The sequence below is a fragment of the Equus caballus genome, chromosome 25 (assembly GCF_041296265.1).
Source record: "Equus caballus isolate H_3958 breed thoroughbred chromosome 25, TB-T2T, whole genome shotgun sequence".
NCBI lineage: Eukaryota > Metazoa > Chordata > Mammalia > Perissodactyla > Equidae > Equus > Equus caballus.
In genome coordinates, this window is record NC_091708.1 from 14596226 (window position 1) to 14657173 (window position 60948).

Below are 60948 nucleotides of genomic sequence, written 5' to 3' on the forward strand. Positions count from 1 at the left end.
AACTGGACTAGAAAATGACAAAAAAAGAAAAAGGAACTAATGGTCAAGGAGATTATGGAACTAATACAGACTATCAAGGCACAGTTTATGCTACTGAGGGTTGTACTTAACCTATGCAGTCTATGCAGGATGTGAATGTGGTTACCATTTTACTAAGAACTTAAGTATGTACCAAGCATTATGCTAATCACTTTATACCCTGTATCTCATTTAAACTTCAAAATAATAGGAGGATGTAGGTATTATTATCCCCACTTTACAGATAAATAGACTGAGCTTTAGGTAATTTAAGTGATTTGTCCTATTTCACATAGCAAATAAGAGCCTGAATATGAACCACGCTGGTCAAACTTCTACGTGAAGATTTTAACCACCACGTAGCACCACCCACCCTGCTCTTACTCCTACCCATCCATTGGACTGTTTCTTCGCCCTTGGTGTGTGACCGAATTGGTTTGCCTGCACCTCACCATGACACCTGTAATTCTAAATACGCGCAGGAGGGACTGTGTTGTTTTGGCTTTGTGTCTCCATAGCCCGGCCATCACCCAGCACAAGGTAAATGTTCAGTGGGTGTCTGGGAAGTGGAAATGAGCCAGATAAATATAATGCACGTTGTAGTAATACAGTAAATTTCTGACAAGAAACACGGTTGATTTTTTTTCTGGGTACACAAAGCCTGGACTTTAAAAACTGAGATTTAAAGGACTGCAGCAGACAAAGGCTGGGCTTTTCTACAATCAATACATTCACTCTGACATCGAGAAATGGCCACTGGAGTGGCAGGTGGAGAACAGGATCAGTGGGTCACAGAAAACCAGCACAGTAGGCAGAGTTTCAGGTTGCAAACAGTAAGACCAGCTGACTCATCAGTGAGAAAAAGGAATTCATTAATAGCTACTGGGTATCCACAGAATCAACACCAAGACCAAAGAACTAGGCTCAAAATAGAAGCAGAAACCAGGAAAATGTAGGTAACCAGAACCACCGCCAAGGCCACATGCCAGGAACAGCCTGCGTAGGTACTGGGCCATCACCACTGAGCTTTGGATGGCACAGCTGGATGCCACCACCCGCAGTGTAGGGAACCCTGCTAAAACTGCTGGCACAACCACCACTGGAGGCTCGCTGCCACAGCCACCATCACAAGGAATTCCAAACTGTCCCTGCTTCTTTAGGGAACTCATCACAGATTCAAATTCTCGGCAGAAGACTCAACGGCTGAAGTCAACCAGCCCAAACTCAAGCTGCTAAGGGGAAACCAATACCTAACGTTTTGGCCTCCACCGTGGGGTGGGCCCTGCTTCTCCCCAAGTCTCACACAAGATTCCACAAACGTCGAAACTCAATGTGAAGGTTAGGTGACCACAAGAAAAAAGGTACGTATTTACTACAAAATTACCATCCGAGAGAAGGATCTAGAACTAGAGGAGGACTGACCTCCTAGCTAAGAGGGTCTCCAAAATCTAGCAAGGAGGAACTATGCCTCAGCCTTGACCCTGTTTAGCAAGCGGAAGGCATTGCTGGAAAAAGGAGCAAGTACCGTATAACCACTGCAGAGGGACAGTACTGCAGGGGTCCCATCAAGGCACATTTCCTACGTCACAGATTGGCAATTATGGTTTCATTCCCTTCAAAGTCCCTGAAGTGATGACACGGCTGTGGCCGTAATTTCTTACCACACCTGTTCAGGCATTTGTTGATCACTTCCTCTTAGACTGCAGTGGTGCTTCTGATAACAGCATAATAACCTTCACACTGACGATGATGATGTTACATTTACTGAGTCCTAACTAAGTGCCCTAAGCTGTGCTAAGGGCTTTCCATGTACTAAGTCACTTGATTCTCACAGCAACCCTATGAAGTGGGTACTATGGTTACACGCATTTTATGCATGAGGAAAGTGAGGCAGAGAGGTTACTTAACTTGACCAAGGACACACAGTAGGTGACAGCAGTGCTAAGGCTGGAACCAGGCAGTCTGGCAGCAGAACCTGTGTTCTTCAGCTCCCTTTTGAAAAGATTTCCAGCAAGCCCTACTGGACTGCTGGGTTCCACTATTTACTTCCTTGATCAGATCACCCACCCCAGAAAATTAGCATTTTACACATCCAGCAGAATACTTTGGTGGCACTTCCAATGCTTCCACTTGTACACCTTGATTGGCTCTTCTGCATCAAAGCTATTTACTGGAATGAAACCATGTTGGAAAGAGAAATCACAATAGAAAGAACCAGCAAATAGGATGGCGAGTCCCACTTGCCAGCTCTAGCTGCCTGTGAGCTTTTGGTGGGTCTCAATCTGTTGCACTTGCTGACAGACCATGAGAAAGGTTTATGTTACCACAGTACTCAGTGCTGGACGAATGTGTATACATATGTATTTTTAATATAAAAATACTTCTGACATAATCATCACTATTTCAAATCAGGACTGTTTGGGGCAGCCCTAAATAAGCTATGCCTATTTGTTTTTGTAATTTATTATGTGGTGGCGATATATGTTTAAGCTGGCTGTTTGATGGACTGTATATAATCCATTTGGTGATATGTAATCAGTTCTCATAACCAATATATTTGATGTCTTTTTTTTCCATTTTGCTATTTATTTTTTCCAATACCTTATTATGAAAATTTTCAAACAATGAAATGTTGAAAGAACTCTACAGTGAACATCCATATACCTACCAACTGGATTTTACAATTAACATTTTGCCACAACTTTATCACATATCTATCCATCCATGCATCCTTCTACCCATCCATCAATCCATCTTATTTTTGAATGCATTTCAAAGCAATTTTCAATATCAGGACACTTTTCCCCAAAACACTTTGGCAAGCACATCACTAACTAGAGTTTAGTATTTATTTACAGTTCTTTTGAGATAAAATATATGTACAGTGAAATGCAAAAATATTAAGTGTAATAGTTGCTGAGTTTGACAAATGCATATCTGTATAATCCAACCCCTATCAAGTTGTAGAACATTAGCATTAACCCAGAAAGTTCCTTCCTGTTCTTTCTTCGTCGATCCCAGCCCACATCTCCCAGAGGCAAGAAGTTCTAGAACTTCAGATAAATGGGATCATAAAATATTTAGTCTTTTGTATACTTCTTTCACTAAGTATAATTTTGTAATTTTTTTAGATTTTCTCATCTTGTATATATGAGTAGTTATTTTATTGCTGAGTAGTATTCATTGTTTAAATACGCCATAGTACCTTTATCCATTCTCTTGTAGATGGACACTTAGTTGTTTCGAGTTTTTATTTATTATGAATAATGCTTTCATGAATATTCATGTATAAGTGGTTTTGTGGAAATATTTTTCATTTTTCTTGGGTAAATACCTAGGAATGGAATTGCTGGGTCGTGAAGAAGTTGTATGCTTAACTATTTAAGAAACTTCCAGACTGTTTTCCAAAGTAGTTAAAGCATTTTACACATCCACCAACAATGAATGAGTGTTCTGCTTGCTCAACGTCCTCTCCAACATTTGTTGATACCAGACTCTTTCACTTTATCCATTCTAGTAGGTATTAAATGTTAGCTCCTTGTGGTATTAAGTTGCATTTCCCTGATGACTAATGAGGTTGAACACATTTTTCAAGTCCTTATTATTGGCCATTTGTATATCTTCCTTTGTAAAGTATCTGTTCAAATCTTTTGCTCATTTTTATTAGGTTGCTTTTCTTTTTATTATTATGATGTCTTTTATAAGAGCCAAGTTAAAAGAACTCTCTCAAGTCCATAAAGCAAGATAGATGAACTGGGTCTCTAGTCACATTTTTAGTCATTATATTAGTACCTAGATTAATAAAAACTCTAAATTCCCATTTAAAGAACTAAAACTCAATTTTCCACCCAATTCTTTCTAAAATAAACAAATTAAAACCTTGTCCCTCTCATGTTGAAACTGTATACGTATACAGGGATATATACACGGTGGGTATACACAGATGTTGAACTCCTAGGCAAACACTAAACTCCCTGGTCCATGCACACATTTCTGTAAAATAATATAGACTGCTTCCCCCCAGTTCTAAATCAGTGCTTAATGTAAGCCAAGTCACACCTTAAACTTACACAATGCTGTATATCAATTATATGACAACAAAACTGGAAAAAATATAAACCAGTGCTTACAATCTTCTGATAGTCTTTTTTTTCCCCTAGGTTCTCTGAACTTCAGAGTTCAAACTCCAGATCTTTTCATTCTTTTCTAGACAAGATTCTGGTCTCCTATGTTCTGGAGACCAAATCTTGACTGATCTTAGATGTGAATCAGCCCTCCTGACTAACCTTCTGGCTATTCTGAAATCGTCTCACCTGTTCTGCCTGATTTCCTAATGACATTGCTCACCTTGAACACCCAGTAAGACTCAACAAAAGTGTTATCAAGGCAAATCATCTAATGTCATAAGGACATTAATAAAACGCATGGGACAGATCATGTAGAGGAAGAGATGAGAAAGGTGGAATGGTTGGGATTCTGGTTGCCAGGTAACAGAAACTTAGCTTGAATTTGATTAGGCAAAAGGGGGAATGTATTGGTTTGGATGCTACGAGAAGGGCAGGACTACAGCCGGACCTCAAAGGCAGAGATTTGAGTAGAAGCAACTTTGGAACCAGCAATCTGAGTCCCAGCAGGATTTCCTGTCTCATCATTGCTTTTCTCTGCAAGTGTATCTTATTCTTTTAAACTAGCTGCAAGCATATGCTGAGGAAAATATCCGCCAGCAGCTGCCATACTTCATCTCAGCTTTACCACCATAGAAGAACAGACCAGGATTTCACTGGGGCCTAGTTCAAAAATCCAAGTGATGAGTTCTGACCACCCACCAGCCATCACCTGTGGCCAGCTACAAGGTCTGTAGGAAGATGGCAGCTCACATTCAGATCAACTGCTTGGGGTACAGGCAGGAGTATTTCCCAGAGGAGGGGCTGATGTTCCCAGAAGAAGAGTGAAACCTATTGAGTGGACAAAAATAACAGAGATTCAGTATAAATAGTATAACCAGAGCCCAAAGGTAACCTATTGAGGCAAAGAAAGAGGAAGAGGCTGAAAGAAAGAAAAAGATTAGGGGAAAAGTTTAATGTGGGATGAGGACAGCAAAAGCCTATTTGTGTGGCAACAGATTTCTTTCCAGTGCCTTCTTCTAGATAAGATCTTTTAGAAAAATACTAGCCCTAAAATGTCCCTGCTCCTCACTTGCCATAGCTAACAATGATACCCAAATCCTACAGACCAAATCTTAACCCCCTTAATCCAACCACCTCCAGTCTATCTGTGTGCTGTTTCTCCCCCACTAATAACCTCAAATACCGCACAAGATTCTGTCCTGTCCGAAAAGCCCAACCTCCCACTTTCTGACAAAATTATAAGTGAGCAAAAAGACGGAAGGTAGTCACAACTTAAGACTCACTATTTGCTTTAAACAAAAAGAACTACCTTGAAGCTGGGCTGCATTTAGTCTTCAACACCACCAATATACCATAAATTTTTTGGAAGGAAAATGCGGAAATATTTGAATCAAACAGGATTTGGGTTGTCATTTAGCTAAAACTTAGTAATTTATCCCACTAAGCTAAGTTTTTATCCAAAATAATGTATTCATGTGCTGATCCAAAATGACTTAATATTTAATTTTCTTGTAATATGAAGTATTTCTAAGTGTATTGCATATCCTCAATGAATGCTTGTTAAATAAGTCATACAGGATCCACGGAAGCAGAGAGAAATAAAAGCTTAACTCTTCTTTTAGAGAGGAAGTCAAGCAAATCTTCATGAGTTCACTAAGGGGATGAGGCAGGTAAAGAAATTGTCGATAAGGGAAGAATGTGTGCCAGAACAGAGGTGTGAGCAAGCATGAGAAGGCCGGTTAGTTCACTATAAGAATGGGGACTACAAATGGGAGGGTGGTCAGAGATGCAGTAAGAAAAGTTGGCAGAGGTCAAATCATAAAGAGTTTTATAGGGCGTGTTAACACATTAGATCTTCATTCTGAAAGTAATAGTAAGCCTCTGAAGATTTTAAAGCTGGAAATGAATGAGGCAGAAGAAAAAATAACCACATTTGCAGTTTTCACATTTTCTAAGAATCATACTGAAAGCACTGAGATAAATTGAAGAGATCTGAGACAGAAGCTAAGGAGAGCAATTATAGGTTAGTCTTATATTAATTCATGAGGTAAATGATGGAGGCCTCAATTGACACATTCCAAAAGTATTTCATCAGGAGAAATAATAGGGGGTGAATCTTGGAAATGAGGGAGATGGGAAAAGACTAGAAGCATCAGCAAGTTTCCAGCTGAATATGTATGTTGGTGCCACAATCTGAGATCGAGAATATGGAAGGAGAAAGTTTGTAAGGGGGAAATAACGAGCCCGATTTAGAACACAGTATGTTTCTGTGGGGACCCAGGAGAAGCTTCCCAGGAGGCAGTCGAAATTGAGTGTCTGTCACTGGGGAGAGGTCTGAGCTAGAGGAGGAGATTTGGAACCATGAGCAGTAAGGTGGTAATTGAAGCCATGCAACTGGATGAGATGATCTAGGGGTGAGTGCAGAATAAAAATGAGGTGGCCCTAAGACAGAAGCCTGGATTGTATCCAACTTGTTTTTACTTTAGTCTGTGGCTCAATTTTATAATGTACTTGTTTGCAAAAATGAAAAATATAAGAAAAATTACACATCAGTTGAAAAATTGGCATAGGACATAAAGGGACATATACATGAAAAACATATATATATGTTTAGCTATTTATGTATACACACAATGGAAGGTGTGGTTGATTCACTTAGAGGGAGGTAATGACATCTGACAGAGAAACCCCCTCAAAGGACCTTGAGTGGAAACATTCTGCTTTCAGCTCAAGTGGGTAGTGGGTATAGGAAGAGACAGATGGCATAACCCACACAGATTTTCTCCCTGAAGGCCAAGTGCTAACCTGAGTACTTCTTGCGCTGGTGCTTTGACAGCTAGACAGCATCCTGAAGGCCCTTCTGAATGGCCTGTATTTTGCCCAGGTCATGGAAGACATCCACAGTGTGAGCGATGCACTGAGCTGAAGGGAAGCAGCAGGGCTGCAAACAACAGCTGCTGTGGAACCGAATGCCCTGAGAGAGCAGCAAGCTGTGACGGAAGAATTCTACGGCAGTAAGAAAGGTGGGTTCCAAAACGTCCTGTGCACTGACATCAAGGGCTCAAACGACAGGGAGAACTGTTTACATTATATGGTTGTAACTCTTGGATATGGACATAAAGCCAGCCACTCTTTTACTGACATGACATATTTCTCTGACTTGTTAAATCTCTGAAGGGCAAAATGAGTCTCACCCTTGGGTTTCCAAATACACGTTTTTCAGAATTGACCTAGAGATACTGCAGGAGGCTTGTAAAAAACTGTCCAAAGCATGGACTTATGTGACAAAGTCACAGAAGTATACCATGTCATGCAAGAAGACCATGATTCCTCAGTCCCAGCATTCATCCAAGATACTGTTCAATGGGTATTGGAAGATGGCCAAGAAGTGCAAATGCCAAACAGCCTCACAATACATTCAGACTCATGAAAACAGGCCTGGAAGGATAGTGTTTACTTGCCACTTTTCCAAGAACAAAGTTATAACTGCCCTGGCTGTCAAATTTCATAAAGATGTATGCCCCATGTTCAGGAAGATCAGTGATAATGATGATAATAGCTATCACTTATTGAGTACCTATCATGTGCCAGGCCTTATGGCTAAGTACATATATTAGTTTATTTAATTCTCACAACGGCTCTATGGTGGCTAAACAACACTTACAGCAACTTCTACCAGGTCACATAGAAAGTAGCAGAGCCAGAAGCCAAACCCAGATCTTACTGGTTCCGACGCCCGTGTTCTTTGCTTTATACTATATTGCCTTTCCTACCGAGAGCAGGTACGGGTTGCAGATGACCAGTATGCTGAAGTCACAGTTGTCTTACTAGAAATAGTAAACACCATTCCTTTTCTCATTAAAGAGAACCAAGACAGCACCTGCAGGAGATGTGTAAGACTGATCACTCCTCCACCCTAAGTGTTGTCACACTTGCAAAGGACTTTAGCCTGGGGCTGAAGAGAGAGAACGGCTTTGGTTCTGTGCAGTTGAAACACCAGGTTCCAGCTCCATCACATGCCATCCTGGGGATGGGCCCAGAACTTGGAGGCCAGGGTAACTCTTCTGCCTTCCCATTTGAGAATTCTTACCTGTACACAGTAGAGTTGTTCAGAATTCCTGGCGCAGAGGTCACAAATGGGGTATTATGCAGCCAGGTACCAAGAAAATGTTAGCGGCAGAAATTTGAAGTGAACTGAAAGGTGTCTGGAGCAGATCTAGGGGGAAGTTAAAGTAGCATGGGCATGCAGTGGAAACCTGCCCCAGGCACCCCTGACTTACTCTTCAGACATGGCTTAAGGGGGCCCTTCTCTTTAGAATGTGACCTCACAAATAAGGACATCCATGGACAACGTCCAAACTTTTGAGTCAGATAGACAGCCTGACCTGCCAATCCAAGGCTTCATCCACAGAGCTGCCCAATACTTCATCGTGGCAGCTGGATTCTTTGGCTACGACTACCTCTGAAATGCAGAACATCCCTTCCTAAACTGACACCTAAGAGATAGTAAACGTCAAGGTCAGTTGTCCCTTTGTGGAGTTATGAGTGTGGACTGGCAGCAGGAGTGGATACAGGCACACACACGCACATCAGTAGAAACAAGTATATCATTAGCATCGCCTCTACCCTGAGGACAAGTACTACGAATTTGGAGAAGTGTTAACGGTTTCAGTACCAGCTCAGGTGAAGGGCTCTCCCAAGACCTCCTTGGAACTCAGCCAAGAAAACTGAGTCATTCCTTTCCATCTCCTGGGCAAGAGGCCAGAATGATCACTGACCCCCACCTCATGCTGAAGCCCATGGACATCACTGATGGCATTCCCATCTGCTGTCACAGCAGGATAAAGGAAAACCAACAACTACAATGCACTTTGAAAACACAAAATACCTAATAAAACTTTCGGGTTTTTTCTAATATCACTTTCCATTTAGTGTCAACAACCAAAAAGAATGTCTAGAGAATTTTCTAGCCAGGAGTAATAATAACATTCTGCCTATTGCTTCAGCAGTTCTGTGTGTGCCTGCTAAACCTGAATGTAAAAATGACACAGAAGACTTGGGATCACTGTGTTTGGCCCCTAATAGTCACTATTGAAATTCAGTATAAAATTATTATCTGATCCTGTCCACAAAGACAAATCAGAATATTACTTCACCACTACCTCTAAGGGACTTCAGCCTTTCTTGGAGCTCTCCTGAAAAACGAATCCTCAGAAATTCAAAGCCTCATCTTCAAAACGACTTATAGAAACCTAAGGGACTAAGTTGTGAGTTCTGGGAATAAATTAAATATTTTAAAAAATATTTTAAATAATGTTCTCATTCCATTGCTAGAAATGATTGATTCCTTCTCAATGTGAAATAATTTTCCGGACTATTTTCCACAACTATAACTTTCAACTGAAAACTGGACTTTCATTGTAGAATGGGCACTGTGACAACTGACTTTCTTTTAGATAAGTTAGTTGGCAGTCATTTTGTATAAATCAGATAAATCAAATATTTAAATATCTATATGCAAAATAAGAATTGTTCAAAAATTTGAAAAACAAATTCTTACCCAGCATACACACTATAGTTTAGAGAATATTCCTGAATCACTTCCCGTGACTCACTGACCGGCTAGCAAGCACATTTGTTCAACGTACATAGGCACGGATCTTTTGGTTGGGTCAATTTTATATTTTCCAGATATAGTCAGATTTTAGATTTAACCAGTTCCCTAAAGTAGCCTTATAATCAATTGTCACATCTCTTTTCATGCAGAAAGAAGAGGGAAGAGAGGAAGGTTGGAACTCCAACAGATCCATGAGTAAGTTGCTTGGAATTAAATTCTTTTCTTCTAAAATAGTGTGGGTGGGGGAAGGAGGAACTCTGAAATTCTTTGAGTACTACTACTTGAAATAGTTTTCATTTTCTCAATTTCTCTCTCACCTTCTCATCTATATTTGTCTCTTTATTACCACTCAAAAATCCTCTCGTTCACCTCTTATTAATTCCCTGTTCCATTCCCTTTAGTAGCCTTTCAATACTTTCTCTTCCTCTGTCCCTAAAATCCCCAATCACAAGACTCTACTTCTAGCCTGCTACTTTTCTGAGAAAATAGAAGCCACCTAAGGTATTTTTCTTTGTACTTCCTTTCTCTTACCCTCCGGATTCCTCCGTATTGTAAATTGTGTTCCTCCTTCCAACTTTTGGCTCTGGGATGGAATGTCTCCCCTCTGATAATGCTATCCTTTTCACCTTTACACTTGATCATAAACCCTCTCGTCTCCTTCCTTCCTTGCTCCTTCAATTTCCTTTCTTGATTTTTTTCTCTCTCCTGACCAATCATCTCTTCTTCTGCCTACTCAGCTAGACTCAGTCTTTAAAAATAAACAAACAAAGATCTTCTCTTGACCTTGCCCCTCCCTCCAGTCTCCTCCTCTTATCATCCCTTCAACACCCAAATTATTAGAAGAGGGATCAACATTTGCTTCCTACATTTCTTCACCAGCCCTTTATGCCCAAATTCCTTCTGGGGTCACAATGACCTCCTACACGTCAAATCCAACTTCATTGTCTCAAGCTTTTGCAGTAGTTAACATTGTGGATGACCTTGTACCTCCTGAAACCCTCCCTTCTCTTGGTTTCATGACCTGGACTACTCTGTTTCTCCTGAGAACGTCCTGGCCATGTCTCCCCTCGTTCTTCCTTCTCCTGCCTTGTGACACCAGGTATTCCCCATGGTTTTACCCTTGGTCCTCCTCCTTACACCCCCTCACTCTATCCTTTGATAATCCAGTTCTTTGGGGCTCTTTTGATATTTGGATCACCAGTCCAAAAGTTCTCTCTCAAGCTGCTCCACACATGTGTCTCTACCTGACAGACAACCTCATCCATAACACTAGAGGCTTCTCAAAGGGACAAGCCGTGTTTTATTCATTCTCATACTTCAATCCCCCACCTCCGCCGTCCAGGATCTAGAGCAGGATAGTAGGAACTCAATAAAAGTTATTTAAGCTCAACTCAACAGTATTTCCCACCAGCTCCTGAAACAGAACAGACACAACACCAAACAGCTGTCCAGCCCTCCACAATCCAAAACAACCCAGGCTCCTAAGTTCCCTTTTTCTCTTAAAGATATGACCAGCTGCTGACTTCCAAGCCTTAAAATCTCAGTCCCAACTCTGACGTGTTCTTTTTTCTTGTCCTCTGTATCCAATAAACTATCATGTGTTACTGATTCTTTCTTTGTTATGTTTTTACATATCTACTCATTTACCTTCTTTCTGTCATACTCTCAATTCAAGGCCTTAATCACTTCTCATAGATCTTATTGTAATGGTTTCCCCAGTCACTTTCTCCATCTTTCCTACATACTGCTTCTAGATTAATCTTCATTTAATACACTTGTAAAGATATTACTCTGCATCGGAAAAATTGGTAACATTTATCCCTCACTAGCAAATTACATATGTCTTGGCCTAGCATCTAAAGTTCTTAATACTATGGCCCCCAAAATACCCATATGGTTGGAAAGCCTAGAGATCTACTCAAGAAAAGAAAGTATTTAAAAGGATACTCTGATCCACTGATGGCTGTCAGAAAACAAGAAAGCTCTAAAACTCAACCACTCTCTCTTTCTATCAGTGTCTCTGCTTCTCTTTTCAGTTTCCCTTCTCTCTATTGCCCTGCTTCCTCTGGTTATTCACAGTTTCCATTCCCTCATAGCTTCAGCTAGCATGCAGCACAATATGACCACTCCCAATACCTTCTAAACCTTGGCAACTCTCAATACTTCCTTGCACTTTCTGCCTTCACTGCTAATTGGTTCAATCTCTTGACTTCCCAGTTCCAAATTCTAAAGAGTCCAAACAGCCTAGTCCATTTTTTGTGCAGGATCACAGAAATGCCAGAGAACAGCCTATGGATTGTCAGCACTTGGACCCAATGACGCCCATTCTATTCCAATCAGCTGTGATCCAATAACACAGGGAATGGGCAGGACAACAGGTTCAGAGAATGGACCCTTTGGAAGCAGGGCTGTGGGAAGAAAGGATTCCTTTAGATAGAATCCTTTAGAAGGAAAGGCATTGATCAACACCTGTAAGGCATTACATTTTCCTGCCTTATTCTCCAACATGTACACCACAATCCTGTCAAACAGGAATTGCTATCTGACAAACCCAGTCCATAATTTTATAATTCTCTGCTTTTGCTCATGCTGTTCTCTCTGCTTAGAATAATCTCTGCCATCATCTTACTAACTCCAAATCTATCATCCAAAGGATGTGAATGGACGTAAAAGGAATTCACAAAACAGTCAATACACAACAGGAAAAGAAAGCTATGAAAAATCATTTGAGTGCAATCAAAGAAACAAAACTCAAAATAAGGTGCAATTTTCGTCAATTAAGTTAGCAAAAATAAATTTAGAATGATTTGACGACAATTTCTTGTCTTCCTCTAAAATACAGCTAAAAGGAAAAGCATTTAATTCCTGTCAAAATTCCATAGCTATCCCAAATATAAATAAAAAGAAGGGGAGCACCTAATATCAAGAATTTAAAAAATAATAGCAACAGACCAAGTAATGTTGAGAATACAATAACGTTACTGGTCTTGTAAATGCCTGATGGTATTGCAAAATACTAGAACCTTTTTAGAAAGCAGTTTACCAATATGATTCATTTTGGAATATACAGGAAAACAAAATTACTTTTCAATACTATCAACTAGAGAAAACCACTTTTAACACTTTGGTACAGAACCTTCCATACCCTCTTATTACGTATAATTTTTCTTTTTATTTTTTCAAAAAAATTGGATCAAACTAAGTATATTGTTAACTGATTTATTAGCATCTTTTTTTACTCATTGTGTCATGAACCTTTCTATGCTATTAACAGTTTTCAAAAACACTATTTTTAATGGTTGCATAGTAGTCTATCACAGGAATAGGTAATAATAAATTTTTAACAAAAAAAAATGTCTTTACACAACTAGAAGGACCCACAACAAATATACAACTATATTCCAGGGGGATCTGGGGAGTAAAAAAGCAGGAAAAAAAAAAAAGGTTGGCAACAGTTGTTAGCTCAGGTGCCAATCTAAAAAAAAAAAAAAGTAAGTCTTTAAGCTAGACTTCAGATTTTGTCTGCCTTGTCATAATTACTGATGGACTGTAATTAACATCCTTGTATATAAATCTTTTGTGCACCCTCTGATATTTTCTTAAAGTAAATTCCCAGTAGTATACTTGATAAGGCAAAGAATGCAACCACCAAAAAGAACTTTTAATAAAAGAACTTCTAAATATCAATTTAATCAAAACTGTGATATGATTATATTAGGAGAATAAGAAGGGGGAAGAAAGAGGGAAGAAAAGGATGGTATAAGAGAGACAGAGCTCCATCATCTGTAGTAGGAAGTCATTGGTACACAAAATAAAAAAATTTTTAATTTGTATAAGGGTGTTATTTAGAAATAAGGAGGTGAAACAGCTAATAATGAAGAATAGTGCACAGGAATCCCGTGTAAGAAAATATGGCACAGGACACTGCTGTTTCTCATTATAAGTCTTGTTCTACTTGACATTTTTAACCACGCACTTATATTGGTTTGATAAAAATACAAAGTAAAAAAGATAAAATCAGCAGTATAATTATCAGATATAAAATATAACAGATACACAAGTTGGCTTAAGAGCCCACAATTCTCATAATTAGGTACGAAAAAATCCTTTTATGTATATACTATTGTCTATAAAGACCTTAAAATTTATAATTTTATGAATTCTTATTGACAACCCTCTGTAAACAAAGCACATGAGTAGTGCTGTGGAAGATATTAAGAAATACTCCATCTTTTTATTCTCTCCAGAGAAAATAAAATTATTGTCAACAGTAGAAATAGTCTCTCCATATGACTCAGCTATGGAATGTTAGAAAACTGCCTATGCAGAAAATCTTCAAATTTTCTCTCAAAAAATTTTAAAAATAGAGAAAAATTAAGATACCAATTCCTCAAGGTGAAGTCTAAGAGAGAGCAGTGAATTTTTCTTCAGAAAAACCCTTCCATTTTTCCATACCAGAGAACGTGCTATGGGCAGTCCTCACCAAAATATATGTCAGAAAATTGGAGAAATAAAAGGAAAATTAGGATAGTGGGAGGAAATGAAGGGTTAGAACCTTAAGTCTCAGGCAGCTTCCTCACAGAGCTTGCCATGCGTCCTTGATAAATGTTTACTTCCTCTTAGTTCACTTCATTGTAGGGACAGGAATTTTCTCAAACCTCAAAATACTAATACTTTCCAAAGAAATCATGATAATGGCAGCAGACCTGAATTATTCCCCCTCTTTATACAACTGATTTGCAGGTACCTGTATAGCAAATGATGAATCAGATGAGTCTCCACTGCCAAGAGTTGTTACGCCTCTGTCACCATCATATTATCCCCAGCTACTACACGAAATGGAGCTATTAGACCCAGACTCCTGTCTCTTGCTCCCTCTTCACACCCTCTTTCTGCCCTCTTCCCGTCTCCACTCCACATTCTCCTTTCCTTGCTTTGCCTCACTCTCTACTTCTCTCCTTCCTCAAAGCTCATTTCAGGATGGTCCCCCCTCTCTCTCTCCCGCCACTTTCCCACCCTCACCCCGTCCACATCAAAGAACTCAAGTGAGGAAGGAGAAAATTTCCTGTTCTTCCTCTGCTTCCCTTCATGAAAAATCAGACATTTTACATTTAGGAACTAGAAGCTTGGTAATGAAGACATCTAACAAAATGCCAGCTAACACTTTAAGTATAATGCAGACTAAACCATTTGTAAGTTTATCAAAATTTCACGAACAATTTTCCCTTTGCATTTGGGTGCATTTGGGTGCAATACCCCTACATCCTTTGGGTATATTTATTTTGATTTTCAGTGGCAAACTAAATGTATAATTGTGTTCTCCATTTCTACGTTTATTATGCTCCCTTTAAAATGTTTTGTCTAATGACCATTACGTAACTTCAGCATTCACTCGCATAGCGCTTCCTTCCCCAACCTTTACCTCAATCTGCCTCCCTCCCAAATAGTGGGTATTTGGAAGGGAAAGGTTAATGTCCCTCTCCTTGTCCAAGCCTCTGTACTATCAACGGGGTCTCTGTGCCAAAGAGTAAACAATATAGTGTTCATTCCTTGGGAGACGCTACATCCAAATATCACGTTGAGTAAAGTCCAAGTGCTCATAGTACATAAGTCTTTGAACTCTGAAAAATGCAGCTGAGAATCCCAACAAGTCTGGCTTTTGGAATGGACATTTCATCTTCCCGTCAGAATGGAGATATTATAAGAAGAGCCTGGAAGGAGAGGATGAAATTAGTCTAGCTGATGAAGGGGAGAGGACGCCAGAAATAGCTGGCTAAAAAGTAATACGTCAAGTATTTAGATCGTACATGCAAATCTTTACAATCTAAATTTCAAAAAATTATGTTCAAAGTTATTCTTGAAATATAGTTAATCCCCAAAATACCACCTGAAAATAGTCATATAAATTAGGATGGCGCCCACAGGTCTAGGGCTAAGGCAAAAGCTGTTGCCAATATATGTTGGTGCCCCAAACTGCCAAACAGACTTGGTACCTAAGTACATAAGTAGCATAACAATGGGGTCAAACTGCTCCCGCTCACATGGTGTTCCGAATTCCTCTTTTGCAGTATCATGGGCTAATGAATTCATAACCAATGAAAAAACTTGTTAGAAGCCCACTACATGCTAGGCTTTATGGTAGGGAATTTAGGGCACTTCTCTGCCCTACGTCATAGACAAAATACCAAAATTCTAAATAAAGACAGGATTAGTAAGGCCTCAGGCTCCATGTGGCTCAGCATGGCGCTATTACTATCTTTGCTTAAAATTTTGACATTTTGTCCATCATGGATTTTTCACATCTATATTCATTTTTTAATATTGCATTAAAATGTTATTTAATCTCAATTACTGAGTTTTTCAACATCCCTTTAAATTTTGCACCTTAGGCAAGGGCCATACTCTCCTCATCTAGTCCTGGCCCTGATCAGAGTTGACAGTCCACGCAAGGAGTTGGGAAACTTTTTCTGAAAAGGGCCAGATAGTAAATATTTTAGGCACTGTGAGCCGTGTGGTCTCTGTTGCAGCCACTCAACTCTGCCGTTGTAGAGCTAACACACCACAGACAATACTTAAACAAATGAGTGTGGCCATGTTCCAATAAAACTTTATTTACAAAATCAGGCTGCAGACCCACAGGCTGCAGTTTGCCAAACCCTGCTCTACACTAAATCCTCATTTAGTTGTCAGTGCTAGAGAGTAAAGTAATTCTCATTAATAATTGTCTCTAAATAGATAAAGCTTGCCCTTTAAGAGTCAATGATTCTTATTTAACCAGTTTTGATCAAAATTTTTCTAAAATGAACTAAATACATTACTGCTTCCCTTTAAAAAAAATTGGGTTTTAATACAAAAAGTTTTTTAAAGAAAATTAAAAGCACCCACAATCACACTAACAATAACCACTTACAATTTGGTGAATTGTCTTCAAGTCTTTTTAACACACATTTTAATAAAGAAAAGCGGATCAGGCAGGATAGGCCTGATTATGCTGTGCTAACAAATTAACCCCTAAATCCCAGTGGCCTAACTCAATCAAGCCTTATTGCTCACTCATTCTACCTGTCCATCACACGTCGGCAGGGGCTTTAGTCCATCGAGAACTCAGGCTGATTAGGAAACCCCACCATCCTACAGCAGCATCTGGATCACATGACCTTTTCCGTCACCTTGGGAGATGAAGCAACAGCTGGAGGGTCTCACACCAATTCTTTTCTGCTTTAGCCCAGAAGTAACACACGCAACTTCTGCCCATAGCCTACTGACTAGAACTAGTTCCGTAATTAGAGGTGGAAGGATGGAAATGTCAAGGAGATAAAATGGAATGTTTGGTGACCACCACCCTTCTCGTCACATTGAAAATCACAAACACCATATATAATTATCATAAGCGCTTCCCCACATCATTAAATCTCTTCACAAACATACAGATATAACCCTCTGTTATTTATTGTTTCCTTATTATAAATATTGCTCTGTGCCAGGCATTTTCCTCAGTACTTCATGTTCATTTTCTCATTGAATTCTTACAACTAGTCTATGAGGAGGATACAATAGTATACCCATTTTACGGTTCTGAAAATAGAGGCCTAGTGAGCTTAAGCTAATTTTTCAAGGCCACACAGCTGGTAAGTGGCATATCTGGGACTCATACATGGGACTGTCAGACTTTAAAGCCAGTGCTCTTAACCAATGAGTGTGAACTAAGGAACTGCAGTCAAAGTATGAAACACAACACTGCTGCACTGGGTTATCGACCAGAAGTGCATCCTCACAGGAGTGCAAAAGGATGCATCAGACCAAGAGGACCTGTTGTTACCAGCAGCTTGTGGACAACAGAAACAATGACAGATGAAAAATGGAACCCAACAGAAGACTGACAAAATTCTCCAATTGTTTCTCTTTCTTTTTCTGTGAGGTGTCTGGAAAGATGACTGGCCTCTTTGAACTCACTGAGGTCCCTGGATTCTTAGTCCCTTTTGGAGGGAGGGGGAACCCTAAAGCTGTAATGGACTCCTGCTACTTTGGAAATTTGGAGTTTAGTAAGGTTTCAATTGAAAAAACCCTAAGAGTAGTAAACATAAGAATCTTCTTTAAGAAACTTAACTATATCTAATCTATCTTTATAATATGTGTTCTCTACTGAACGCAAGGATTGACGTGTACAGGTTTCTCTCGTGCGTAGTCTTCAGTATTTTTCATATATTCATGTCTTATTGTAATTCTGCAGATTGTAGGACTCACTATGTATCATTACATATCTGAAAATTCTTAATGACTAAGGGATTTATAGTTAAAAAGCACTAACAATACAGTCATTTAAATATTGTCACCCAATTGTGTTTTAAGATGGCAAACTAAACCACATACCAAATTTAGGTATGCTGTCTTAGTCTGTTTGGGCAGCTATAACAAAAATACCATAGACTGGGTGGCTAAAACAACAAACATTTATTTCTCACAATTCTGGAGGCTGAGAAGTCCAAGAAGAAGGCACGCTGGCAGATTTGCTGACTGGTGGGGGCCAGCTTCCTGGTTCACAGCCAGCCATCTTCTCATGTATCCTGTCACGGTGGAAAGACAGCAAGCGAGCTCCCTGGGGTCCCTCAATAAGGGCATTAATCCTATTCATGAGGGCTCCATCCTCATGACCTAATTACCTCCCAAAGGCCCCACCTCCTCATTCCATCACATTGGAGCTTACAATTTCAACACGTGAGTTTGAGGGAGACAGGAACATTTAGTCCGTGACACATGCCACGTTTTGTTTTAGTAATAAGTCCATTCTCAGAGTTATTATGGAGCAGACAGACACATGAGAAATTTCTAATGGCCAAGTTTTGTTTCTTTAAAAGGTGTTACTAGTTTCCTGGGGCTGCAGTAACAAATTACCACAAACTTGAATGGCTTCAAACAACAGTTCTGGAGGTTAGAAGTCCAAAATCAAGGTGTCAGCAGGACCATGAGCACTCTGAAGGCTCTAGGCAAGACTCTTTCCTTGCTTCTTCCTAGTGTCTAGTGGTTGCTGGCAATCCTTGGCATTCCATGGCTTGTAGGTGCATCACTCCTATTTCTGCTTCCACTGTCACACAGCATTCTTCCTGTCTCTGTGCCCAAATCTCCCTCTTTGTATAAGGACACCAGTCATTGGACTAGACCCCATCCTAATTCAAGATGACCTCATCTTAAATTGATTACATCTGCAAAGTCTCTCTTTCTAAATAAGGTCACATTCACAAGTACATGGGGTTAGGAATTCAACATATGTTTTGGGGGGACAAAATTCAAACCACAGCAGAGGGCACAAATATGTCTTCATAACTTCCTTGGTGGTGTAGGTGAAGACAGCAGAAAGAAAAGAATCACTCTCCACCAACTCTAATGGAAGGCTCTGTGTTGAATCTTGATAAATTTTTACCAATAGACCTACATTCAAATAACTCTATAATAGTGTTAAACACATAGAGTTTCAACTCTTGAGTGGGTTTTTGAGAGCAAAACTGGGTACATATACTCCATATATAACATTGTTTACGAATTAACCAATAAAAAGGGCTCCAAGTTCAAACAAAGTACCTTACAAACAAAATTTGGCCACCAACCCATTTGAAAGTTAGAAACTGCTTCAAATTTTGACCAGTACTCATTTTTCTCTCTTTTTTCCAAGGACTCTGTTATTTGACATATACTATTTGTAAATGCTATTGGAACTTACAATAATCCCTGACCTAAATGGTTAGCAACCAATATTAACAGATGATGATGATGATGATGATGATGATGATACTTATGATGCTGCTGACAACAGTAGCAATACATCTAAACAGACATTCCCAATAATGCACTAGCCTTCTGTTTTTATCAATAAGAAGTAAACTTTTAATAACAGGAGTCATGGGGGCATGACCATTTTACATTTAGAAGGGTCACTCTGGCTGTAGAGTGGAAGATGGACAGAAGGGAGCAACACGACAGGAAGGCAGACCAATTAGGGGGCTTTTAAAGTGAAAGACGATGTGACCCAGACTATGACGGCAGTGGGGGTGAAAAAAGAAATGGAAAAATTGTGAGATACTTGTAGGCAGAGTCTGCAGGAATTTGTGATTCCTTAGATGTGTGGGATAAAGGAGAGACAGGAATCAAAGACGGCTCCCAATTTGTCATAATATGGAACTTGTGTATATTTTGAGTATTTTGTAGATACTGAATAAAGGTGAGCCCCTTTTTTTAAAAAAAAAGAAGTAAACTTTTAAAAGTAGATAACTGCCTTCAAGTATTTATTATTTCTTACATAATGAGTATAGATAGAGATCTGGAGCTTACGTTAAAAATAAAAAAATTAACCAAAGCTCAAAATAAATATATTCAGTTGGGAACAATAGTCTTCTAACAATGTAGCCTTTAGCAGAGCACCTTGGAGTGATGAATCATTGTACTTGATGATCTTAAACAAGTTTACACATAATTACAGAGGCATGGAAGTTAGGGGGCTGGTATTGTTGTTTTACGCAGAAACCTAGCACCACACATCTAATAAACATTCAAAGGTTTATATCTGTATTATGTAAGAATTACAACAACCTGAACAGAAAAAACTCTCTAGTCAAACTGTAAAATGATTTTTCACTTCTGTTTCTGAGTCATTTATTGCAAGTAGCAAAGCCAAAAATAAAAGCACACAATCAGGAAAGTTATCAAGCTAATTCTGAATTATAGATAGAGAGAGAGAGAGAGAGAGAGATGGATAGCTAGATAGATAGGCAATAGATATTTTGTCTTAAGTACATACATACACACTTATAATTTGAGAAATTTTTGCAAGGAATATCCACAAATATATTGTGATATTGTATTTATTTCTAGCTTTTCAACTGTATTATTAATACTTAAGATTTTTAGAGACCAAATTTTATTTCAAACTATCTAGCAGAGGAATCTTTGGAATTATATGTTATTTAATACATACTATTCCTTTCTTCTAAAATTAAAATCTTGAACAGGATTCCTGTCTCCCAAAGCTCTGCCTTCTTATTGCTATTCCCCGATGCCCATTAGGCACAACTTTGCTTGACTCTGCCATCTGGTTGTCCCTTTTCAAGCTAAATACTGGAATCCTTACTACTTCAAGCCTTTTATTCTCCAGTCTCTAACCCTGGTTCCCAACCCTACTGCTTCTCTGTTGGGATTTGACACTATTGAGGCCTGATCCCCTCAGCCTCAACTGGTCACTCTTCCAATCAAATAAAAGTGCTGAGTAAGCCCTTAAAAAAGGAGGGGAAAAATACCTCTCCTTTACCAGATCGAATGTAACTGAATATATCTGAACTTACGAAATGATGCTTCAGCTGCCTCCAGCCCTCTTATTACTTGCTTCCCCTCCTTTCTGGCCATTTCTTTACCAGAGTCTAGGAGCCCAATCACAGCTCCATCTCCAGGGGCTGGGAACCATTCTTCCCGGGTTGCTTGGACACTACTGCTCATCCCGATGTCATTAGGCTATGCAACAGGTTCTATCTGTCTCCTCCATCCTGTCCAGAACCTATGAAAGAAACCTGTGATATCTAGATAGTTTTAAAACCTCTCTTCTCCATGAATCCTAGGAAATAGCCCAAGCTCCAGAAATATGTGCCTATTTCTCCTTAAATCCCTGAACACTCAAGCAGCAATCTCTCAACTACCAATTCTGTCTGATTCCTAAACTCCATAAAAACCTGCCACTTGCCACAGAAACCTTCTGTTGCTTTTCCTGTAACCTCAGCAAATCTGCAAGCACTGACTCCAATAAAACATCCTTCCCTCCACAGAAGCCATGAATCAAGCCTCATCCAGATTTCCTAACCCACTGGGAGTGATATTCCTGCCTCTGTCTGGTATTCTGCCTCTTTAACTAGAATAAAAGAGGAGGTACCATGGTTTGGTCAGTTGGTCAAGTCCAGAAAAATAAGCGCACGCCATGCTAGGAACTTAAGGAAGCTCAGACAAATTTAAGAAATAATCAACTAAGTTTTGATGTTCTACTCAGTAGCAATAAATAGAGTGACTGCGTTTCTTTGGATCCCTTAGTTGTAAGAGAACAAGAATCCAAATGGAAGTAGAAATTGGCTAGGAGGCCAAATCCCAAGAAAGACATGATAGTCCTGGTGTCCGTCCTCCCCCTGCAACCCCCACCCCCAGCATGCTCTAATAGTTACAAAACTCAGATGCAGTATCACTGAGCAAGCAGGACCTTTGCCCAGAGACCAGCATACTCAAATGGACAAGGTCACTTGTAAACAACATGTAGAGAATGAGTCTGATTAAAGTACTCTAAAAAGATTTGAGGCAGCTTCATATTGAAAACAAATACCCTCTAAATACAGTCCTATGTGTAGATGGATATATTGTTGTTAAAGTGAAGAAATAAAATCCATTAGTGAAATGAAGCAAGAGGAATCTTTACCAGTTTCTGCCATGTTCAGTCTCACAGTTCTGCCACATGACTTGGCGTGATAAACGAGGCTGATAATGGAAGAATTATATCCACCACCAGGCATTATATTTATGAGCTTGATGCAAAGGCAACTTTTCTCACTTGGAAAATTAAATTTGCTGAATTAACTGCTACCAGCCCAGTTGGAATGATAGTGTAGAAGGGCATTACTTATAAGAACAAATATGACATAATAACAACTAATGGCTCTACAAATGATATAGAAGCAGATTTTCTTCTTTAATTCACCTCTCCCTGCTAATGAAACTGAACGTAATATGCATTGTTTCTTGTCAACATCACTGGTGTTGAACTTTGGTCATATGTGGAAAAACTAATATTTATAAATAAATTCAAATGACTTATAGCATCACTTGATAATTACATTCCGAAAATCCTGAGTTTATACTAACATGGGATAACCATGACACCCAAAAGAGATGCCTTAGGTAAATACACAGCCAGAAGCTCGGTATCCACATTTTCATACCCAAAAGCACTATGAGGCAAAAATCTCTGTGATAGTCTTGAAATCAATAACAGAATTCACACATAAATAGGGCTTATTATACATAAGTTTAACATATGATAAAGAAAGATCACCAATTAGTGAAGAGAATACACAATAAATGATGCTGTGATAAATTTGTATCTGTATCTCATGAACAAATTTCAGATGAATAACAGAGTTATATGCAAAAATTGAACTTTATAATGCCTAGAGGAAAATATAAAGAATTATACTTAAAAAATGTACATTGGAAAGACATCATAGAAGTCAACTTAAAAGTCATAAAAGAGTTTTAAAAGTAAGATTGGTACATCTTTTAAAAAAATTTTTATTGTGGTAAAATATACATAACAAAATTTACCATTTAACCATTTTTAAGTGTACAATTCAGCAGAATTAAGTACATTCACAATGTTATGCAACCATCAACACTATTTCCAGAATTTTTTCATCATCCCAAACAGAAACTCCACCCAATAAGCAATAACGCCCCCTTCTCCTCTCCCCCGAGCCCCTGGTAAGCTCTAGTCTACTTTTTCTCTCTATGAATTTGCCAATTCTACCAACCTTATATACGTGGGATCATATTAACCGTCCTTTGTGTCTGGCTTATTTCACTTCAACATAATGTTTTCTAGGTTCATCCACGTTGTAGCATGTGTCAGAATTTCATTCCTTTTTATAGCTAAATAACATTCTCCATCGTATGCATATGTCACATTTTGTTTATCTATTCATCTGTTGATGAGCACTTGGGCTGTTTCCACCTCTTGGCTATGTAAATAATGCTGCTATGAACTTTAGTGTACACATGCCTGTTCGAGTCCCTGTTTTTAATTATTTCCAGTACACATCTAGGAGAGGAATTGCTGGATCATATGGTAATTCTATGTTTAACTTTTTGAGGAGCCACCAAACCATTTTCCACCATGATCTCATGGCTACCTGTTAAATCTCTGCATTATCTGCCCCCTTAATTTAATTTTTTACTTTTTTTAATGTTTCAATGTATCTTTTTTCCAATTTTTTTTCAATTGTTTTATTGTGGTAAAATACACATGACATAAAATTTATTATCTTAACCATTTTTAAGTACACAGTTCAGTGGTATTAAGTACATTCATATTATTGTGCAACTATCACCACCATTCATCTCCAGAACTCTTTTCGTCTTGCAAAACTAAAACTCTGTCCTCATTAAACAATAACTTGCCATGACCTCCTGCCCCAGCCCTTGGCAACCACTATTTTACCTTCTTTTCTCATTTTTTTATCTCTCCTTCCCCCTTCCACCCCAGCCTCTGGTAACTACCATCCTACTCTCTGTTACTATGAGATCAGTTTTTTGTGCTTGTTTGTTTGTTTTTTAGATTCCACATATAAGTGAGATCATGCAATATTTGTCTGTCTGTGTCTGGCTTATTTCACTTAGCATGATGTCCTCTAGGTTCATGCATATTGTCACAAATGACAGGATTTCCTTCTTTCTTAAGGCTGCATAGTATTCCATTCTATATATATCACATTTTCTTTATCCATTCATCAGTCAACGAACATTTAGGTCATTTCCATATCTTGGCTATTGTGCGCAGTGCCGCAATGAACATGGGAGTACAGGTACCTCTTCAAGATCCTGATTTCATTTCCTTTGGTTATATTCCCAGAAGTGGGATTGCTGGGTCATATGGTAGTTCTATTTCTAATTTTTTGAGGAACTTCCATACTGTTTTTCAGAGTGGCTGCACCAATTTACCTTCCCACCAACAGTGCATAAGGGTTCCCTTTTCTCCATGCAGTCGCCAACACTTGTTATCTTTTGACTTTTTGAAAAGAGCCATCCTAACAGCTGTGAGGTGATATCTCATTGTGATTTTGATTTGCATTTCCCTGATGATTAGTGACATTGAGCACTTTTTCATGTACCTGTTGGCCATTTGTATGTCTTCTTGGGAAAAATGTCTATTCAGGTCCTTAGACCATTTTGTAATGATTACTTGGTTTTTTCACTATTGAGTTGTAAGAGTTCCTTATATATTTTGGGTAATAACCCCTTATCAGATATATGGTTTGCAAATATTTTCTCCCATTCCACAGGTTGCCTTTTCATTTTGTTGATTCCATATACCCTAAAAGTGCAAAATCAAAAATTAAAAGATAAATACAAATGGAGAAAAATACAGCAAATACGACTGATGAACAGTGACTATATCAAGAACATGCACAGATTAATAAGAAAACCCCTAAAATTACCATAAATAAATTACAAATGGCATGAGTAGATAATTCACAAAAGGAGAAATGCAAACAGCTAACATATATGGGGTTATATGTTAAGTCTCACTTACTATCCAAAAGTAAAAATCTGAGCAAGATTATTTTTTGTCTATCCAACTGGCAATAATTTTTTTAAATGCTCAATTCTACTTCACCCCTACCAGAGTTAGTAGAAAAGCAAATAACAGAGGAAATGAGACCTGCTGATCATAAGGAAAAAACATTTAAGGATCCCTCTGGCAAAAGGAGAAATGCCATAGGGAATGACAGTCTCTCACACCACGAGCAGCACTGCTCTCCGAGAGCTCTCAGGATTGTAGATTGTTCCAGTCTACAATCCCAGGCCGCCTGCCCTCTGAGAGGTGTTCTGGACTTGATCTTTCAAATCCATAACTACCAAGCTCTATCCTTGCTGTGCTATGCCTAATTTGCAGTTATCTACATTCTGACCTTAATCTCAGGTCAGAGATTATATCTCCCAGCCTTTTAGATGGAGTCCCTCACCTTTGCTGTCTGTTCTGAACTTGACTCCTTTTCCTGCTAACATGATATAGTATACTAAACCTCTTTATATCTAGTAGAATTCCCAGTCTTAGTCTGCCCAGCCCAATCTGATGTGTTTTTATTCAAATCTTAGTGGAATCATATAATCATACAGATAATATGGCATTCTCCATACCATAAAGATAATAAAAGTAGCTAACCTTATTGTCTACTTCCTGTGATCCAGGCATCATGTTAAATGCTTCAACTGAGTCCTCACAACCCTCTGAGATGAGTAGGTAGTAGTATTCTTATTTTGCCAGTGAGGAAGATGTTAAGGGAAGATGTCTCACACAGCTGCTGATTCTAGCCAAGTCGATTTGACTCCAGCACACACCCTGCTGCCTCCCTGGGCTTTTCTAACATAGCACATGTCTTGAAGACAACAATTTGACTTACAGAATAGATCCTTAATATAATAAACAACGTAAATATAAAGTCCTACTGCATTTACAGCATCTAGCCAGGGAAATCAAATATTTCCTGGGAAACAAGTCAGCACTGAAATAAACAGAGCCTTATATTATTTTTTATAAACCATTATTTTCTATGGCTTTTCTAGGAATATGAACTGACAGATACAAAAACAAAAGCCAAAAAACCACCACCTATCCAATAACACTGAAAGGCTGACAGGAAAACACAGTCATATATAAAACCAGACATTAGCACGCCAGGATGTTGAGTTTCCTCCTGTGAAGAAAAGGATATGTGGCACCTCCACCCCAGTTTCATGACACAAGGTATGGAATAAAACTTCAGTGGTTTCCATCAGTCCACAGAAAGGACTACAAAACCGAGGAGGAACAAAGACAAAAAGGGCTATCCAGAGAGCAAGGACAAATGAGGTGACACCCTAACAGAGAGAAGACTGGAGGTATGACCATGGCACGGCTGCCCCTCTCTCAGGAAGTCCTCACTGACAGAGTGAGCCAGGTTGACCCAAACAAGAAACCATCATACAGAGTCAATTACATGAGCAGAGGCTGCCAGAAGCAGACAGAACTAGAGTGAGCTGAGTAAGACCATGGGCACCTTCCCACAACTGGCAGGTGATCAGGTGTGTAAGGCTATCGTTACCTCCTCTATCCAAGTGCCCCTGCGCCAGGTCCTAGATGATCTACATGCAGAGAGAGAAGGGGAGGAGACATCTCAGAAGCAGTCTCTATCTATCTATCTCTCTATCATCTCTCAATCTCTCAATCTCTCTCTCTCTCTCTCTCTTTCTCACCCTCCCACTTTGAGCAGTGGATTAGAGGAAGAGTTTTAAATTGGATACGATACTGGATTGGACAAACCATATTGGACTGAGCTTTACTCACCAAGTGATCAGGATATTTTGAAACTTAAGATGCCATTAAAGGAACGGAAAAGAAGATTCTGCAGAGTTTAGTTGAAAGAAGTGGCCCGGAAAAAAGTAAAAGTGCTTAATATCTCAACTGAGTTGTCAATGGATAGATTACATTATATTATACTAAAATAGAAGAATTCTTGTCAGAACCTTACCAAAAGTAACCTATTTTAGAGGACAGTGTTCAAGGACGACTGAGGTGCCCTCAAGTTTTCTAACCTTCTTGTTTGGGGAAAAAAAAGAATCATTTAATACACTTTCCCTTGCACGGCATTCTATCACTAGAAATCAGGACACCACAAGTTAAAAAATAAAATAAAACCAAAGACATTAGTCACATTTATGCACGTCAGATAAAGCTGCAATGGGACCTACAGCCCCTTCTCTGTGAGTCATCACTGTGCTGCAGACAGCCGTGACCCCGTGTCTCCAGGAGGACCCGTCACACAGCTCTGCCGTGCAGATGAGTCATAAGAAACCTGGCCAACCATACTTCACATCCTCAAACCACCTCCCCGGGAGCTGGCCATTTTCTTTCCACTCACCCTTATTGTTTCGTTTCCCTCATATTTCTTTCCAGAAGCCACCCTTAACTGAATTAGTATAGCAAGAATATCCTACCCGCTGCCCTACAGAAAGGACAAGAAGACTTTGAAACATCACTGCAACTACAAAATGATTCTACTAGATGATTCCCACTTACAAAAGTAAAATAGATTTTTTTTCCTCCACCAGAAAACGGTCCAGATTCTCAACAGTCTCCAGACTCAGTTTGGTACCATAATTGCCATAAATAAATTTCTTACGCACTAAAACCAGTTTTGCCCTTTTCCCAGGAGGCTTTTGTAAAGCTCAACATAAATTCAGCTATCTCATATGATGCAATTGTGATTTAGGAAAAGCCAAGACCATCATCAATACACAGTTCCATCCACCCACACCAACAGCCCAATCTAACTGCCGCCAAGTCCCCAAACCCTGAAACTCCCACCCACAAGCTGCCAAACCCTCTGGGTGCCCTATCACTGGCAGATGCTACGATGCTCTGTCAGTGAAAGGTTTGTGAGAAACTGAAAAGTGTACAAAATCAAACAGAATGCAAAGACATTTTTACTAAATTCAGTATTTCAGGATTCTGGAATACTTAATGCTTAAGAATTCAGAGAAATTTGGGGATCCATAGCCCTGTGTTTCTCTATTTGGCCAATTTCAAAAGGGCTACCACCTGCCTACCCCAAAAGGAATCAGAGATGGCAGTCTGCAAAGACTTTGAACTTGCCCTGTGAAAAGCATCGTATACACACAACTCTGTAAAGGCAAAATATTTCAATCACGGTAAGACTCGTGGGTGCCATGGTCATTATCCCCATGTTGAAGCAATGCAATGAACACTCACAAGGGGAGCGAAGTTCTTCCTCTAAGGAGGAAGCCATATTCCACTGTCATTTACATGCACTGCACTGAACTGTGTCCAAAGACACTGATTTAGCGACACAGTGAGCTGAAATGCTCTAACCACAGTCAGGTTATTCCTAAAGAGCTCACTAAGGACTAAGGTCCTTCACCAAATCAGAGAATTTTTGCTTCAGTCCGGAAAGCAAGCCTGGTACGGTGAGGCCCTCATCTTCCATTTGAGAAAATGGAGGCCCAAGAGTTTTAAAGACTTACGTGTGTCAGACACCTCAGCCAGCAAAATGACTAAAATCCAGACTTCTTGATGCCTAGCCCTGTGCTCTTTGCACTCTCTTTTCTGGTCCCCAGCCTCATACAAACCCGCTGTTCCCACAAACTCTTTCCCCATCCAAGTCTCCCCTCTATGCTATTACCCACATAGTCAAAATCCCCAAAACTGTTTCTCTAACTGCTGGATCTGAACCTCTTTCCTGATTCTTTATTCAATGCCTCCTGGATAGCACTGCCTTCTCCAGAGGACAGGGTCCCCAAAGCTTGGCCTTCTTCCCAATCACTACCTCCTGACTCAGGTTTCACACCACCCAGCCCAGGCTTCTCTTCTCTGATTCCTGAGCCCCAGGCCTCCTTCAATCAGCTCTTACCCTGAGGCCATATGTACTGCAGTAATATATCAGCTTTCTATCGCATCAGTATTCTATTGTGCTCTAACAAATTACCACAAAGGCAGTGGCTTAAAGCAACACAAACCTATTATTTCACACTTCTGTGGGCCAGACATCTGACATGGGTCTCACTGGACTAAAAATCAAGGTGTACTCCCTTCTGAAAGCTTTGGAGAAAGTTCATTTACTTGCCTTTTCCAGCTTCTAGAGGCCACCTGGTTTCATCGACTCATGGCCCCTTGCTCCATCTTCAAAGCCAGCGGTATGGCATCTCTCTGATCCTACTTCCATCCTCACATCTCTTTCTCTGACTCTCCCTCCTCTGCCTCCCTCTTCTAGTTTTAAGCACTGTTGTGATTACATCGGGCCCACCTGAACAACCAAAGATACCCTCCTTATTTTAAGGTCAGTTGACTAACAACCTGAATTCCATCTGTACCTTAATCACCTTTGCCATATAACCTAACGTACTCACAGGTTCTGGGGATGAGGACATAGACATCTTTGGAGGGCTGTCAATCCTTCCTCTTCCCTTCAGCATCCTCTCTTTATCCCTTGACACCCTACACCCTGATCTAGAGAAGAATGGATTCTAGATTGACTGAATCCCCAAATGACCACTGGGCACATCTCACCCCACATATCCCAGTGGTCACTTGGGGATTCTCTCCTCAGAGATCTGGGAGGGACACTGGCCAGGCAACTCCACAGCCCTGTCTGCACAGAGCTAGGGAGGGCTGAGCCTAGAAACAGAGAAGAGAAATGTGGGACCTGGAGTGGAACCCAAGGACCCAGAAAGCACGCACAGTGTTATTGCTAGGGCTGGCCTGGCGCTGATCGAACACCATAAACACAAGGCCACTGAACATGTGGGTTAAGTCTTCAACAGAAAATTCCTTCGGAAAGATTTCATAGTCAAAATTATGAAAAGCCACTGCATTGTCAGGTAATCTACATTTTGGCATATAAAAAAAAAGCCCGAGGGGCTGGCTCAGTGGCGTAGTGGTTAAGTTCACATGTTCTGCTTCATCGGCAGTGGGTTCACGGGTTCGAATCCTGGGTGCAGACCTATGCACTGCTCATCAAGCCATGCTGTGGCGGCATCCCACATACAAAACAACAACAAAAAAAAATGAAGAAGATTGCCACAGATGTTAGCTTAGCAACAATCTTCCTCAAGCAAAAAAAAAAAGAGAGAGAGAAGAATGGCAACAGTTGTTAGTGCAGGGTCAATCTTCCCCATCAGAAAGAAAAAAAAAAGCCCCAACTCAGACAACTGAAGAAGATGTTATGGAATCAGCCCTAGAGAGTCCTATCATCCACCTTGTAAAGAGTTACTTTTTAAAAAAGTTTTGAAATAATTACAGATTCACAGGAAGTTGCAAAGATACAACAGAAAGGTCCCATGTACCCTTCACCCAGTTTCCCCCAATGGTTGTATCTTACATAACATACAAAACCAGAAAACTGACATTTGCCCATGAGTGTATAGTTCTATGCCATAAAACATAACTAGACAAGTGTAGATGTCTACATCCACCACTCAGTCAGAATCCTACAAAGATGGCGGCAGCACTCCAAGAAACTTATGGACTCACCTTCTGCCAACAGGCCTGGATTGGATGGCCTCTAAGAATAGAAGGATGCAGTGAAGCAGAGAACTTGACGACAGCCTACATCAGCAGCGTGAAACCACAGGGAACTCTCAGTCCTTGAGGCACACCTGCTGAAATGAGGAAATGCTCTTGAAATCTTTTAATATGGTTTTCCTCAGTGTACGGGAACTGTCTTAAAACTTCGACGACACCAGCCATTTCAGAGAAGAAAGACAGGAGACCTGACTGAAAGACCATCCCAGGGTCTCACTGCTCTCCATCCTAGGCAAGAACACAAGAAAGGTCCTCTGAAGCGGCCCCACAAAGGATCACAATTGTTAGACCTACCATGGCCCTTAGAGACACGCCAGTTTGGTCCAATCCTTCTATTTACGGATGAGGAAACGAACACTGGGGGATGGGGAAGGACTAACTAGCACACAGCTAGTTAGTGGTTGTGCCTTCTATCTCCCAAACTGGCACATTTTCTAGCAGCCACATTATCTGCCTTCAAATATATGCTCCTGAAATTTCAACATGATTTTAAGAAAGGGAATAACACGATCAGATGAGTATTTGGAATAAATCTGAGTGGGGCAGAAGTGGATGGGAGACCGAAAGAGGCTATTGGAATATACTGACGAATATATATCATGGTGGCTTCAACTAAAGTGCTGGGAATAAAATTGAAAAGCAGCAAAAGGATTCGTGATATATTTCAGAAGTAGAGTCAGAATCAGCTGAACTCTGTTGTCTGGGTCATCAGTAACAAATTTCTACATCATCCAGGGAAGCCTAAGGATCCAGACTATGACCATGAAACAGACTAAAGGTTAGTAACCTGTACGGCTGTTACCTGAAGGTTGGTCGCCGTCATTATTAGGACCCACCAACAGCTACTTAGTTCAGACAGTTCCACTATCTTGGCAAGCACCACCTACTTGTTTCACATATTTATAGACCCAGCTTCCCCTACACACTTACATAGTCTCCTGCCTAGAAAAATGACGCACAAACTGTGCCCAGGGATTAGGTTCAACAGTCCACTCGGGCTTGGGGTACTGCTGTCCCTGTCTATATCAGCTCTGCCTTATCTGGCTGTAAGTTCTTCTACTTGCAGGTTCAAGTCAGCCCAGATTTAGTGGCACGTTAAGAGCTTCCTACCCTGTGTGCCCAAAAAGGTGAAGCAACGGCACCCCTGACACTGGTGGAAACATCAAATGAAACCTGAACCATCTAAGCACCCAGCCTGTGGCTGGTTCACGAGTCTACCCCTTCTACCCAAGATGCCCTGGTTCCTTGAAGGAGCTGGAATCCTAACCAGTTAGCCAGGGGGACCTGACCTTTTGCCTAATGTCTGTAGCCCTTTCCTGAGACTGGCTTTCCACCCCCCTCACTCTGTCCCCGTCACTCCTCCCAGGCTTGCAACACAGACACACACGGACACCAAGAACAACTGGTGACCTGAAGACCTGCTATTGCTCTCTGCACGTTTCTCTTGGATTGGACGCTAGAACAGATGAGAGCTGGTTTTACCCCATTCCCCCTGGCTTAATTTTAGTCTTTCCATAGGGGAAGGTCAGTCTTATTTGTTTACTTTATAGCGGTAGAGGGGAAAAAAGAATGGGCAACTCTGAGGCCCTGCTAACTGAAATGTAAATTAATGCAACCACTTTGAAATTTGGCAAAGTTTTGAAAAGTTAAAGATGCGCGGATCCTGTATCCTACTCCTACATATATGCCCAAGAGAAATGGATGATATGTCCACTAAAAAGTGACACAAGATTTTCAGAGCCACTTTATTCCTAATGACAAAAACTGTAAATAACCCAAATGTCTAACAAAAGAAAGTACAAACAAATTGTGGTATAGTCATAGAATGGAATATTACCCAGCAATGTAAGGGAAACTTACTAGTATATACCACAATAGGAACGAATCTCAGAAATATTATGTTGAGCAAAATAATCCAGACCCAAATGTCCATCTGTATGATTCCATTTCAAGAAGTTTCAGAACAGACAAAAACAAATCTAAACTAAGTCAAAATAGTGGTAATCTCTGGAGGGACAAGGGGAGTGGGGCTATTGACTGGAAGCAGACATGAACTTTCTAGGGTGATGGAAATATTCTATGTTTTGATCCAGGTGGTGGTCACTGGGTCTATAGGTATGTGAAAAGTCATCAAGTGGTACACTTAAAATGCGTGTACTTTACTGTATCTAAATTACACCTCAAAAAGTATAAAAATAAAAACTAACAACATTAATAAAGATAAGGAAAAGGAGTAAATAAAATCATTCACTTCCCACCACTCAGATGTAACTATTGTTAAGCACTTTCTGTAGCCATGTATTGTTTTAATTTACAAATCATGCTGCTTTTTAAATCAGTTATTTTCTATGGAACATATTTATCATGTAGTTGTTTTTCTAAGAAGTGATCTTCAAATTTTTTAGCAGCAGAAACCTTTCCTGAAACAAACTCTCAATAAGCAAATACTGCTCCGGTTGAAGCATATTTAGGTCATGCTCTGCCTGCTAGTCCTCCTTTTTGTCCACCTCTGGCAGCCTCTGAGCCATCTTACTTGTACCCCAGCAGTCTGGAATCACTGTCTTCTTTCATTTGTAATGACTGCACCACAGTTCATAAATGACCCACAGTTTATTTAACTCTGATGATGACAAAAATATCGACACCCGAGTATTCACAGCTGCTTCTCCTTTAGACCCACCAAGGAAATTCTGCAGTGATCTAGTGACCCCATTCACTCACCCTACCCTGATCCCTCAAAAGATTGTTGTGTCCGACTCAGCAATAAGGCCTTCTTAAGGTAGATAGGTGCCTGAAGCCAAAAAGACTTGTGAGGTCTTACAATGGAAAGGGAGAAAATTATCAGCTGGAAAACAGATCCAGGAAAGGGAAAATTGGGGAGGAAGAAGAGAAAGCTGGGTCCAAGAAAGAATATGAAAGAAATTTTGGACAAAGAGGTAATACAGCCAATCAGAAGCAGCTGCAGAGGAAAGGAAAGATATTGGAAGTTAGAGGAAATGGACATTGTGTAGAGCAATGGGAGCGGGAAAGCTCCAAACTGCTTTTTCTAAGATAACTAGTGCCCCACTCAATGCTATTTTTTTAAATAATACAGCAGTTTTCCCACTGATTGAAAATGAATTTATAACTTCATTATATGCTAATATGTTATATGCACTTGTGACTGTTTCTAGACTGTTGATTTATTCTTGTGACCTGCCTATTTCTGAACCCGTTCTATGCAGAACAAATTATCACAGCTTCACAACGTGTTTTAATGACCTTACAGGGCAAGTCTCCCTTCATTAGGTTTTAAAATATTTTTCTTAGATATTTTTGAATGTTTGTAATTCCATCTAAACTTTAGAGTCATTTTGTCAAATTCCCAAAACTTGTCATTGGGATTTTTCTTAAAATTTATAGAGTGATTTAGAGGAAATTTGCATTTTATAATTTTGAGTCTTTTCATCCAGAAATATGGTCTTTCCACTTATTCAAGTCTTCTCTTGTCGCTCAAGAAGTTTGTTGCTTTCTTCATATTTCTTGCTAAATTAATTCCTAGGTCTCTACTTTTACATTACAATTGTGAAAGGGATCTTTTTTATCCATTATGTTTTCTAGCTGGTTTGTGTTGGTTTGTATTGGCTCATATATGCCTGTGAAACCAATATGCATATATGTGTATACATATATATAAATATGTGTATATATGATATAATATGTATATATGTATGTGTATGGGCACACACACACTAACCAGATAGCCTACCAAAAATTCTATTAGCTCTAAAAGTTTTTCATTTGATTCACTTATATTTTCTAAGTATTTTCTAGGCAATGGTAATTTTGTCTGTTCCTTTCCAATATTTATACTTACTTTTCCCTGTTTAAAACAATGGCTAAGAACCCCCATGGTAATGTTAAATATTTTCAGTGATATTTTGCACCTTTAATGGACTGTTTCTAAGGTTCCTCATTAAGTAAGTTTATTCTTGGGTTTTCATGAATTCACTGCAGTAGGTTAAGGAAATCTCCTTCTCATCCTCTCTCACTAAGAGTTTTAAATCAACAATGGGTGGCAAATTGTATTAAATGCCTTTCTGGCATCATGTTGGTTCCTCTTTTAGCCTATTTAATGTAATGAATTACATTAATAAATTTCATGTTGAACTATCCACAAATTCCTGAAATAAGCCCTACACTACATGGTTTTGGTATGTTTAACATAGTACAAAATCAATTTCCTATATTCCTATAGAATATTTAAATCGATTTTCATATGTGTGATTGATAGAGTTGTGTGTGTACTACTAGTTTTGTCAGGTTTAGGTATCAGAATTATGTCTGCTTCAAAAAAAATGAATTGAAAAGATTTCTGTCTATTTCTAATATCCAAAATATTTACTTAACAAAAGAAATATCTATTCCTTGAACATTTCCAGGAATTACTCATAAAATCATCAAAGTCCGATGCTTTCTGGGTGGAATAGGTCTTTGACAATCTTTACAATTCCTTGTAAGAGTCCTGATATAAGCAAGTCTTCTTTCATTAATTTTAGAAACTAGATTGTTTTTTCCTTGGAAAATCATCCATTTTACTATGACTTTCAGATCCATTAGCTTGAAGATGAGTGTCACATTCACTTGTGATTTCCTATCTCCCTCCTCTCTGAGCTTTCAGACCTATTTCCAATCCTACTCTTGTGTTGGTTTTCCTTTCTTCTTCCTTGACTGCCCTTAATTAGAGGTTTTGCTTGTTTTTTCTCAACATACTAAATGGATTTATCATTCCACTCTCCTTATGTTGACCAATTCTGTAATTTCTGCATTTAACTTTGTTAGTTTCTATCTCTGACAGCCTTAGTTGTATTCATTGTTCTATTTCTAATTTCTTCAATTCTCCATTTTCATATTTAATCTGAAATATGTGTTTAAGGCAAAAAATATGCTCTAAGTACTGCTTTGGCCATACCCTTAAGTATTTAGGAATAGTTTTCATCATCATTAATGTATACATTTTCTCTTTGCCCCAAAAAGTGATTTAGGAGAGTGTCTTTTAAATTATACAAGAGTTTAGATTTTTTTTTTTTTGCTTTAATCAATTTCAAATTTTTAAGATATTTTAGTCAGAGACTGTGGTCTATTCATTTTCTGCTTTTGGAAATTAAAGTTTTCTATCTGGTCCACTATGTAATCACATTCTATAAATGTTTTCTATCTGGTCCACTATGTAATCACATTCTATAAATGTTTTCTATCTGGTCCACTATGTAATCACATTCTATAAATGTTTAATGTGGACATTAAGAAACAATGCATATTGTCGCTTCATAGGGCATACAGTTTAATATATAACTAATTTTTCTCATTTAAGTTTCATATATCTTCATTTCTTTATCCACTTATCCTCCACTTAATTCTGCCAATTACTGAGTTGCACATTGTGGTCATCTCAAATTCCCCTTGTTTCAAAATATTTTGGTTTATATATTTCAGTGCTGTATCGTCCAGATATGAACATTTTTATGAATTCTACCTTTTATCAATACAAAACGCATTACTTTTGTTTTAATGTTTCACGTAATGCTTTTGCCTTGAAATCTATGTCTGATAATATTACCACACATCTGTTTGTTCTCTACTATAATTTTTGCCCAACTTTGTATTTTTAGCCCCCTAGTTCATTGTTATAATGGCATTCAGTTAAGTGTTGGTTTGGTTTTTATAGAAGTAAAATATACATACAATGAAATGCCTAACCTTAAGTGTACAATTCAATGAGTTTTGATAAATGTATACACCCATGTAACCACCATCCCAGTCAAAATATCAAACATTTCCATCACTCCAGAAAGTTACCATACACCCCCACAGGCAACCACCGGTTTTTTTTATTTTTTTTCTCCCCAAAGCCCCCCAGTAGATAGTTGTATATTTTAGTTGTAGGTCCTTCTAGTTCTGCTGTGTGGGATGCCACCTCAGCATGGCCTGATGAGTGGTCCTACATCCACTCCCAGGATCCCAACCAGCGAAACCCTGGGCCGCCAAAGCAGGGCGCACGACCTTAGCCACTCAGCCATGGGGCCAGCCCCACAACCAATGTCCTTATTTCTATCAACATAAATTTTGCCCCTTCTAGAATTTTATATTATCATTCAGTATTTGTTTCTGGCTTATTTCACTCAACATGTTTTGGGGATTTGCTCTTATTGCTGTGTATATCAGTAGCTCATTCTTTTTTCTTGCTGAGTACTATTCTTTTATATGAATTATACCATAATTTATCCTTCCGTGGAGAGATATTTGGGTTCTTTCCAATTTGGGGCCAGTATAATAAAGCTGCTGTGAACATTCTCATGCATGGCCTTTTGTGGGCATATGTTTTCACTTCTTTTGGATAAATACCTAGAAATAGAATTTCTGGGCTCCAGCATAGATGATTCATTTTATGAGAAACTGTCAAATATTTCTCCAAAGTGATTGTATAATTTTATACTCCCACCAGCAGTTTCTCCACATCCTCACCAACAGTTGGTGTTGTCTATCTTTTTAATTTTAGCCATTCTAATTGGTATGAAATGGTATCTCATTGTAATTTTAATTTGCATTTCCCCCAAAGACTAACGGTATTGAACAATTATGTAGATGCTCTTCATCAGGTTAAAGAAATTTCTATATCTGATATGCTGAATCAAGAATTACTGAATTTTGTGAAATGCTTTTTCTGCACTTATTGAGAAGATCATTTAGTTTTTTTTATTCTTTATTATGTTAATATATGAAATACACTAATTTGAGATTAAACAATTTTGTACTCCTGGAATACACCCCATTTGATCCTGATGTATTAACCTTTTTATATATTGCTGGGTTCAACCTGCTAATGTTTGGTGAAGAATTTCTGTCTCTGTCTCAGTCAGTTCGGGCTGCTATAACACAATGCCACAGACTGGGTGACTTCAAACAACAAACGTTTATTCCTCACAGTTCTGGAGGCGATCAGTCCCAGACCAAGGCACTGGTGGACTCAGCGTCCCACGAGGACCCTCTTCCAGGTTCACTGCTGACTTCTCCATCACACTGGGGGTTAAGATTTCAATACACGGACTTCAGAGGGACACAAACAGTCAGTCTATTGCAGCGTCTATGATCATAAGGAATACTGATCAGCAATTTTTTTGAAATATTTTTCTCACATTTTGCTATCTGAGTAATGCTCACCTCATAAAATGAGTTAGGAAAGGTTCCCTCTTTCTCTATTTCTGAATGTGTTTAACATTCATATTATTTCTTCTTTAAATGTTTCATAGTATCCACCAGAGAGAACATCTGGACCTGTAGTTTTCTTCACAGGAGGTTACTTATCACAAATTCAAAATTTTAAACAGCCATAGGGCTATTCAGATTTTCTATTCCAGCTTGTATTAGCTTTAGTAAGTTGTGTTTTAAAGGAATTTGAAAACATCTAATTTGTTGAATTTATTGGCATAAAAATTCCATGATATTCCTTTATTATTCTTTTAATGTCAGTATGATCTATAGTGATATTCCTCTTTCATTCCTAATGTTGCTAATTTCTGTTTTCTCTCCTGATCAATCACAGTAGGGGTTCATCAATTTTATTATACTTTTCAAAGGACAAACTTTTGGCTTTGTTAATTTTCTCTATTGTCTTTTTTCTATTTGGCTGATTTCTGTCTTACCTTATCTGATTGCTTTGGATTTAATTTGGTCTTCTTTTTCTAATTTCTTAAGAAGGTTTGGAGACAGAGCAGGCAGTGAACAAGATGTATATGCGAAGCACACCAAATTCAAGCCTGGGTATCACTTTCACTTGAAATCTTGGAGACTGCCTCCAGGTTGCACACAGACACACACACACCCCCACTTGGAAACCCAAGTGCACACACGCACACAGGGGTTGCTTGGGCTTTAGCAGCAGATGTCCTTCATCTTTGGACACACGCCGAGTGTCTCTGCATGCTGCAGTACACTGTGCGAGATCCAGGGCCAAGCAAAGTGCTGAAGGGCCAGGCTCACTGCTTTGAACAGTCTGCATGGTCTACTGCCGCATCATCACGGCCCAGACTAAACACGAGCCTAGACTTTCAGACGAGCATAACGTCCTCAAGTTTAAGCCTCTTTTTCACATTTCTAAAGGTTTTCCTAGGAAACCAGTGAAAGGAGGGTTGTCTCAGAATCATTATCTACATAAATTTGAGATCTTATAGATACCAGAATTATGAAGGTTATTTATTCTAGACCATGGGCCCCAGATATCTATAGCTATAATTTTGAGGTTTTACCACCCTGATCAACAAGTGATGTCAACCAATTCAAACTAATTAAAAATTCTAAAAAGTTATTAAAGTTGGTGGGAGAAAAGCTGTATGGGAGGGTTGAGGTAGGACGTAAATGGAGGAGAAGATTACCACAATTTCAAACATAACTGACGATGTAAGCAAGGGGTTCAGAAACTGGAAACTAAGAGAATGAGGTCTGCTGCCCTCCCGGGTGGAAATCTGTAGAAGCCAGTGACTTCCAAGATTCTCACCCTAGAAAATCAGCTGAAACAACGAACTTGGGTTTTCTGGACATCTTCTACTTCCTTCAGATTATTTTCTCCCCACCCCTTTCTAAAAGTAAGTATTATGTCTCCTATGACTTATTAATTTCCTTTATGGACTCAAATCTGTGGAACCTTTTCCATTGCAAAGTCAAGAGATTGCAAAAGAACTTGAAAAATAACAGATACCATGAGACAGACCCACCTCCCACCTGGAGATCTCCCGCATTTGTGAGACATCCATTCAGTTCCTTTACCACCAGAGCTAAAATCAGAGTAATCGAATAAATCTAGAAGTTGTGGGAGCTCTAATGTGGCAGTGGAGGTGAAGGTGGGGCCCACTTGCTACGAACAGTCTGCTCTCACAAAAAATTTAAAGCAAGGCAATATTTTTGCACACTTTTCTGTAATTGAATATCATTAAGGTACTAAATAGATAATGCACCTTGCCTTTCTTTTTTTTCAAAAACTATTTATTGAATGCCTACTATATACCAGGAATTGTGCAAGAGATAAAGGGATAAAATGGTGATCAAAGAAAAAGAGCAAAGAAAGCTAAAAGACAGTCGAGTGGAAAGAGTAGGAATGGAAAAGAAAAAGCGGATTGCTGGTGGGCTCCTTTATTGCCAAAGTCTTTGTATGTTTTGGGGTCCTTGAGTCAGGAAAAAAAGTAGTTATGCTGGATCCCTCTGACATGTATGGCAAGGAGTGTGTGTGTGTGTGCATGCATGCACGTGTGTGTGGTGTGTTTTGGAGAAGATGAGAGAGCATAAGGAGAATACCTCAATTTCTGTCCAATAGAAGTGGGAGGATGGAATCACTGATGTTCCAGAAGCTAAGAAAGGAAAAATGTAAATTATTTTCTTTACGCATGTGGTTTGCACAACATCCTCCAACATAAGACTCCCACTTGGGTCCTAAAGTTGGAAAAATCTAGGGAGTACGGAGAAAGAGAACAGAGCAACAAGACGACACAGTATACCAGGTGTCAGCGCTAGCACATCAACTCCGAAAGGGAGACCTTTGCAAGACATTCTCCAGGTTCACTAGCCATGTGCATTACGAATCTGGAATTAATGCTATTTACCTAAATTATAAAGACGTATTTCTCACATAAGTCCCTTATGTGCAAGCAGGGTAGCAAAGGAAGAGTTCTTTATATGGGGGTAACTTGAAGAGCCCCTAAGAATTTCCTACCCCAAATAGTTCACTGAAATTCTTCATTTTGTTTCGCTCTTTGGAACCTGTCTTTAATTATCTCCCTATGACCACAGAAGCAGTTATAACACAGTACAGTAATTAAAGATTCTGAAATCAGATTGCTTTGTTCACCCTGGGCTTCACCACTAGTCACTCCTGTGATTATTGGGTATGCTTCTTACTAACAGCTAAGAATTACATTTATTGAGCATGTAATCACTTAGCAACTATAGGCACAAGCATTTTACATGTATTGGCAGGTATCATTAATCCTCACAATACCCCCATGAGGTATGACGTAGGTATCATGATCATGATGTCATCTTACGGATGAGGAAACTGAGGCACATATGGAACTTTCAGGTCCAAAAGTAATAAGAGGTGGAGCTGAAATTCAAACCTAAACAGACTTAACTATTATACTACAGGCCCCTCACTTAAACGCTCTAAGCCACCATACCTTCCTCAGAGAGTAGTTGTAAGGATAAGCTAAGATAATGCTTGTAGATTTGATGGAGTGCAGAAAGTGTTCAACACTATTACGACTGTTACTACTGCAGATAAATCAATTCTTAAAAAAAAACGAGCAGTACCCACCAACTCCAGTTCAATTTTACTGAACCTCTAGTAAGTATTAAGCTCTGTATGAAGTGCTAAGGTGATACAGTGATGTGTAAGACTTGATTCCTGCCATCAAGAAACTCACAGAATGCAAGGCTTACTTACAGTGCTCCCCTACATAAAATCCTGTAAGCGCTCTGCATTGCTTTCAGGAAGCTCAAATCCCCAGCTTGGGACAAAAGGTCCATCACAATTCCAACCCTTCTTTCTTCTCTGGCCTCATCTCTTGCCACTTCCCCCTCCACAGTCCAGCATGAACTGAGCTATTATCATTCCTCAGACATGCAAGACATTTCACATCTCCATGACCTACAATGCACGGGTTCCATCAGTCTGCAAAATTCCCTTCCCACCCTCTGTTTCTCCAACTTCAATATTCAACTCAGATCCTTCTGGAATTCCCCATCCCCTGCAGGATGAGATGCTCCTTCTCTATGCTCCCACAGAACCCTGCACATACCTGTTGTACCTATCACATGGCACTGAAACTGTTCTGCTTATTTGCCACCTCTGCTTTCTGTAAGCTTCTTGAGGACAGACTGCCTTAGTGGTCTCTTATCCTAGCTCCCAGAACAACACATGCAGTGTAGACACTCAATGAGTATGTACAGAGTAAATGAACAAATTAATGAACAGCCTGTAATCAGTACTTAAATGGAGGTATCAGAACTGAATGGAAGAAGGAGTAAAGAGTGGAATTGACTGGGAGGGTCTAGGATGACTTCTTTGGGGAGGGGGCATCTGAATCGGCTGTTTACGGGAAGGTAACACTTGAATCAATGGATACACACAGCGGACCTCCCAGTAAGAAAAGGTTTGAGGAAAGGCCCTATGAAGAACTTTTGGGGTATAATATGTAAACCTCTGGGACTAGAACATAGGGAAGAAACATGGAGGATAAGGTCATGGGGCAACAAAACTGGGAATGGCAGAGAACCCAGACCATCAAATCTATTCTCAAGCAATTTTCAATTTAAAAAGCTTACTGCTGCAAGTAATGTTATCAGCTCCCAATTCTCTTACTTGTATTTCTTCTCATTCCTCCATAATTCACCTCTGATAACCACATCAAAAATACAGCTAAGTGTGCAAAAGGATAGAAATGAGAAAAGGAAAATAGTATGCAAAGAAAATGAGGAGGAAACTGCTCTAAATTAAAATACCAGGCAGATAGGAGTGTCTCACCTGCATCAGAGCAGGGACCATGTCATCAGCAGTTTGATTATTCTCTTATTTAACTTTCCATCATTTCTTACTACATATATTTCTATAACAGACCCACACTAACTAATTTATGATACAGAGATAGAGATCCCTGGAGGCAACCAATATTATTTTAGAAAGGAAACCTTTTGGCCACATGCTTTGCACTGCATCTAATAATAAGCCACTGTCATTACTAAAGAGCTAGTGAATCTGGTACAGTATTGAAAACAGGCTGCATCACACAAGAACAAAATTCACAACCACTTTACTCATTGTGCTCCTGGCTTTAAGCACTAACTCAATATTTACCACACACCTGTTATGGGAAAGACACTATTCTTGGCACAGACAGGGATACCTGGATGAATTTGGTAGGATCCAGGCCCTTAAAGAATGCACAAAGTAGATGAGCCAAATGTGTACATGATAATGCAATTCAGAGTGTGATGAATGTATGAAAAATGTAGCATGGAAGCAAAAAAGAGGCATTCATTAATCTTAACAGGAGAAATGAGGGAAGATTTCATGGCAGGGTTATCTGGGACTCCCAGGAAAAGTTTTCGTTGTCTTTTTTTCTATTTTTATAATTATTTTTAATTACAAAGGTGATAGATGTTCATTACAAAAAATCAAAAAATACAGATGAGCAAAAAATCACAAATAAACCATTATATTTTTGTATATGCCATTTTAAGAATTTATTTATTTATAAAAATGAGACCATATTGTACATTCTTTTCAGTCAGAAGCTTCTTTCAGGCAACAATATATTACAACCATCTTTCTCTGTTATTTACTACACTTCTGCGCCTAACTGTATTTATTTAAATAGCGCATATCAAAAGGTATAGAAGAATATTCAGGAAAAGCATGTCTCCCTTCCATCCCACCCCCCCATAACCTTATAGTTTCAACCAGAAGCAACCATTGTTGCCAGTTTCTTGTGACCCTCCCATACATACTTTATGAATACATGAGCACACGTGGATATATTTCTTTCTAAATAAATGGTAGGTGTGCACACCCAGTTTTGTACCTTGCTTTTCTCTCCCCAGGAAACAGGCATATCACATATCATGCAGAGTGCTCCACCGTATGGATAGACAATAACTTATTCACCCAGACCCTGACGGACATTGCAAATATTTCCAATCTTTTGCTATTACAGTATTGCTAAGTATATCCTTAAAATGTAAATATGCATACATTTGTGAATATATCTGCAGGAAAAACTGCCAGAAGTGGAGTTTTAAGGTCAAATTATATGTACATTTTAAAATTTGAAAGATAGGACCACAGTGTCTTCCATTCAGGCAGTTCTCCTGCTAACTACCAATGAGAATGCCTCTCTATCTCCCTACCTGTAGCTGCCTGGCCAGATACTATTTCCCACTCCCTTCCCCCCAAACACACACCCCCTATAGACAGCTGAGGTCACTTGTCTGGCCAATGGAATGTGGGAATGTGAACAGAAATGATGTGTGTCACATCCAGGCCAAAGTAACTGAGAGGAGAGAGTGCATTCTCCACCTTACCTTTGCCTTTCCACCAGCTGGAAACACAAGATTTCAAGGCCCTAGGAAGCGGCAGAGCCACATGATGCAAGGAGCGTGAGTCCCTGAACCACCACACAGAGAAAGATGGTCTCATAACCAGAAACATCCACATTGGATGATCACAGGAGGGCGACATAAATTTCTATCATATTAAGCTGCTGAAAAGTTGCTGTGTGTTATAACATCTTGCTTTACCCTAACTAATATACCAAGATACCCTTTTTTATAGAAAACCCCAGATCCATAGTTCAGAGGACTATTGCTTAAGTATTTCAATGTCAAGTATGACAACAGCTGTTAAGAAAATATCCCTCATTTCATGCATTGCCAAGAGCTGTCTTTTTCTCTGTTTTTCCTTTTTGGGGTTTTTTAAATTAATAATGGGTACTGATTTATCAAATAAATAACTTTACAATATCTGTAGAAATGATCCTAAGAATTTTTTCTTTGATCTATTAAGATGATATATTACGTTAATACTTACTAATGCTGAAATAGCCTCACTTCTAAAATAAACCATGTCTACTTGGTCCTGGCATTTTTATATGCTGTTGAATAAGAAACTTGAAATTCTTTAAACATGATTTCTAAGTTTTAAATTTCAAGTGAGAAAGTAAAAAGTAGAACAGCTCCTTCTGAAGAAACAAATTTGCTATCTGGGAAAGTAAGTGAATGAGTTATCACACAACCTAGGCCAAAATGAAAAGAAATGGAATTCCTGAACAAAAAGAAAAGAGAACTAGAGGGCAGGTCTCGGAGGCTTAATTGCAAATAAAAGTAGTTCTCCATGCTGGAGAAAGCAATAATCAATCAAAACACAGCACAGGACAAGTTCCCTCAGAAGGAGACTGGAGTCGTCAGGTCAAAGCGCTCACTAGGGCAGGACAGACGACAAGGGACACACGAAGACACATCCCAGCAAAACTTCTGAAGTTTAATGCAGAAAACATGTAAAGAAAGAACAAGTCACTTAGAAACAAATGAGCGTGAAGCTGGCATCAGACACGGATAAGAACACAGGCTTGAAGTAAGACTACCTGGGTTCAAATCTTGGTGTGAACCTGGGCAAGTTACTTAGCTTCTTTGTGCTTCTGTAAAATAGGGACAATGACGCACTTGGCTTCTAAGGCTGGCTGGAAGCAGCACTTGAGATAACACACGGAAGAGTTTGGCACAGAGTTCGAATCACTGGACGTGTGTTAACTCTATCAGAGTGAAAACTTGGCAGACTTCAGAGAGGACAGGAGCCTGAGCCCTCCCAGAGCGCAGCTCACAGCACTACGACCTGAAGAGCTGCACAGCCAGGCCGCCCCGACGCCTCTAACGGTGCCTGAGCCCAAGCTGGTGAGAAGTGAACTGACGGGCAGGAGGAATCTCACTGATTAATTTCTATTAATGCGAACAGGGAAAGAATGACAGTTTTTGGCCTGGAGCTCAAGATTATCAGAAATGAAAAAGTTGGAGGCCCTGTCAAGAGTGAATGGACTCAGAGAGGAACCTTTTAGGGCCAGTGAGGACTCTCCTATGATGAGTAGATCTTATTGATGTTGCCATTGAGGACCCTCCAAAAAGCAAACTAGTATGGGACTTGTGGCTGCCTGATTTGTGTGTCATAAGTTATTTCAGGCATTCAGCACATTCAGATTTGAGCACACCTACGTGTCAGGAACTACAATGGGGATCTAAGTGTGAACAAGACACACCAAGTCCCTTCCCTCAAAGGGTTTACATACATGGATCTTGATTCATATAACCCAAATGAGAATGCCCAGGGGATGCAAGAAACTGATCATACTGACTGACGTTATTAGCAAAATGCATCACACACACACACATGCCTTTTAGCCCAATTACAGAAAAAAACAAAAGAAGCCAATTTTTAATATTGTTAATCATGAATAGTCAGATGTTACTTTAACTTAATTTAGTCCTATTTGTTATAGTTCTGTGAATGCAAAAGCTAGCACAACAATTTGGTGGAACTCTTGCATTAATTACAGTCATGAGATACTTTAACAATGGGGACGCATTCTAAGAAATGCATCATTAAGCAATTTCATTGTGTGCAAACATCCTAGAGTGTACTTACACAAACCTACATGGGATAGCCTACTACACAGCTAGGCTATGTGGTACCAATCTTGTGGGACCACCGTAGTATATGCAACCTGCCATTGACCAAAACATCATTAGGCAGTGCATGACTCTACCTCAGTTCTAGTTACTAAGCACTTGGCACCAACCAGAAATACTATAAATGTTCCTCTCTAGATACTAACTAAAAATTCCCTAGTCCACCGCCCATCTTCAGATGGAAGATTATTTCTTCGATCCAAGAGAAAGATATAGAATTAAATGGCATATAATGAAAGGTGAATGGTAGCCCCAGAAAAGATATGTCCGTGTCCTAATGCCTGGAACCTGTGAATATTACCTTATTTGAATAACGGGTCTTCGCAGATGTAATTAAGGATCTCAAGATGAGGAAGTCACCCTGGTTTATCGAGGTGTGCCCTCGATATCCAACGACAAGTAGAGTCAAAGTCAGTCCTTATAGGAGAAACGCAAAGAGAGGTCAGAGACAGACAGAAGAGGAAAAGACACGGGAAAAAGGAGGCGGCTACATGAACACAGAGGCAGAGATGGGCGTGAGGCAACCACAAGTCATGGCATGCCAGCAGCTATCAGGAAGTAAAAGGGGCAAAGAACTGATTCCCTCCGGGAGCCTCAGAGGGAGTGCAGCACAGCCCACACCTGGACTTTGGACTGTGACCTCCAGAACTGAGAGAGAATGCATTTCTGTTGTTTTGAGCCACCTAGTTTGTGCTAATTTGTTACAGCAACCATGGGAAACCAACACAGTGAACGAAGGCATTTTCCTAAGGAGTCCTGGGTTCAAGGCCCACTCCGTCAGTTAGTCCCTATTTGCTCTTAGTAAGTCTGTTAGCCTCCCTGAGTCTCCACTGTCTTATGTGTAAAACTGGGGTAATCAAATCTGTGCTCCTATGCCCCAGGATTCTGATAAGAATCAAATGAGACCATATGTGTGAAAACACTTACAATACTGTAAAATTCTATACAAATATGAATTATTAGACTTTATCTGCAATTTCAAAAGCGGTGTATTGTGGAACCTGGGCTCTTTATTCAAGCCCACTTGATGCAACCCTTCAGGCAAATCAATACTTGCCTAATCTCAGCAATGCCAACATTCTAGCAATTTCTAACACCAAATTTTATCTATAGAATTAAGCTATCACTAATGTACAGAGTACCTCTTTAGCGCTGGGATTTAAGGAAGAAGGTCTGATTACCACTAACCTCATCATCTATCTCACCTCCTTCAGACATCTTCCACTCCTGTCACCCTAATTTAGCAGAGACCATCTGATTGGTTTATTGCCCCACATATATTAACACATCAGTTCTAACTGACTGGCCTTCAACAACATCTGCACACTCACTTAACACAATCGTAATTCTTTCTCTAACTGATCTTAATTATTACATACTGAATTTTTGTCAGCTAAGAATGAACCATTAATACCCTCTTCCTCTTGTTTCTGGTTTTCCACAATACACGGATCCTGATCTACTGCCAGACTTAGTTCTTCTTTCCTGAAGTCAAGTATATTTATGAAGTATAACCATAAACTAAGGATATTAGTTCCACAAGTTATGGACAAAAGTTAATTTCATAACTCTATAATCTCACTTTATCCATGGTACTTTTTAGACTATTTTGTATTTTCCAGAGAATTTTTCCATTTTTATTTCACAAGAAACATCACCAAACAAATTCCAAATTATTGAGAGGCTGATTCTACTGCAAGGTTCAAATTTCTTTCCTTCAGGGCGAGGAAGTTTGACATTAAAAATAATGAAATGGCACTTTGGTAATGCAGTCTTGTACCAAAATTTATTTTCTCATGCCTTAATCATTCTTTTCTATACTGGAGCTGAATGGCATTCAAATCTTCCTTAGATCTAACACAGAGCACCATAAAGACTTTATTCTCTGAAATTTTGCCTCTTCAGAGTTCTTTAAGTAAACTTAAAAGAATTATTCCTAAATAGAAGTTGAAATGGTAAAAACTTCAATGGACTGAGATTTATAAATGTAAAAATCACTTGCAATTATCATCATCAACAATACACATCCTTAAGACAAGGTGTCCTTCAAGAATGCATTAGGTATTCCTACCAAGCCACTGAACTGTGGGTAATATGTCATTTTAATATGCTTAACTTCACTACCTTCCCATAGATAGCAATTAAATCACTTCTGAGATGCAAATTAAACGTTTGATTCTTGGGATCACCACTAAAATTTTCAAATCAAAAATCATACTTAGGAAATCCACAGCCATTATTTTATATGAATATAGACAAATACTACTCTATGGCATTATCCATAACTTTAAATATAAGCTTTATCCCCCTACAAATGGGTTTATAAAGGTACCTACTGTATCATCTCAGATCAATAAAAAGCTTAGCCACAGTGGCCTCCTAATTTCATGATCTCTAAATAAATGGCCTACAAGAAAGTGAACCCTGAACCTCTTCCAACAACTGCAGCCTCTACGTTTTTCAGACAATCGACCCCACACAAGAGTGCCAAGGTACTACTTATTCTTGAAATGTGCTGACTCTCTAGATAAAGAAAGCTGGAGCTAAAGATCTTCCCTAAGAGTCTAACTCTAGATCTTCAGAATTCTTCTTCAGAACCTGAAACATCCTAGGAAGTCATCCCCTCCCCACTCACCCATCGTCACAATCTAGCGTAGAATCTGGCCCCTCGCCACTAGAGGGGGTGTTTCTTCTGTTGGTTTCTCTTTCCCCTATCTTGGCTCACCAGAATTTCTGGTTGAACTAGAAATAAGCCTCAAGATCAACATCCTGACCTTTAGTTCCCCTTCATGTTGTGTGGCCCTTTCTTTTTATTCCAGGCTGTAAGTTGCCACAAAGATTTTAGCTTCAATCCCTAATTACTTTTATTAATATATCCCACATCATACTCCATTGCCTTTTTACAAACAGACTTACAAGCTACACAGACCTGATTCTAGACACTTTGACATTAGTTCACCAGAAAATAACCAGAAAATCCAACCAAGCTTGAGTATTCTTTTTTCCCCAAAGTTTTTTCATTTCCCATGTTCATAGAGTTTCATCTGAATCATAACAACACTATGCCAAAAAATCAGCCCAGAACTAGTAACAAATTTCAAAGAAGAAACTCAATGTCTTTAAGTGACTTGCCCAAGATTTCAGGTAGCAAACAGTGAAGCCATAATGAAGACTCAAGTGCCCCGACCCCTAGGTCATTTCTGGTGCTACTTACTCTACGCCATGAGAAAATGGCCAAGTGCTCACCTACTCTTCCTCTTTACCACACCAGTCTAGAGCAAATAACTGTCTGACTACTCATTTAACTTAACTCATTACTTCTGGCAAAGATCACATACATCTGCTTAGAATTGTCCCCACTGACCCTAAGTAAAGTCACAAAGTATGGAAGGAGTGAGTGCGAGAGAGAAAGGAAAGAGGAGCAGAGGAGAGAAGGAAAAGAGGGAAATAAATCTATTAAACAATCTTGAGGCCAGACTTAAGATGCAAAATATGCAAGAGCATGGACCAGGACGAAAGCAAGAAATCAGAATCAGAATCACAATCAGAAGGATGAACAACAAACAAGAGCAGTCACACCACCAGACATTCAAACAATCCAAAAGGCTCCAGAAGAGATGGTGGGTGCTGGCCGGTTCCTTGCTGCTTTCTGTGAAGAACTCTAGTCTAAGGCAGAGCGCCCTGGAGAAGACTGAGACAAGAAGTGGCCAATTAGAACATGCACCCACTTTATGAAGCCAGGAAACAGGGGAGGGAAGGACCCCGATAAATCTTCAGAATAAAATCAAAACCATCTGATGTGACCCTCCTTGGGACAAAGTGTATATACCACTCAGAATGCTTTTGGCTGCAAGTGACAATCACACTGGCTTACACAATAAGGAACTGTATTATCTCTCAGAACTGGAAGTTCGGAGGTAAGGCAGACCAAGTACAATACAATCAGCAGTTCAGAAAGGTCATGGAGGGCTCAGGTTTCTTCTCTCTCTGTTTTGCCATCTTCTAGATGAGCTTCATCCAAAGCCAGTTCCTCTCACTGTCTTAAGCCGGCCTGAGCAGTTCTAGCCATCATATTCAGACATAACATCATCAGAGGAAGAAGAGGCACCACCCCTTTCTTTCATATCTTTTTAGGGACAAGAAACCCTTTCCCGGAGGCACTCTGACCCTCCTCTAGGACTTCCCTTCACAGCTCATTGGCCAGAATAGCTTACAGGCCATTCCCAACCCTTCACTGGTAAAGGAAATGGGATTAACTATGGTTGCTCAGACTAATCCTCTGGGGTGTAATGAATGCTGGCAAGTCAATCACCATGACCATGGGCAATTTAGAATGATGAGTATTACTGTGACATTGTTTTTACTCCATAACAAACCTATAATTCAATTATGCTTGTTTCCATGATCTTAACTATGAGGCAAGTGCTTTGCCTGAGATTCAGATAATTACTCTTTGCTCACATCTCATATTTATCATCATAAACTTATTTATCAGAGATAAAACATTTTATTATAACTCTCTTGTTCAATCTACTATTTTTTTTAAAAAAAAAAAAACCTTAATGCAATATTTTAGAGTAAGAATGGTAAGTAGGTTTGTCTGCCACAGAAACTCCGGCAGATGGAGCTACCTAGCACCCCATCTCAAAGACGATCCAAAGCTGAGTTTGGACCCAATAAGAAATAGTGCCACGACTGATTAGTGATATCTACCACGGACTTGGGTTTGGGCACAAGACACAGCATATTTTTCCCAACTCTGATTTAGAAAAACTCCCTTTCAATAATTTCCCTCCAATGATAATGGATTCCTCTGCTGCAGGGCTTCCTTATTTTTACTGTAGTGGGGACTCTACCTAATGTCCACCCTCACTTCACTCTCCCCATCTAATTTACATACATCTACACATAAGATAAACCAAGTATGAACTCCAAAAATTATTTTACATATAATTTGAGAGTTCCACTAGAATTCTGGAACCGGGCCCCTTTTGTAAGTCCATAGAAAGGCTTGGCAGAATGGCTTCACCCACAAACTGTCTCACTTAAGGGAGGCAGGTGGGGTCTTTGGGGCCCAGGCTGGACGTGAACCAAGCCTGGATTGAGGGACAGAAGGAAAAAGAGAATGGCAATCCACTCCCAGTTAAGATAGACTGGCCCACAGTTGCAAGACAAAAGGCAGAAAGAAGCAAAACCTAATCCCGGACAAAAGTGACTAATCAATAATTGGAGAATGCTTAAATAATGGCAGATTACAAACAGAGTGCAGAGTTTATGTGTATAAAATGCATTTGAAAAGACAGGGAAGGACAAGAGTGGTTATTCCTCAGTGAATGAATTAATGGCTTTTTTTCTTTTGTCCTTCTACTCCTTATCTGCATTTTTCCGAGTGTCCTGTACCGCACATGCACTGCCTTTTTAACGAGGGGAAAAAAAAACAATAAACGAAAATGTTTTTATCTTATCGCTCGATGTTTTGGTTGTTCCAATTAACTTCTTATTGCCTTGTAGTTAAGATCAAGCTTGTCCAAATATTCTCCAATTGTTGGGCAGCTAGATGGTTTTAACTTTTTGACATCACAAGCAACAAAGTGCTCTTGTAGCTGAAAATCAATGTGAAATATAAAAGAAAAACGAGAAAAACTCTAGAAAATGAACCAAAAGTATTTAATGACCCCATAATATACTAAAACTACCACTACTCAAAAACTAGTAACTTAGGATATTCATTTTTTATCAAATCATTGTTTTAACCAAATTGTCCAGTTGACCAGCTTGATTTCAACTGAACTGTATTTGCTCAAAATTGGTTTTGGCCAAAATAACTTTAAATCAAATTGGCATTAGACAAAGAATATACTACCAGCCATCAGGGAAAAGTCTGAAGGCAGAAATAAGAAATAGGATCCCCCAAAAAGGTTCAATAATAAAAACCAGGCAAGATGGCACGATGCTTGGGAAAAGTCTGAAAGAGAAAGATCACTGGGGGCAACGGTTCAAAGGAGAAGGAAGTCTTTTATCAAGGAGCTGTAAAACTATCCCAAGGAGCTCAGAAAGTGCTAGTAAGGGTATCAAGTAAATTCAGTTTCATCTGCCTGCTTGGACACGCTCCCCTAGGTAGAACAAAGGATAAGGCTGGGGTTTTCCCTATGTTCCCTAGAGGAAAAAACTTAATCTGCTTGAGGTTCAAATTGAGGACGTATGTTTCCCAAATAATTCAGCCACAATCACTTTCCAAGTAAATGAGGTTCTGGAGCTGGCCACTGCATCGTGGGGAATCCAAACCACTTTTCTGGCACATTATGGTTCCCAATCCAAATCAGAGAAGGCAATATCCCACGCTGTCAGACAAAGCAGAGGTGGCAGAAGAGATGAATTTGCAGAGAGGGAAGGAATGTGAATTGGACTGCTCGGAGTGAAGGGCCCAGGCAGTGGACTGCGGGTTCTGCGACAGCGGGTTAGTATGCATAGGGAGCCAGAAGACATCTCTGGGTTGAACAGCCTTCTAGGGAACCTGATCACAGTTAAGATTTCTTTTGGGCCAGTTATTGCTCAATGTGAAATCCTGGAGAGCTCTCCGAGCACCGGGTAATCATTCAAATATTAACTGGCTGCCAGGCCGGTGGTGTTGCCAAGGGAAACGGGGAGGGAACACGGTGAAGACACCTTAGCCTCTAAGGAAAGGCATTCTACAGGCAGGAAAACAGAGAACTGTGTTTATATTCAGTCACAGCAAAGTAGGTGAGAAAAAAGGTAGATGAATCAAATTCGTCTTGTTTTTGGCAAGAAGCAAAACAACGTAGACACAGACTGCTCACAAATGGTGTTGGGGCAACTGAGTGACCAGGTGGAAAAATAAAGCTGGACCTATCCCTCACACCATACACCAAGAAAAACGGGTCAAAAATTTAAGTGTAAAATGGAAACCATAATGTAGTAGAAGACAATATGAGAGAACTGTTATAACCTTCTAGTGGGGCAGGCTTTTCTAACTTTGACACAAAATCCAGAAGTCATAAAAGAGAAGACGGACAAATTCAACTACATTTTAAAAAAAATCTACCCAGCAAAAACACCATAAGCAAAGATGAAGGACAAATGACAAACTGGGGGCGAAATGTTGCAACTCGTATTACCAAAGGCAGATCTCCATATTATAAACGTGGGCTACAAGGTGATTTTTAAACAACCTCCCCCAAACTAAGCAAAGGATACGAGACACTTCACAGAAAAGGAAATATCAATGGCTTTTAAACATATGAAAAGATATTCAAACTCACTCATGAGAGAAATAGAAATAAAAAATGCTCTAAGATAACATTTTTCACCTATCAGATTGGAAAAAATTCAAAAGCTCAATAAGACATTTTGTTGGCAAGACTATGGATAATCGGGCACACTCATCCATTTCCGGTGGGGGTGTAAACTGTGCAACCTCTATGGAGGGCAATTTGGTAGCATCTAGAAAACTACTGTGAGATATACTCTGTGGTCAGTAATTCCACTTTTAAGAATTGACCCTACTAATATATTTGCACAAATGTGAAATAATCTGTGTAACAAAAATATTTATTGCAGCATTGTTTGTAATAGCTAAAGAGTGAAAACTGCCCAAATGTCCATCAATACGGAACTGGTTAAATAAATGATACTATACTTACACAAAGACGTGGAAGAGATCTCCAAGATATATTATTAAAGTGAAATATATCTTGGATATTTTTCCACTGTTATGTTAAAAACTCCAAGATACACTGTTAAGTGAAAAAGGCAGAATAATACCTATTAGCTTCCATTCGCACAAAAAAAGGAAAAGGAAAACAGAATTCATATCTGTATTGGTTTGGATATGCATTTACAAACTCTGGAAGGATAGGAATTGAGTAGATGGAGGACAGAGTGGAAGGAAAACTTCATTTCTAAACATTTTGTTGCTCGAATCATGTGAAGGCATTACCTTTTCAAAAGTTAAATCTTAAAACGTTTAATAGGTTAAATGCTAGTGGATATAATTCAAGCTCCTAGATTATAGTCTCCATTTGGGCCCTCAGTCTATGAGTGACAGATGGGAGATAAGTGGCTGTCACTTGGAGGCCGTGAATAGTAGCATCCGGAACTGGAAAGCAAAGTGAGGGTTACAGTCGGAAATCTGACGACTAGAACAGGTTGTATATGCCCAGGGCAGAGACATGAAAACCAGAAGGAAGAACACAATCTTGTGACAGTATCATAGCAAAAGTGACACATCAAAATAAAGAGATAAGCCAGAGATTAATTCTTGGGGCTATCTGGGGTCAAAAGGTGGTACAATTCCTTAGGACAGCTGAATTGGCTCTTAGTCCACAACAGACGTCACAGAGCGGTGTAGCTCAGGGGTACTGCCCTCAAAACGGGCAACCAGAAGGCTCTGGGGATTAGGGGCAATGGTGGGACAGGGGAATGTAGGAACAACAGCACGGTGGGGGACAGCTGGCCTTCTCTACTCCTCTCGTATGTCTAACCACTGAGAAAAACTCTCAGAAAAGTTCACCAGGCCACGAGGCTGGTTAAAGAAAGAAAACGGAGTATTCTGAATAAAGCTTCTTGAAAACTGCTTTCACTCATTCATCAAATGTTTACAGAGCTCCCAGCCTGTGCCAAGAACTGCCTTAAGTGCTCAATAAATTCATCCCCCAAAATAAATAAGGCCAAAATAATTTAAACAAAAAGTCACTTTAAAAGATTTAGAGATAGAGGCTTGTCTCAAAAAACTTTTGAAATATAAAGTCACTAAAATGCCAACTGACAATTATAAAATGCTATGAAACTATGGTAAATGGATTTCAAATTGCATCCAGTTAATTCTATTGTTTAAAAAAAAAGTGAAAATAGTGATTTGACATGTGAATTTAAAATAAGACAATCATTTTCAGAAATTACGAGGTAGTTTATCGCAATTTTACTAAGCTTACATAGCATAAATCTTTAAAATATAGCTTCCTATTCTCATGGCTACAATTGATAAAACAGGAAAACATAACTGGAAAAGGAAACTAATTCAGAACAGATGTTAGGAAGGAATTTTTCCAGTAGTGAACTATAAACATGCGGAATAAATACTAGAAAATGTACTATGGTAAAAAATCAGAATCAGCTACTAACTACACGAACTAAGCAGGAAACCAGAAACCTAAATATGTAGAACAGGCATTTAAAAAAAGCCCTAAATTAATGGACAAGCCATGTTTTTACTATCCAAACCTGCAATGTGGTAAAGCTCAGGTATATCCCAATGCCTATAAAGCCTGCTCTTATTTATTCATAAGGATGTACCCAACTGCAAACCTAACAAGTTTACAAACCAAATTGATTCCTGCTTGATTTGCCAACATTTTTTCAACTTAATACCTACTTCGTACTTTCCTTTTGACCTGCCTTCTTAATATTTCACTTTCTCAATCTACTCACACTCTAAAAGGCAATATAAAGACCTGCAACCCCCCATCACCAATCCTTCTCTAGAAAACGCAGAAAGGACAGTTCTGCCTCAGCTGCTACTGTCAAGAAGAAATGGCTTATGCCTAGCATGCAGGGAAGACCAGAGAGGAACTGAAGAGGGGCAAACAACAGAATCCACTCCAATAAAGTTTACTACTTTGCATGAAGTCAATTTGTGACTCACCCATATTCGAGTGAATATACAAAAAAAATTCCAAAGCTAAATATAAAATGACTTTTGGACTATCCAGCTTTCTGCCTGTTTCCACGTTATGCACAGGAGAAGGCTGTGAAGCTGGCAGTACATTAACCCTCTCAGGCCACCAAGATCTCACTCAATGACTACAGTTAATTATCATGCAGGCCAGAGCAGTTTAACATAATAGTACTACCATAACGACAAGTGTTACACACAAAAGAGTCAAGAAGCCTCCTGACTGCAGCAATCACGTAAGGACAGGAGACCAGGCCAGAGGTGACTCAAGATTCACAACTTTTAGCCAGCCTAAAAAAGCATTCAACTTTAGAACCTGAAAGAGCCTTAAAGATCATACGGCAAGCACAACCCTATCATTTTAGAGATGGAGATATTAAGGCCCCAAAAAATTAATTAACTAATCCAAGGTTGGGCAGCTTCATGGCAGCAAAGCCAGACCCAGGCCTCTGAGAAACAATCTAGTGCTCTCTGTGAAATACAGCATCCCACTCTTGGAGAAGATGCTGAAGGAACTGAATTTGTACACCTGAGGCAATCTTCTTTTTTTTTCAGAGTTAGGTGAAGGGAAAGGGTTATATGTGGAAAAAGATATTTACTTCATCTATCGACACTAGCTCAAACACAGACCTTATTTCATAGGCATATATAATATCCTGAACAAGACTATCACACAAGACTACTAAGTCTTCTCCCCAAATCACTGTGGTCTCCCAGAGCTTACCAGCGACTGGGGAAAACATGAATACGAAACAATCTTTTTAACCAAAACGCAAGCCTGTCCTATTATTTACTAATGGATAGAAAAATATTAATAAGATTTTAAAATGTTATTAGCACTTACACTATCAAGCAATCTTTCCATCTTGAGTTTTTACTCTTTTCCAAAATTTTCTATAACATAGAAAGTCTTTCCTGATCTATTATATTACTTTTTCTTCGTTAGAGTAAATTTTAGTATTTTAAGTCACATGGGCCTCTCTCTAAAATTTCTAACAAATCATAATCCCAAAATCTCTTTGCCTAGCTTACCTCTGCATATATATACTGCCATACAAATCTATTTAAATATATTTTGGAAGAAGTATGAGATTCAAGAATTTTTATATTTAACTGGTTATACATATACATAGATGGTTCTCAATTTTCTCAACCTTAAGAAATTTTTCAAAAGAAGCTGATATTAACATTTCCTAGCCTACAGCATCCAGTTCATCACTGAAAGTAGCATAAGAGAAAGTGAAAACAGAGGGAGAAAGAAGGTAGAATGAGAGTCAAACCAAAAGTCTATCAGGAAAAAAAAATCATAGCAAATCTTCCTACGCAGATGTAAGAGGCACACACCAAGCTGCATGCAGTTTCCTTGTCTCACCATGCAGCTGTCTGTGCTTGCGGCCGGCTCGCTGACAAGGTGTGTTCATCGGGAGCAGCAGGAGTTGGGGTAAAGACAACTGATGCGTGATCTCATGTGTGTCCATTCTCGCCAAGAATATCCTAGTCCATACAATTTGTTACTTACATCGTGGCTGCTCTCTATTCATATTCAAATTTAGATGTGGGAATATCTTACAGACATTTACGAGCTATGTTAAACTTAGGGGCCACAGAAATCTCCAAGATGTGTGAGGCAGGCTTCTGAAGCTTATCGTTTGACAGGAGAATAAGCTCTGGACATAAGAGCACAGAAAGAAGGCAGCAAAATAAGAACTTAAGAATAACGAACCATCTGAGTTCATTTCTTGAGCTAGTTTTAGAGGACAGGTCAGATTTCAATAAGCAGAGAAGGAGAAGAAGGGACTGCCATAAAAAGGAAAACTAGGAACACATGCGGGATGGTGAAAGAATGTTTGAAGAACAGTGAGGACGCCAGTTTGACTGAGAGAAATTCTGTGGAAATAAAGAGGCCAGGAAGTGGAGGCTTTTGGGTTTTATTGTAGAGACGTTATCCAGCTGCTGAAGAGTTTTGAGCCCAAGAATGATATAACGAAAGTCACATTTTAGGAGGATTAATTTGGCAAGGACAGAATTGATAAGAAGGGATGGTCTGCAGGTGGGTCAGAGAGAAAGCTACCACAATAGTCCCACGTTCCTGAGCCCAGGACCTCAGTGTAGAAGTCAATGTCAACTGAAGCTGCTAAATTTTATACAGACTTCTTCAATATAGTATCGAACTTCTAAACTAATTCTAGAAAATTTGTACTTACACAATTTTTTACTTTTCCTTCCTATTTTCACCTTAGGTAACAACTTCTGGCTTGGAATTTTTATTTCACCCTTCCTCACCCAATCTTTGCATTAAGACGACTCATAGTCATTCTTTACATACTAGCAAAATCAACAGGAGTCTATGTCATTACTTAATCAGAAGAGCATTTAAAGCAATTTTTTAAATCCCACCTAGTTAAATTGCTTTATATCATACACAATAAATTTCCCTCAAATTTCATATTTTATTTTCCAAGAGAAAGAGCACTCTCTTTCTCGCAGACTATACCTGCAAAACCAAAATGAAATGAAAGGTAGCTACCCAGTGAATCTGTAATAGTTACTTCACAGAAAGAGTTTTTAATAGATTGGCTGCCATAAGTATCATGACAGCAGAAACTAACTGCTTTCTTTGCCTTGTGTGTGTAAACTAGGCCACACACGAATGTCCCTCTTCTAGAAAAAGGACCAAACCAGGTAAGTTTTCAACATTTCACAGATTAAGGTAGTCTTATTGTATTTGCTTTCCCAGAAGAAGAGGTTTAATTATAAAGTATCAAGTTTCATTTAATAAAAAAGTCATCGAAAAGGTAATTTAGATTACTGAAACAGACATCTTTCATATGCCTTACAGAACAGTATTATGCCTGATTTCTAGTAAGTCAGACTTTTGAAAAGCTAGCATAGAACAAGAGGTATTAATTTGAAAAAAAGAAAAGAATGACTTATTCAGTTGGAGGTCACCTAAAGAACTGCATATGCTCCAGGATTAAGCAGAGGACTGTGTCCCAGTTTGTAAGACAGCCTTGTCTCTGCTTTCACGACTTTCCATTTGAGTGCAAAAATGTTGCCACTTATCAGTGACCACTGGAACCTCTCCAGCAGGCAGTCCGGTTTCCTACCCCGAGGAGCACTAAGCCAGCTGATTGGCTCAGCGCAACCACACAACAGCCCTCAGCCTAACAGCAGTCAAGGAACAAAGATTGGTGACCAATTCTCAGGAAGGAAAGGATCTAAACGCGGCAGGTGGAGGGAGGGGGAAGCGCAGAATTAACCGACATAAATGTCCAGAAAGACACACCCACTCAAAGAGAGAAAAGCTAAACCTGGAGATATTCAGCCAGGAATGGATTTCTTTTTTTTAAGGTAAACAAGGATATGAATCTAAAAGTGTCACTGAGGGACCCCAGTTCATATGAACAAACTAGGCTAGGAACTTCATAGCACCTTGTGGGCAAGGACCTTAGAAGTACCTTGAGTGGGCAAGGACCTTTTATATACTAACATTTAGAAAATGTCGCTTATTCAACAAATTCATTGAAAGATGTCCTGTTTCCTAAAAACGGTACCTAAATTTAGGGTTCCTGCTTTACACTGATTCCAATTCTGCATGAGAACTCAAGTTGAAGGGGGAATGGGTGAGGTGCAGAACACACGAAATTTTTACAGCATGGAAATAAAAGTATTTTTAAACCTTCTTGGGGGTGAAGCATTGGGCAAGAAGTAATACGTGGAAACTGTCAAGTGCTTCTCTACACACCCACCCACCAGATACCATCGCACCCGGCTAGGGGAGTCTCCCTCTTCTTGCCTGACAGCTTCACTTTCTTTGAGGTCTGGAGCTGGTGATCACACTGGCCCGTCATGGTATTTTCAGTTAACAAAGCAGTTACTCAACAGGGGAAAAAGCCACAAAGGAGCAGAGCAGCTGCTGCTGCACCCGTGATGCAAGTGCAGGATGAGCCCCGGGCCGCCACCGCCGCCTCGGCTCCTCCGTGACGTTCGGGAGGGGTATCCCCGGCTCTCAGGAAGTGGTGGCCGCGGGCGGCTCCGCCCCCACTCGGCTCGGGGCTGGCCGGGCCGCCGGGTGGCAGGACTGCCTGGCCCGCCGGCGGGCGGGGATCACCGTCCGAGACGTGCGCCCGCCCCGCGCGCCCTGCGCCCTCGCCCCGCCTCGTTCGGGCCCCGCGCCCGCGCCTCGCCCTCCTCTCCCGTCACAGCCCGCGCCCCCCTCTCTCCCACGGCTCACACCCACTCACCCCGACCCCCTGCGCCGAGCCCGGCCCAGCGTCGCCGGTCACCAGACGGGGTCGAGCCGAGTCCAAGATGGCGACTCCGCCCCCGCCCCCTCCGCACTCCGGGCGGGGTCAGGGCGCCCCCTCACGCGGCGCGCTCGCGCCCGAGGCCCGGCTAAAAATAGCCGAGCCCGGCTATATTTGGTGCGGCCGGATCCCGGCGCGGCCGCGCGCGCCCCGCCCCGCCCCGCCCCGCCCCGCGCGCCCCGCCCCGCCCCGCCCCGCGCCGCGCTGAATGGAGAAGGGGCGGGGGTGACCGAGGGGAACCCACTCCGCTATCTGCGGCGCGCGCCGGCAGCGGGGCCCGGCCAACCGCCGAATTTAGTAACATTGCCTGCGTCAATCACGCGCCTCGCGTGCGTCAGCGCCGCGCGGCTCCAGGTCCTGCTCCCCCCACCCCCCAGCTCTGAATGGATACAATGTAGCAGCGCCCTCCTTCCTTCCGAGGCTGGATTGGAACCAGGGGCAGCGAGCGCAGAGGCTTGGTTCCTCTCTGCCCGGTCAACGTTCGGAGCATCCTCCTACGGTCTTCTCCACACCACCCTGTCTGAAGTGGAAGCGGAGGCGAACAGATACACCCATGTCATATATATTTAGTTTTGTTTTCAAGTTTCTGGTGCTAGCTCGAAGCTTCTTCGATTCTGAAATGTGTGCTGTCGACAATGGGATCCTCCCCCCTACTCTGCCCCCCTCACACACGCAAAGATTGTGACAGGTCAAAGAAATAAAATGTCACATCTGATTCAAGCGAACCACCTGGGGACCCTGTCTGTCTGCATTGCTTCACTCGAATATTTTCTCCGCTTCCCAAATTCATTTCTAAAGGAGGTTGCTTTCAGTCAGATGCAACCTTTGGTACTAGGAGACTTGAACTCTGATAAATTTTTATTTTTGTTTTCGGCAAGAAACTCACACTTAAATTCATCATTTCCAGGAAGAAAAGGCTCTCCCTCACACAGTCGTCCAGGCTTTCGGCACACCGTTTCATGACAAATGTGTGCCAGGAGACCAGAGCAAATCCCCTAGCGAGGGACTAATAAATCCTGTTGATTGATTTCGAAATGTTTAAGTCGGGAGATGGG

General features: G+C 39.9%; 1 long non-coding RNA gene across 4 annotated transcripts; it reads right to left on the reverse strand.

The window, feature by feature from the left end:
• Nucleotides 1-18190: 18190 nt before the first annotated feature.
• On the reverse strand, nucleotides 18191-60059 carry LOC102147400 (uncharacterized). Of its 4 annotated transcripts, none has more exons than XR_002804091.2 (4): nucleotides 59831-60059; nucleotides 37599-37757; nucleotides 30584-30862; nucleotides 23053-24868 (listed from the first exon to the last, which is right to left on the reverse strand). It is a non-coding gene; the product is annotated as an uncharacterized lncRNA (long non-coding RNA). The 4 variants fall into 4 exon arrangements; XR_002804095.2 differs by having other exon boundaries at nucleotides 30584-30708; nucleotides 59831-60054; XR_011432417.1 differs by having other exon boundaries at nucleotides 30584-30711; nucleotides 59831-59979.
• Between the last annotated feature and the right edge of the window lie 889 nt (nucleotides 60060-60948).